The sequence below is a fragment of the Melitaea cinxia genome, chromosome 1, assembly GCF_905220565.1.
Source record: "Melitaea cinxia chromosome 1, ilMelCinx1.1, whole genome shotgun sequence".
In the NCBI taxonomy this organism is placed as follows: domain Eukaryota; kingdom Metazoa; phylum Arthropoda; class Insecta; order Lepidoptera; family Nymphalidae; genus Melitaea; species Melitaea cinxia.
Genome location: NC_059394.1, coordinates 14674608 through 14746696, shown reverse-complemented (window position 1 = coordinate 14746696; position 72089 = coordinate 14674608). Strand labels below are relative to the sequence as shown.

Genomic DNA, 72089 nt, shown 5'->3' with positions numbered 1-72089 from the left:
GTGTAAATATATTTTTGAGCATCAATTCATATGGACTTGGTTTCAATAGTATGAATAATTTTAAATTGTAGTGTTCAAACGTTTTACGGAGAGGGGTTCTCTACAATTAACAAAACTTATATGTTCAACAGCTAATTGTGTACCAACTGGTGGTTAAATTACAGATGGACCGGAATAAAACAAGTTAGAAAATAAGGAGTACATACTGAAAATGCTATAAGGAAAGCAATGTAGCGTGTAAAATAAAAAAAAAATAAAGCCTTATACTTATACGGTACATGTAGCTTACTGGGAATTAGTTCTTACCTACTAGTTTTCGATTAAATATTATATTATAATCCTGAGAATAACTAATGCTGTGACAACGTAGGTTACGTTAAAGGTTCAGATATATGTTTATTCTTTGTCAATATATTTTTTATGTTTGTGGTTAAATACGCATTAATATTTTTTATGGCAATTTTTTTTTACCTAAACCTTCTAAGGCTTTTGTCATTTTCAAATTAGTATGTTGAGACTGTGATTATTTAATAATAATTATAAACGCTTCACACTCAACGGCCCCCAGTAGGATTTTGTGTGTCCGGTAGGTGTCCGGAAACACACACAATACACAAGCACAAACGCCCAACTAACATCTATATGGCCAATATAAATATCAGTCGTGTGTGGGGATCAAACCTGCGACCGCCAGCGCAACAGCCAGTACTGTGACTACTGCGCTAACGTGTTTATTTAATCTTAAATAACTTGTGAATAACTAATGCTGTGTAACTAGCGTCAAAGGTTAAAGTATTTGTTTCTTTCTTATTTTTATACTTCTTAAGTTTGTGATTAAAACAAAAATAGTTAATAAATATTTTAGGCATTTACCAAATATTAATAAAAATTTACTAGTTTTCAATTGAGGATACTAGTTAATATATTAAGTACCTAGATGATTTAAAAATATTCACCACTTTAAGATTAACAATGTTGAGATTGAACTGTGACATTATAAAGTAACTTAATAATTTGCTGTAAGTCAATTGTTAAGAGATTTAAACACTAAAAGACACATTTTCATATTATTCATATTGTTTTTATTAATAATATAATAAATATATAAGAAGCTGTTGGTTTTCTGAATAAATAAATAAATAAATAAATCATATTTAGCGTTTAAATGTGTACACCTTGGGTAACTGTGGCACATCCTATGGTTTGTAGTGTACAATAGTGTGACACAGTTAGCCAATTCTTCTTTTTTTTTACTCATATCTGCAAAAAACCTTAAGTGAAAATTCAACATTTCTTAAATGCGGATATGTAGCCAATAAACCATTAATTTGACCCTTGCAGATAATTATACATTTCGAACTACCAATTACGCACAGTAGTGATCAGAAAATATGGTGGTTAACTGTTGGACTACTTACCCTACACCTATATTTTTAGCACAAAGGACGCAGAAGAGGTTTTAAACACTTCACATCAAGCTTCATGTAACAGTGTCACTAGATTAATTTTATGTCATTAACAAAAAAATATACATATACATAATACTGTCTACATAGCTTCCTCGACAAAACTCTCTTAGACTCTCTACTACTACTTAGACTCTTAGAAGTCTCTCGAAACAAAAATCTCTTAGAGAAAAGCATTTAGATAGACCCTTAGATTCAGTTAATTGAGTAAATGCTGTAGTATTATCGGTGAAGTATCCTCTACAGCTTTTAAAAAAGTAAAAATATACATATTTTTAAAAGTATCTTAGTTGCTAAGAAGTTAAAGTAAATCGCTTTTTCGTTATACAATATAGCAATAATTAACATTTAGTTGCTATGCTGTCAGAAATTGAAAACCATTCATAAAATATGTTATAAATACCAACATAGATCTGGTATGTTGGCGTATAAATGCGACATTTATTGCCTTTTGTTTCAATCTTGTTAGTGATAAGTGTACAGCTGATATTTATACCTCGATTGTGGTATCTTAAAACAGACATACCTAAGATACTTTGAACTCTATTACTGACCTGTTGCCAATGACTACTTTCTACTCCATGGGGATTTTGGGTCCAATATCCACCCCGAGTGTGCGTGAAATATTTGTTTATTTATATATGGATTATTTATACGCATATTTATAATAAAAATAATATATAGCTATATCAGCCTGCTGCTACTTAAAACTAAGGTATTAAGTACATTTTAAGAACAGTGGACAATGTATGAATATTAATCATATTCATATATTTATAACTCAACATATGTACCGCCTTTTGTACAGATTTTTTTTTTGTTCTTTCTTGCATATTACAATGTTTTTTTTTAAATTATATTAAAAACATCCACGGGCTCTTAGTTGTCTATGTCATTTGTACTACATAAAATATTTATTTTATTATCAGCGTGTGTTTCTTTAAAATAGTTTAACTTCAGATCAGCAGTTCTAAAAATGCCCAGAATCGCTAGGATGATCTGACACGGACAGCTTATTTCTAGTTACATGTATCGTTTCTGGTTGTACAATAAAGTATATTTGTATTGTATGTATATTTTATAAATACATATATATAGTACGACATATTGACGCAGCAATAAACAAATCTAAGTTTAATATTTAACATAACAGGTACAGTATTAACTTACAATACGCTCAAACTGTACTCAGGTGTAAACTTACCAATAACATTTACGCATTATACGTAGATATAAAGGAAATGTATTAGGATTACTTACCGTTTTTTCGTAATAATTTAATTGTTGTGTTTGCTTGCAAATGGAAAAAAACAAACTTCGATTACACCGACAAATAATACAAAGAGGGTAGTCGCAACAATAGTCAATTTAATAAATTTCTATTCAATTTAAATGATTTCACATGTCAAGCACGAGACTTCATTTAAAAAAATAATAATCAAAATAAAGTAACACACGTCTGTTTTTTTTTTTTCGAAGTTGGTTAAAACGATTAAACAACAATAATTCATACATTTGATGACTTATATATATCTCTGATTTTTTTAAGGTTAAATAGAAACGATATTTATTCATAGAGAAATGACATTTTTTACTATTCATATACTCGTAGATATATACCTAATACCAGCTGTATGTATCCAATAAGAAACATAGTGCTGTAAACTGTTTTTTTGCACTTCTTTTAACATCAATTGTATTTTATTCTGTAAATAAATAAATAAATAATGTATATATGTTGTTGTTTTTTTATACTCACAAGGTTACTCGTAAAACTTGTACCTATCCTTAAACTAATACGCGCGGAGTTAGTTACAGTTAACAAACAAGCCTTCTATTTCAGGTATTAGTGAAACCGCACATTTTCTTATTTACGCTGGAAAGATTATTTACTAATAATTACACATATCCTCAATCATTCTCCCGTCTACTATCTCATAACAGCTTGAACAAGATCAACAAAATAACCTAGAAACGAGTTCAATACAACCTGAATATTTAATTTATCTAAAGCTATCGTTTCTATCAAAGTATAATAAACTTGTAATTGTTTCACCTCCAATTATAATTACTGTGCTATTTACTTAATTATCGACGGATCTATATATATAAAAATTTCGTGTTACTGTGTATGTTAGCGATAAACTCCGAAACTACCGAACCAATTTTTATGAAATTTTGTAAGCATTTGTAATTTGATCCAACTTGGGAGATAGGGTAATTTTTATCTCAATTGGTCCCGGAAAGTGACATTGCTATCGGTATGTAACTCCGAAACTACTGAACCAATATATATCAAATTGTGTAAACATCTGTAATTTGGTTCAACTTGGGAGATAAGGTAGTTTTCAACTCAATATTTGTTATTGCAAATTAGATGTTTATTATACGACTTTAGTGTGTATTTATCGGTTAGTTCTATCCTAATAGATAGCAGTTTGGCATCTAAGTTGCAAAGATATCCGGTAGAGGGCGTTGTATTTATATTTCTAGATTATAGATGGCGCGTTTGAATATAGAATTTAGATATATTTTAAAAAAATTTAATTATTAAACCACAGCAACGCGTGGCTGGGTCAGCTAGTAATAATATAATTTATATAACAAAAATATATAACAGGTCAATCATGACGACAAACTCATAAACACAGGAATTACAAGTAAGAGGTTTTTCCCTAATGAGCTTTAGCAAAAAACACTGCTTAATACCCGCTCAAGACAAATATTTATTATAGCCCACACTGATGCGTGGTTTGATTTTAGGTTGTCTTTTGTTTACCTTTCTTAGAAACCGTTGAATGTCAGACGATTATTTATTTATTATCTCTACTAAGCAGCGTCAGTGGTTTTATACGATCCCCCCCCCCCCATCTAGGTATAAATGGCTCGTCCAATTGGGCTAATTTATTTTTTTGTATGTTCCTTAAGGCCCACGGAGGGTTTTAATACTAAAAAAAACTACATAAATAAAAATCTATTAACTTTGCCAGAATAAACTCTGTCCGGGCTGCTAGTTATAAAATAAGAATCAAAACTAAAATAACTTTATTCAAAAATATTAGGTATATTTTCATACCACGGGCCATATATCCTTATATCGTTTCTTAAAGAGTAAATTTAAAAAGTCTAAACTTTATACCTAACACACAATAATCGTAATTATGTCACTTAATAACAAAAATATTATTTTATTTAGAAAAAAATGCCAACGAATGTCAACACAACACAAATAAGTAAACAAATCATTTGCTAATATTTGTTATTTTGCAGAAAATACTGGCGTTGACATGTGAATAGACCATTATAGAGACCAATTTATCTAAGAAGAATTTAAGTCATAATAATTGATAATCATATTTCATTATTTACTTGTAAATGATATGTTTGTCAGATACTTAGGTTGATATTTGTTAATCGCAAATATACATATACATGTACTGAATAATTAATTTTGTATTTTTTGTAATTGAAAACAATGGAAAATTTATGTACCTACATAATTATAATTGATCTTGTATACAAAATCAGTCATTTGTTTAATTTCAAGACATTTAAATTGCAGAAATAGCACATATGATTTAACAAATATCAGATACAATGGAGTAGACAAAAATCTATTATTTCGATGGCTCCTAAGTATACTGAGTCAACTCTACTTCTAATAACTTTATTTTTTTGTTACATGGGTAGATAGGAAATGAAGTAAATGTTATTAATATCTTAAAAAAATGAAATAGTCAAAAGTTGTTAGTTGACTCAGTATACTTAGGAGCCATCGATTTATTACTGTTTAGTAAATACATTGTCAAACTTACCGATGAAATTGTAAAGAGCAGGTGATTATCGCAACTCACCATAAGTTTTTGTATAATGACACGAACGGTGCGACCAAAACTTGATAACATAAGTTGTATCCAATGCTCGCATTCGCGCTCAGTTGATTCTGGCCAAGTGTTCGAGAAAAACCCGTTTTTAATAATCGTTTTTGAAAAAATTGATTAACCATTTTATGAACGAGTAACATTTACAGAGTTAAGATTTTACGCGGAGTAAACTGGAAAGAATGTTTTTCTAAAACTATCAAACTACTCTAAATGATGATGCAATACGTTATTTGATGTTAATCCGGTTTTTACTTAATCATGTTTAAAATTCCAAAAAATACCATATCAAAAACAATAACATTTTAACTGACTCCAAAAAAGGTGCTCAATTCGACCCTATTTTTTACGTGTGTTGCGGCGTAACTTTTGACTGGGTGCACCGATTTTGATGATTCTTTTTTAATCGAAAACACCAGCTTGTCATGAGGTTCTATTTAAATTTTATTGAAATTTGACCAGTACTTTTTGAGTTATCTCTGATAATGCGTGATTACTTAACTATTTTTAAAGTTCCATACCTCGCAAGGAAAAACGGAACCTTTATAGGATCACTTTGTTGTCCTTCTGTCTATCAAGACCCTTTTTTCTTAGGGACGTGTGGAGGTCTAAACAGACTGTATTTAGGCCGTTAGTGTATTAGCGTTTCTTTTGAGCGTATACTTTTTCTACTTTCCTACATTTTTCTGTAGATATGAACTATACTTTTTATTCCTTTTTAATAACAGGTCGATAACAAACACTTAGGTAAGTATTTTGTCAGCAATGTCTTCAGCAAAACAATTAGATATATTTGAGTTTTGTTTGCAACGTTTTTATATTATTTTTTATAATTTTAAATATTTAGCTGAAGGGTCGGTGAGTCAGCAGTTGTCCAAGTGGATGCAATAGCACGATCTATTAGACAACAAATGCGGTCGTTACAGCACGTTACACCGTGAAACAGACCACCTTCGCGGACGTTTTTTTATCAGTTAAATGTTCCCCTCGGCCTACGCCCCCCACGATGGACCGATCACATCGAAAACATCCGATAATTTGAATGAAAAAGCGTAATAAGTCGATTAGGCCAGCGATACCACCCGGAATTACGCAAGCATTACACCGATACGCGATCTTGGTTAAGTAGAAGTAACCATTTATATCTATGTGTACGTACATTTTTTGTATGATTTACGTTAACGGCAAATATAACCTTTACAAGCAAGTTTTATTGTTCTTTTTATACGAATTCTAGTTTTTGCTAGTTCATCCGTAATAACCAGAAAGTCCTTATAATTTGTAAAATATTTTCTATACCTACCTATGTATTTTTAAGTAATAAAACAAAGGTTTATATTATTCCATTTAATATACCTACTAAAATTATAACAATGAAAACAATATTTACATAAATGTATTGCTAGTACCTATTAAAGTAACAATAAAGCTAAAATAAATAACAATTCTTTGTTCCTAGAATTGACATGACTGGCGATTTTTCATGCAACATTTACAAATATGTTTCGAAAACAATATTTACACATTCTATAATAATAGCAAACATTTCATGACATAATAAATAATCTCGTATTAAATATTCTTATTTAATTACTATTTTTATAAATATCTACAAATGAGATCACTAATATTAACGCTACTTGCACAGAAATACTCCAGTGCGAACAACTGTGAGTCCGACATTAATTAGTAACATTTAGGCCTCCCGTCGCGACTCTGCGTAGCGTACATAACACTATACTTACGAATCCGATAATTAAAAATTATACTCATTTACAAAACATTTTCTCACGATTTCTCGATATATACATGTCACAATTTAAACAATAAATATAATGAAACAAACAATCCAGTTCATATTCAATTATTTTTTAATATTTTCTCAGAAGCTGAATTTTTCTATATAGTGTTTTTTAAAATTAATTCTGTACTTACAACCTAGCATTGCACGAGATATTGGAGCAGTTCGCGAGAGACCGATGATGTCACGCTACCGGCAGCGGCGGCGGCGGCAGGTAGCACGGGCGCAGAACGTGCGCCGCGGCCTGCAGTAGCTCAGCCTGGTACCGCTGGGCCGCTAGTACGTACGGTGACGGCATAGTAAACTCTATTCGCGGCATCGCTTGGACAGCTTGCATCGCAAGCAAATGATTTGGAGGAGATGGAGAACCGCGTGGAGGCTCTGGCTCTAGCAAAGCGTCTATAGTGAACGCTCTTCGTGGTCTTTCTCTTGGTAGTATGGTGACTGATGCCGTCTCTGGCAGCTCGGCGGGTTCGGGACTCAATTGCTGGCACATTGGCGGTGTGTACAAACTTGCAGATGGAAGAGGAGGCGGAGGTGGTGGTGCACCTGCTTGACGCGCCAGAAAAGCTCGGTTGAAACTCGCAAGTGCTGCTAGTTCCGCATTTAAATTGTCTTTCTCACCTTTCTGAAGCTTGAATCTCTTACGGCGACGCAGCAGCGACCCGTTTTCGAACATGTCGAAAGCCTGAGGATGCAATGTCCAATAAGCGCCTTTTCCGGGACGATCTGGCCGTCTCGGCACTTTCACAAAGCAATCGTTGAAGGAGAGATTGTGTCTCAGGGAGTTCTGCCATCGCTGAGTATTGCGTCGGTAATATGGAAACCGGTCCATAATAAACCGGTATATTTCGGACAGTGGCAACATGCGCTCCGGAGAGCTCCAAATCGCCATAGCAGTCAGTGAAATATACGAGTAGGGTGGTTTTTGATCACCGTAAGATTCACGCGACGGTCGCGGCATTGTCACTGACACCAACGACCGAAACAATGTTTTAAGAAACAAATTTAAAGAACTGCACAATGATAGTCACGTCACTTCGATACGAGGTGTCAAAAGGAACTGAGGCGAGGAGAGCTCGCTGGTCGACCCGCCCGTTCTGTAGGGGCCCGCGGAGCGCCCCTCTTTTCGCTTATGATTGGTCGACCTGTCGGCCAATAACGTACGCCCAATATCAGGTATGATGTCGGCTTTTGCTCCACTAACAAGGAATTTAAATTGATATTATGTTTATATTGCCTCCAAATATCTTTTGTGATGACACCGCTTTTTATTTAGCGTATGTAAATTACGGGGATACAGAAAAAGAGATTTGAATTATACACCCGATTCGATGTTGAATGTAAAAAAGGTCTCGCCATTATAAATTAACTGCAACGCTGGCAGTATGAAAGCTCAATATTGTTACAGTGAAATATAGCTTTTATATTTCGCTTGAAAACGATTTGCAAATAGGTATAATTTTATAACGACATATTGTAATCCATACTAATAGTATAAATGCGAAAGTAATTATCTGTCCATCTGTCGGACTTTCACGCCAAAACTACTATACCGATTTAAATGAAATTTAGTACAGAAATATTCTATAGCCTGAGAAAGGCTATTTTTAAATGCAAAAAAAGGGGTGTAAGGGGTTGAAAGGCGGGAACGAAAAGTTGTTTGTAAGTATCGTCATTTTTAGAGCTAGAATCTTGAAACTTATTTTTGAAACTGTTGATCCGATATAAATAACAATAAAGACATTCAAAGTTTGTTAAAATTTTACTCTCAAGGGTTTAAATAACAATAGGGAATAGAGGATGAAAGTTTGTATGAAAATATGGAAGGTTTGTGTGAATGTCTGATATGTTTGCGACAAGAGACAAAATATAAGGCACATTCTGATATCCAAAATAAACTAAAAGATATATCCAAAAAAATGCTGTCCAAAAACACTATTTCATGCAGACAAAGTCGCGGGCACAACTAGTTATTTATATTTTAAGTGAGGAAAATATAAAGTTACGAGAAAAAAAAACCTTGATTTAAATAAGTAGTTCGGGGTCTTTAAAAAAAACAGGTGAATATAACATAAAAAATAATATCGTGGTTGGAACTATTCCTACACGTAGTTACCTAAATACTATTCCGAAATACCTACTTAATATTGTTTATTATTATAAGAATCAGTCCGACTTTATTATCTTAATTTCATATTCATATACCTATACACACACCCACACACACACACTGTACACACACACACAAACACACACACACACACACACACACACACACACACACACACACTTTAGCCGATCGCAGAGCTGGACAAAGGCCTCCCTAAGTTCGCATTTTTTATACTGGCTATAAGATTCTTAAGTAGAATACCAAAATAATAACTTTAATCACTTTTAATTACCTATACACACACACACACACACACACACACTGTACACACACACACAAACACACACACACACACACACACACACACACTTTAGCCGATCGCAGAGCTGGACAAAGGCCTCCCTAAGTTCGCATTTTTTATACTGGCTATAAGATTCTTAAGTAGAATACCAAAATAATAACTTGAATCACTTTTAATTACTTAAGATCTAGAAATAGATAAAATGAGTCGTACCTATTGTTCTTATCCAGACTTCCACCACTTAATTTGTTGAGAGGCATTAATTTATTTGAAATTTTACTGTATTTCTATGAGACCAAAATGTTAGTCATAGTAACCATAGCCATAAACTATGCCATATTCTTATATAAAAAACGACTATTTTTTAATTCTGTATGACTGGATTTTTCCATCAGATCCTGATAATGATGACGTATCCCACACATACAAGACCATTGTTCTAGAGAGATATAAATTGAAGAACTATGTACCTACTTAGGTACCTAAGTACTTAGGTACCGAACCGAGCCGAACGTAGAGCCTCATCCTTTTTTAGCGTCGATAAAAAAGTCAAACTAATCTTAACTACAAATCACAATTATAAAGTAAAAACAAACTTAAATAACGAAATATGTATTTGTTATCGTAACGTTAAAAACGACATCTTACCTACTTTTTTCACAGAGATATTTGAACTAAATAAGACAAAAAAAATCGTTTACGTAACATTACAGTTTTCTTTACTTTATTTGTTAGATTTCGTATTATATAATGACTCTACGATTGCGGCAGTCTTTAGTACCTAGTAGTTTTAAAATATATAGGTACTATTTTTGTAGTATAACTAATTGATAGTGAATTGAGAACTTCCTTATTTTAATGAAATCGGTTACAAAGTGAGATTTTAATGCTTTAATTGACATCATTGAGACACCGCAGGAAATTATCCTGCTCAAACATTTGGAGCAGGCCGCCTGGAGAAGTACCTCTGTCTTACAGAAGATCACAACTAAATAATTCTGCTTTCAATTAGTATTGTTTTCCTGTGGTTACTTACCACAGACATAGACCAAGACATAGACCTAGGCCTGAGCTTTTGGGGAAGTCAGACGTAGTCAGTCGGACACTAGCTTGCGATGCTTCTGGTGTTGCAGGCGTCTATTGGCTACGGTAACCGCTTACCATGAGAAAGTAAGAAGAAAAATAATTTTGAAACAAAAGGCAACCAAAAACACAAAATCGAGATTTTTACAGGTGTGTTACAAAAATAAATATAAGAAATTTTTCAGTATCTTTTTTCATCTTTAGCTCTGCTCTAATTGTGCATCAATCGGAACCGATTTTCACCAAAATTTTTGTAACAAAAAATTAGATTGGCAAGTTTTACTCATGAATGCCTGCATTAGATATCTAGATATCTACTACCTACTTTATGTTTAAAGAAAATTATTAAGATAATTTTTTTGTTTTCTTTTTGTTTTTTTTTTTACTTCTTAGTTGAACTAACTAGTAACAATGTAAATATTTAAGAGCTATTTGCAATTTTATATTTTTGAAATACCCAACTAATTAAAAATTATGTCAGCATAGAGAATGGATAAAAATTAAATAATTATCTTATTTAGTATGTTAAAAATAAATCACGAAAGGGTTGGCTGGAACATTTCTGGCCAGGATATATTATATTCGGCAACAGCCATTCAAACCAAACTTTTAGTAGGAAACTCAAGGACAACAACTACAAGGCTGTAAGATTTATTCAATAAACATGTTGATGAAAGTAACTAGAACATTATCTATACCAATAAATAAAATTACAGTGACTGTTTCTAATATTAAAATAACCGCTTTTTATTAAATGCATAGCTATAGATCTGTACACGGTAGGAACATATCCCAAAATAACATTTTTGTCTGTCTGTCTGTTTGTTCCGGCTAATCTTTGAAACGGCTGGACAAATTTTGACGCAACCTTCACAGGCAGATAGCTAATGTAACTAGTAAGGAGTAACTTAAGCTACTTTTATTTTAGAAATTTATTTATTTTATAACTCTGCGAACTGAACAATAAGTTTTTATTAAATTCCACGCGGACGAAGTCGCGGGCATAGCTAGTATGTTAATATACCTGTTTATTCCCGCCGACCCAGTAGTTATGCCAGGAGAATAATAGACAACCTACATTTGCATTTTCTACAGACTTTATACTATCAGCAGGTATTAAATTTACTCTTTAAATCGTAGGTGTACTTTTGAATATAACAAAAATTTTCAATTTTGGATTAAATACAGCCTGGCCGGGAATATTTTATTAATTCATTCGTAGTTATTATTTTTCTAATGTACTAAAATAAATATAAAATATTTTAGACCATTGTGCAGATGGGTCAAGCTCGTTACTAGTTCGGATCTCCTACTAATAGAATAGCATTGTTGTAATTATTAGTAAGTATTAATTTCAAAAATACTGTCAAGACTAGTTTAAATGTTTTACATACCTACTCATTAATAAATTACAATTTAAGGATGTAGTTAGTAGCCTTAGGTATAATGAACCTCATAAATCTTGTGACGATATTTGAAGTAATAAAAAATATTGATAGGTAAGTACATTGTGTGAATTCAAAATGGTACCTAACGATTGTACCATATGCACATTAACAGGTTTGAACACATTCAAGGAATATTGTTGTTTAATTGAACATTTCTAAATGCTCTATTTGTGTTGTGAAAGTATGATGCGTTCAGTGAGATATAAATCAACATAGAGTAATTTCAGGTTGTTTACTAAGCGCAACTAATTTCAGGTTGTTTTACTATGCTAAGAAGAAAATATACGCATACTTATTAACATAATGTGTTATAATTTAAATGCAATCAAAACTTTATATAAATTTTTCACAAGCTTTATTTTTATTTAATTAAATTTATATAGGTACCTTAAAATTAAGCTTATCTGTCAAGACGAGCCGCTAAGCCCATGATATTAGCAACAACTAAGTTTGCCTTTAAGTGAAAAACAGTTTAACAGCATTAAAAGAAGCGACTCTAAAAATTCCATATACCTTTTCATTTCACGAAACAATTTTCCTTGACAAGATAAATATAGTAGACCAGTGCTTTTAGCCTTTAAAAATGGAAAAAAGTGAAAAAAAATTATAGAAGGATGAAACCCATTGGAAAAGGAAGAGCATACAATGAAAATGAAAGGCAAAATAAATAAGGGCGATCTGAGGTCGGGAAGTGATGGTAGGGAGAGGGGGTTTACAAAGTTGTAGGTACTAAAAAGATATACATCTTTTACATTTCCAATTTTTTCACATAGCCTCAAAATTCAGATGAAAAAAACAAAAACCCAAGTTTTTGGTTTTTATTTTTATCTTTTACAAAATTCTTTATTTTTTACAAAATTTCGTGAAAGCTTACTTTTTATGTCCCAAACAAACTATATATTTTTTTAGTTTAAAATATTTTTTTCACCTTAATTTGACCTCAAACAAAGCACCCTCATTGTCAATCAAAAATTCTCACGTCGAAATATCAGCCTTCTTTAAAAATTCTATAGATCTTTTTTGAACGTATATTTAATAGATTCGAATTTATTTCTGCAAAGTAAAGAAAATACTTTTCTAAGATTTTTAACTAAAAGAGGTTACCGACTTAATTGATTATACAACAACAACAAACTTATAATACTAAAAAAATGAAATGAATAAATTTTATTGTACTTATTTTTGGATTTCCAAAGGCTTGTTGCTGTTTCCATATATTTATTTTTAGAAATTTAATTTATTTTATTACAATATAACGTTGTGACTCCTTTAGCAGAACGACTACTGAAACGATATAGACGTGAAACACACTAATCTGACAAGATGTAATTACTAAGTTAAATTTTGATTAAGCTATTTTATAACAAAAACAATAAACAATTGAAGTCAAACACATCCTGTCAAACACAATCCTCCCGCGTGTGAAAATATAATAATTGAATAACCAATTGCACCTGAAGACAAAATAGTTTCAAGCCAGTGTTGATTCATTGTATGTATACTTATTAACGGTCTCTCTAATTACAACAAATGTTTTCATTATAAAAGCAAATTAATGTGGGAAATAATATAATTGCTTGTGTAACCAACGAAAAATAATAGCAACACTAGGTATGGGTAAATTAAACTGACAGAAAGCACGACATCATTTTTAAATATAATCTATAATAATAATAAAAAAAACGAAGTTCGTAATTGGAAATAATATTTTATCGATACAATATCTCGGACATTGTCTTGTGAAATATTGATGAAGGTAGTAAAGGAATATTTCGTGCGAGTAATAAGCGTCTTAAGGGTAAAGTAGTACGGTTGGTTATAGACACTAGTGTCGGTCGACATTACATAGGCGTGTTTATCGACATGCGGGCATAGTGCATGGTGCGAGTGCTGCGAATTCGTCACGGATGCTTATCGAGCGGGCAGTCGATAAAGGCGTGTCGATGTTTTATTATTACAGAGAAGCTCTCGGTAATCATAAAGCGACGCACTGCTTTCGTCGATCACACGGGACTCATTACCCGTTTGATGTTTATCTTCTAAACTTAATTTATTGAAAACATTATAGGGTTGTAATCATTTTTTAATGGCGTATAAAGTGATTTTTTTTTAAAGAGTTTGGATGAACAAAATAAAATAAATAAAATTTCGATAAAAATAAATGTGTTTCTAAATCTGAAATATTGATAAAATAATTAAATTGAAGATTGTAAATAAAGAAAGAAGATCGTAAACTATATATATAATTTACGATCGACATAACATTTTAAACATAACAATTTTAAATAACGTTGACTAGCCCGTTGGCGCAGTTTGTAGTGACTGTACTTTCTGCTCCGATGGGTGTGGGTTCGATTCCCACCCCGAGTCTGGGTGTAATATAAATATTTATTTATATATTTAAAAAAAATGTAGCTTTATACCAGTCGGCTGTAACCTGTACCACAAGAATTAAGTTACTTTAGGAACAGACGACCGTGTGTGTATTATGTATATATTTATTTATATTATTACTAGCGACCCGCCCCGGCTTCGCACGGGTGCCATGCTGATACTAAATATACTAACAGAATGTCTTTATTTATAGTGTGAAGCTAGCTTATAGCATGGTTATTAACATAATAACAACATTCAAATATGCGTTGAAGAAATAAAGGTTCACTGCTCGTTCCCCGTAGGTGATAGCGTGATATTATGTAGCCTATATGTTGACCCGACTTCTTAATAATATTCATGCCAAATTTGAAGTAAATCCATGCAGAACTTTTTGAGTTTATCCCGGACATACATACAAACAAACAGACAAACAGACAACAATTCTAAAAACTATACTTTTGGCTTCGTTATCAATTGTAGATCACACCCCAAATATGCTTTTAAAAAAATATTCAATGTACAGTTTTGACTTTCCTACCATTTTATTATATGTATAGATTATGGGACTGGATGTCACTTGACCCGCTTAATATGTAATATATATATATATATATATATATATATATATAATATATATATGTAACAATATATATATATATATATATATATATATATATATATATATATATATATATATATATATATATTATAACAAATACTTATATAAATAATATAGTAAATTTACTTATACTTACATATGTATATAAATATAAGCGGGTGGAGGAATACGCCTCGGCAAGGAGATCAAACGGCCGGGGGTTAGGGCTTGTAGGCTGAGAAACCGGCGGACAATCCTAGCTGCGTCAAGTAATATCGCCTTCTGCATCCTGGCTGCGAACGAACCGTCCCGGATCTCCAGTTGCCTCAGATGGTGAGCGAGGCTAACCGGGATCAAACCGTTGGTAGATATTATGATAAGAATGATTTCAGCGGATCTCACATCCCACATGTCGACAATGTCGTGCGCCAGATCCAGATATTTACGTTTTTTCTCAGTTTCGGCTTTCACGAGGTTCTCGTCATGTGGGATGGTGATGTCCACTAAAAACACCCTCGACCGTGCCCTGTCCATCACCACGATATCAGGCTTGTTCGCCAGTATCACCCTGTCTGTGGCTATAAGCAGGTCCCAGTAGAGCCGGACTCCGTCGCGTTCGAGTACTGGCACCGGTAATACGACATACTCTGTTCCAGGAGACCGTACATAAGAGCAAGCTCTTGGTGGAGAATGTTAGCCACTTGGTTATGTCTGTGCAAGAACTCAGTGTTAGCAAGCGCAGAACAACCCAAAATCACATGCCTGCGTGACTCGCCGGGATGACGACAGGCTCGACAGAAGTGGGAGTGCCATCCTTCAGGATGTGCTTTCGGTAGTTGTTCGTCTTAACTACCTGATCCTGTATTGCACAGAAAAAACCTTCAATTTCCCCAAAGAGATCGCTGAAACGCAGCCACTGCTCGGAGGCTTTACTGTCCACGTGAGGCGCGTGAAGCGCCTTGTAGAACCGTCCATGCAGCTCCTTCTCCATCCATACAGTCTCCCGGTCAGAGGTGCTCAGTATGACCGATTTCTGCCAATTCTCTTTGGCCAAGGGGGGTCAGTCCTTTGTCACACACTACAACGTCACCATGCAAAGCACTGTCCCGTCCTGTTTCAAAGTAGGCCCTGAGGCTGCACACCTCGCGGTTATACATGTTCTTAGCGCTTCACATGCCTCAACCACCACACTTCCGCGGGATGTACAGTCTCATGACCGACGACTTAGGGTGATTAACGCGATGGTACGTCATATTTGTGCGGACTCTTCTGTCCAGGGCGTCAAGTTCGGTCTGAGTACATTTGAGTATGCCAAAGGTGTACAAGAAAGTGGGCATGACCCAGGTGTTATGGGCTCGGACCTTTTTGACTCCAGACAAATAGCTCTGAAGAACTTTTGCCCAAAAAAAATTTCACAAACTGCCTGTTTCATGACCACTTTCTTCACCCCCTATGCATTATCACATACCCAGATACCCGTAAAATTCAGCTTCAGAAAGGGTCTTGAATGATGTTAATTCGAGACTGAGCTGTGACGATTGAGTCACCTGACCCCTGTCCATATACACGATCGCACACTTAGCCACTCCAAGCTGCATCCTGATGGAACTGCTGAACTCCGTAGTGATTTTCAACAGTTCCTGTAGGCTTGCAGCGTTAGGTGCCAGCAATTTGAGGTCATCTTTTATTATTATTATTATTCATGACAAGCTTCTCTCCAGCCTTTTGCTATATTACAATACTATAATACAGTAATATATTTAAATGAAAGTAAAGATATTATTGTGAATAAAACTCCTAATTAATTTCTCGCAAAAAATAGCCCAATGAGGTTGTCAAAAACGCATTACTTCACAATAATCGAAAATAATTATTTCTAAGCACCATCCCGGTCGACTTAAAAAAGCTCTCAAGTCGCGCACGTCGTTACTTGCATATTTTTTCTTTAAAGTGGGTATTTTTGCGCGCCCCACGACGCCCAAGGGTGATTTATGATAAAAGTTATAAGCGGACTTTTTAATATCAAAGAACCTTTTAAGCGTTGTACCTTTGTAGATGCCGCGGAATGATAACCTAATTAACAAACGTTATATATCATTGGGCAGCGAGCAAATATGATAATATTATATTTAAGGCAGAGAACAGCAAAAGGAAGGCTTGCCATATATTCGTACGCGTTTAATTACTTCTTATCTTCGATCGGCATATTGTATATTGAGATTTTGCATTAATATTATTAGTCACTTAAAAGTCAATATACTAAATGTTCAATTAGTCTTATTCTTATAAGAAAAGATACCGTGTAAGCAGAGTGTACCTACTGTTCATTAAATATTTTGTTGTGAGACAGGAGTTTTTATTTTCATTAACAATAAGATGAAGAACATATTGTTAATGAAAATACAATTAACCTATTTTGATTATTTATGTATGGATATTTGTACTTATATGTGTATGTGTATGAATTAATGAATCTATCATACGCTATTTTTATTCATCCTTAAGAATATTGTACACTTCCTATCCGTCACTACTATATCATGTCCTGTGCCCAAAGCTTATCTGGAATAAATCGCTCTTCAGCGATAAGATCGCCTTTGTACATCTTTTTTTAATTACTGCTGTTTGTTTATATTTTGGTGTACAATAAAGAATGTATTATTATTATTAAGAACACCTTATTGCACATTCATTTTAGCACCTTACGTTTCTAAAAGAAGTAACTATACTTATCTTCGCATCAAAGACGTATACGTAGTCGACGTTTTGTACGTATAGCTCTATTGAATTCTAACTTACTTTTGTTTATAGCTTTCTGTCATAGTGGTTTCAATGATAGACGACGGTAATGTCATCTGTATTACAAAATTAACAATCACTTTTAGGATTGATAACGTGCCATAGAAGCATATATAATGCAAAAATTGTTAGAATAGAAACAAGAGAGTTGCAGGGCGCCTCAAATTTGCGGCAATCCTGCAAAGATTGGTAATAAACACAATAGACTCATATTTAGGTATATACCTACTATACATCATATCATCATGCTTAGATAAAATACTTTCCTTCATTTACTGTTTTTTTGTGAAATTTCGACGATATAGCATTTTTAATGATTACAGCTGTAAAAAATATATCATTAAACCTTTTTTATTTTGTTCAAATACCCTATATCCAAAACTTAATACTCAAATTCCTCAGATTTCTTTTGTATATTTAATGCCTTTTATCTAAGCACGGTAGCATCAAACATAGATATGTGTCTGTTGATATACTACTACTAGTCTACTATATACTATACTCACATTTAGTACTCACTATCTTGGAGATCACAAGGCATATGGTGTATAAAGCATTAATCTCAAACGTGACGAATCGCCTAACAGCGTGTTATTTGTAAGCTCAACTAGCCGTCTCATTATCTTGCGAGTTTCATCTCATCCTTCACGTCTAATATAAGCGACCTTGCACCTTAATACTATAACTATAAATCAGATTTTTCTGTTAATCAAAACCTTTATACCGTATCTCAAATACCTATTACAGTAATAAATAAAAACAATTTTTCAATATTAAATTATACTTGTATTCCTCGCATATAAAGTATGCATTGGAAGAATAAATATCTAAAGTATTATTATGCAATTAATATATAAAGTATATTGTGTATTAATGTTATACTATTTACTTGTTATAATGTTATACTATCTACTTTAGTGAAGGATTAAATTCAAACCATAACAAAAATACAGATAAATAAATTCAAAATGAAATAAAATATAGAGAACACATATTTTAATTTTTCCACCTGCTCATTAATAAAAAAGTATATTGTATAACTATTCGTCTAGGATTTAAGAAACGGTATTCAAAGGATTTTAAGACTCGAAAAATAACGTCTTAAGTCAAAGTAGAAGTGATGCCGCGAAAAAGTCTATCGTTTCTTTATTTATATTTAAAAAAAGAACTTGTTGAAAGAACATGCGTCTGTAACTGTTGCAAATTATAACTAAAGTTACATATACCGTGATTTGATGATTCTTTTATTCTTTATCATGGCTTCAATGCTTAATATTTGGAATTATAACTGCATACAGATTATTACTCCCCCATAATGCCGTAAGCCACCGTCGTGAAATTAGCATGATTCGGAGAATTTTGAGACAAATATGTTTAAACCATTTTGCAGTTTAACAGTTTGGTGGGCTAACCTCGGACCTTCTTATTTTTCTTTGTGCTTTCTTGTTAAAAATAATATAAATGGAATATTTGCTAAGAACAATATCTTTTGGTACATTACATCACAATGTAAAAGCAAAATCAAAACACATAGAACAATACTTTTATAGGTTTTCTTGAACAGTATTAAAAAATTTAAAAACATTGTGCAATTTTGTCAAAGTTTATATATACATATATACAACTGTTTGAAATAATAGTTATTAGTCGTATTGATAGATAGCGTGCAAAACAATTGTTTTGTTACTAATTTTAATTTCTAAAAAGCGGGTTAGTAGTAGATAGTCGTGTCGACAGGCGCTAACAAAGTCGATACAAATCAAAACAACAAAGGAAACCATGACACAAAGAACACTTGCAACTTCGTGAGTAAAGTGCATCAAAATGTTAGTTTTCCTTCAGGCAGCTGTGCAAACTAAGTCACGTCAGGTCGTGGCTATTACCGCTACAAAGATTTGCAACAGATCGTTCATTTTACATTAACAACATACATTACAGATTTTCTTACAACGTTTTATAAATATGGTGATATTAAGCGTGCAATGTAAAGCGCCAACGATATAGTTACTCATGCAGGGATATATAAACAAAGTGCGAATGAGGGTTGTCGGAAACGGAAGCGCCAGCTACGCTAGTAATGAATTTGCGAGGGCGGCCGCCCTATGAAAATAAATTGCCCCGTAGTTTTCGTGTTTTGATTTTAAAGCTTTAGTTTATTTGAGTAATAGGGTAATGGGAAAAGGGAAACAGATTTTTTTTAAGTTGAACTTGTCTTCTAATAATTTGAAGTTGGTTTTTAATGTGTATTATGTTAGGTACATCGATGTTATTGCGGAAAAAAATGAGTTTGAATTAAATTTATTTTACTATGCTACGGACAAGTTTTTCTGTATCAATAAAAATAAAAATACAAAAAATTATATTAAAATTACAAAAACTAATTATTATTAAGAAAAAATTGTTAGCAAAAAATTCTTTTGTTATTATAAAAACTGCACGAGAAATTCAAGTCGAATTATAGTATAGTCTATTGGCAGTTCGTTCTGCTTCCGGGCGCTCAGACATAAGATCTAGCGAGATAAGGTTAATTTCATTAACGAAAAGTTAATAAACTTAAGACAACACAAGTTAAGAAAATTAATGTCTAAAGCCGTCGAGACGTGATTTATTACTTACTTCAAATAAAAGTCGCTTTCAACTTCATAGCAACCGAAATGTAATTAACCTACCATTACGCGAGCTTAATTTTAATCAAATAGCAGTGAAGCCGTATAAGAGTTAAAGAACCTACACGGTCTGAACTTTTTAATTCATGATTTTCTGTAATAAAACTTTGATAGAAATGAGATAAGATAAAACACTTTATGGCACGCATATTAAAAACGAAATAGTCTATAATACAGGTAGCTAGGTATTTATAAAACGAATAAATTACTAAAGGTATTACTAAAGGTAACGTAGTTTGTCGTGGATTCAATTGCGAGCTGACACCGCTGTGCTTTCAAGCAGGAATCTGGGGGCACGGTAGTGCCCCCGCCAAGACGAGCCAAAAAAAAAAAAAAAAAACGAAAAGCACTACCTATCTTTTCTCGAAGTGCTTCGTCGTTTTTTTGAACCATCATAACTTGAGTTTGGATTACACCAGATAAACAAAATTCTCAGGATATGATGTCAATAGTAGACTTATTAAACATATAAAGTTTCAATTGCATAGCTCTTATACTTTAGATTTTATTGATGTCTAAAAAACCCCGATTTCGTCACTCACTGATGATCATCAAAATTCTTAGAGTACTTCCTGAAGTCCCAGAAAGCTGAAATTTGGTATGTAAGCTAGTATTAGTACACAAACAACAAAAAAATTATAAAACTTGGAACTTTTACCCCCCAACCCCTTAAACTAGGGGGTGGAAGTTTGTATGAGACTTCCGCAAATTTTGATGCTAGAGGTCTGAAAATTGATATAGAAACTCCTTGTTACTGCTTGTTATAAATAATAATAAAAAAATACATTAAAAAAATCGGTTATTAGTTTATGTCGAAAATTTACATTTTGTAACTTTGGTATTTAAGTTTTGGCGGCGGTCACCGTTTGCATATCAGTTCAACATAAAATCAAAAACAGCGTGCTTAAACCAAATATGGTGAAGATTGGATGATATTTATGGTATAAAATGTGTCGGAGGTAAAATGCAACTATAATATTGTCATAAGCAACTTACAAAAAGAAGTGAAATCCCACCAAAAACATTTTCATGTAAAATGTTGCCAAGACGAGATCATATGGCTCGCACTGTCAAAAAGTGATCAGATCTCATGTAGAGCCAAGCTTCTAACTCTACACGCCCTAACTCTACAAGCCCTAACTTCACAAACTCTACACCTTAGTCAAAATATGTGGCTTGGCCGTTTCGCTACCGTCACGTGGGCAATGCAGGTGAAAAATTTATTCACTGTTTATTACTTTTCTGTTATACAATAGTTCTATTAAAGAAAAAATAAAAAGAAGAATAATAAACAGTGAATAAATTTTTCACCTTAAGCCCACGTGACGGTAGCGAAACGGCCAAGCCACATATTTTGACTAAGGTGTAGAGTTTGTGAAGTTAGGGCTTGTAGAGTTAGGGCGTGTAGAGTTAGAAGCTTGGCTCTACATGAGATCTGATCACTTTTTGACAGTGCGAGCCATATGATCTCGTCTTGGCAACATTTTACATGAAAATGTTTTTGGTGGGATATACTTGACTTTAACCTTAAGTCTTATTGTTTTGCTTTTTGCTTTTTCTTTCTTAAAAACGTGGCCTACAAGCATCCGGTCCGCCTGGTAAGCGGATATCATAGCTTATGAAGGTACTGAGAGCATTACTACCGCATTACTGATTCTATCTCCGACCTCCCCAGGAGCTCTGGCTACCTTATTCACCACAGATGCACAGCACTACTTAGAGTAAGTGTAACTTAGCTTAGCTGTGATCTTCTGTAATGCTGAGCTACTTCCCCAGTCGGGCTGCTCAATATTTGTAGGCAAAATATTTCCTGCTATGACACTGACAAACGATAAGTAATTTGAATACATTTATATATTGACAGACATTTTGTTTACCTTTTATTTTACTCTTTTATTTTTAAAGAGTTTTTATTATGATGTTTCGTTTAATTACTTTTATGAATTTTTGTTATTTCCTTTATTTATTTGGTTAGTTGTATTTTGTATTTTTTTATGTTGTATTTTCAACATTGGGTCTTAAAGCGGTACATATGACCATTGTTTTTTTTTCAATCGTAATTTAAATTTCGGAAAAAATATGACGTAAAGATCTACTTTTCGGAATAAGTTCTCAAACTCTTGTTTCCACAAGCACATAATGGAAGATATACTTTAAGCACCATAGAACCTCTGCAGACTAACCAGTACCTACTACATAAAGTTCAATGTTACTGTGTAATTTTTTTTTCACATAAATTATATTGTAATAATTTAACGTACAGTTTAATTATTAAATGACTTGTTTGAGTGAAGTATTATTTGTTACTAGAACGAGATATTTTTTATTAATTTTAACATTAATTAATTATGTATTAAGCTTTTTAGAATAACAATTTAATAGGACCCACCATACAATCTTTCTATTGTCCTACAACTGTAGTAATGATGTAAATGTTATTATTACAATTTATGTTTAATCAACGTATATATTTGAAAATATAATATAAATTTGGAATCATTACAAACAGAAAGCCTTTAGTAATAGTGTAAAATTAAATTTACACACAGCTTTGAGTGACCACAAAAATGCCAAGACCTTCACAAATACTAAGCGCCGCGCCGTTACGGTTACTTTGAAGATATGGGCACAAAGTATCGATATCTTTATTAAAGGTATATGATATTATATTTAATAAATTATTGAATTACTAAAGCATTTCTGTTAGAAATATTGAAATATATTTTTTACTTATAACTAAGTGGATAAAATACCTGAGACATTATTTAGTGGATAATAATAGTCTGGCAAGAACAATTAACTGTCTCTTTACCTTTACAAATGTATTAATTCCATCATCAATTTCAGATGAACGTGAGAACAGTTGAAATCGTTAATTAAATTAAGTATATAATTAAAGTATTTAAATTATTAAACGCATAACAATGGAACCACTATCTTCAAAACAAGAAGTTCTTCAGAACAATTAAAACTGTAAACACAAAAAAAAAACGAAATATCGACATTTTCTCCACCAGTGCACATCCCTACGCAATCAAAAATAATCGTTTTGATTACAGCAACGGCATATCTAATAATTCACTGTAGCTCTAAACTCTGTAATTACGCAGATGGAAACGTCGGTTCAGCTCACTGTTGTAGATAAAAATCGTACAAACTTACGGACACTTCCCACCTTAATAGTAGTGTTTAATTAAACAACATAAACATTCATTTACATATCCTTTAACTGACTTCACTTTTATTGTAAAAGAAACTTAAAACTTTAATACAAAGAATACAGCTATGTTTGTAAAACGAGTGTGTTTTATCTCTTTTAAAACTAAAGTTATAACGTTTTATTACTATTTTATAGTACCTATACAGGAATAGTTTAGTGGCAGGTTCGGATTCAATTCCGCTGAGAACAGGTATTTTCTATCTTACAAATATTTTTTTCTGGTCTAACAGTAAATCCATGCAGGACTCTAACTGTAACCACAGAAATTATGTAAAGCCGTCTGTCTCTTTGTTATCATAGGCAACTATAAGCAATTTTTATTCATGGCAAAGAAATTATCAGGCAACCCTTTTACGCAGGTTTAACGTTAAAGGCTGATTTAATTAATTTCAACAATCTAGAAATTATCAATATACCAATATAGAATTATCTGGTCTATGCACGAGTTTTATCCATTAAACAAGTGACTAAGCGTTGAATGTATTACGACTGTAGCGGTTCTAGGTGTAGCTTTATGCGAATTGACAATAGTGGCCAACGCGAAACATCCAAGTATATGAAACCTAAATGATCCTAAGAAAACGAGTCTATGATTCCTGTAAAGTATTTTATTGCATTTTAGTTTACAATTCACCTATTAAACATTATTGCAACTGTTCTGTTGAAGGTTTGAATTACTTAGAGTATTATATCGCATTTTTTTTAATGTAAACTTCGCCATTGTTTAATATTAATTTAAAGCCAATAAACTTGTATTTAACGACAGTTAATCAGTGTTACTAGCTACATAATTGTTGAAGCTTATATTTCTTAACTCTAATTATCACAGAGACTGCAGAAAATGTAGACTAGCAATGGTCTACAATAACATTTTTTTTTGTACCAAATACTATGGAAGCAAACAATCTTACTGTCCGCCCGATAGTAAGCGGGTATCGTATCCCGCGGACGCCTGTAACATCAGAAGCATCGTAATCAATTCTACCCCAACTTTCTCCAGGAGCTTTGGCTACTTTACTCACTACCGCAACAAAAACTACTTAAGACTTCAGAGCAGTGTTGTTTAGCTGTTATCATCTATGTAGTTGAAGTATTTTCTCAGACCGACCGCTCCCAAATTTCAAGCAAAATATTCTTGCTGAGCCCTATCTTAAGATTCAATTTAAATAAAAAAAGTAACACACTAAAAACAGGGTTGATTTGTGTTTCTTCTAATGACGTATATCTAAAAAGACAACATTTCGAATGCGTGACAGTTCGTACTTGTCGGATATGTTGTCGGATATTCTTTGGTTACTACTAAAAACAAACCTATAACGTGGACTGCGCGTAACGTTCAATATTTTTTTTCATTTGATACGTTGACAAAATCAGTGCTATGCCTGCACTTTTGAAAGGCATTAAACAAAAGTAATAAATAATTAATTGTATGTATTTTATTACATAAAAAATTAGGTATACCTACAAATAAATGCTTTCAACGGTCGGATGCTACTTAGTTTCTTTTTTTTTCTTCATAGTAACCACATTACATCGATCCTTAAATAATGTTAACAACTGCTAAACAGATTCAACTTGACAACAAAAAATGTATGTAAAACAAATGTATTTCTAAAGACAATAAAATTGTTTTCAACTAAAGAAATAACCACATTACAATATCTTTAACTCATTTTAGTAATTTGTCGAATACCGCGCGGGCCTAGTGGCACGTCTATTGTTCCGAGAAGCCTGCGGTTCGGCGGTCACAAATTACAAGGCGCCACAGCTTGCTCTAATTTCACGAACCAAACATTATTAACTCGTAATAACCCCAATTGAGTTGTATTACTATTTTTCTATGTTATTTCATCTGTAGCTATTTGTGTCGTGTCGATTTGATTAAAAAAATATACATTCGTATAAAACAAAATAGTTTTTGTTATCTTTATAAATGTAGGTATATCATATTTATTTAGGTCTGTTTTATTCTTTCACTAATATTACATAGAGTTTATAAGATTTTTTGTAGGTTTTTTGGTACTTATCTCTGGAACTGCCGAACCGATTTTGAAATTTCTTTCACCAATTCCTAGGCAAGTAGTAGTTAGTACACATGAGTTCACGTTATTTTTGGCGTAAACTTGTGGAGGCCTATGTCCAGCAGTGGACTGTATAGGCTGTAATGATGATGATGATAGGCAAGTAGACTTATTGTAATTAACATTAGCTATATTTTGTTTCCGTAATGACATTAAGGTAAGCTATAGTTATTTTATTAGTTAGGCATTTCGTAATTTGAAAAACGCGTTACCGCTGCGGTCACGGCACTGGCTGTTGCGCTGGTCGCGGCTTTAATTCTCACTCAAGACAAAAATTTGATATAGGTTCTATTAATGTTTGCCATTATCTGTATGTTTGTGTTTCCGGACCCTACCCCGTTTTAGATCCTCTTTGATGCGACAGCTGGAAATAGGGCGTTTATTAGTAATGTATTAAAATAGCATTATTTTTTTTATTTCTACCTTGTTTAAACAATTATCATGTGCCCTAATTTGTCTAAAGTGCTTTCTGCACCTAGTTGTGATTCTATATTTTGTGTTTGTGATAAATAAAAATACCTAAATGAAAACGTAAACTTTTCAATAAAATGTAAATAAATAATATAATTACATAGAGAAAATTCCCAAAAGTATTTATTTTACCTACTCCTATTACTTTGTAGATATACTCGTAGGTAACCTAACTAATCTGCCTACCTATTTGCAAACATCTGTTTATATCTGAAATGAAATTAATATAAATAGATAACTCGCTGTGTTCCGTATCACAAAGACGGATACTTAACAGGCGGCAACGTTTTAAAAAGTAAATTAATGTGAATTTAATGTAGCTACTCTAGACTATTCACAAAAAATCCTATTAGGCGGTCCAACGCTCCCAAACATAAACAGAAACGAGCCGATATCCATATAAACGCGAGCAGCCGCTACCAATAATTATCGTTTATTATAAAAGGGTGAAGTAACGCATACCAAACGAACGTAGTCGAGTCGCTCGTACGAGGTATTCGGTAGTGCGTGTCACAGGTCGGACGGTACTCATCAATCTTGACTCCATTTAATTTTGGAATAGAATACGTGCGAGCGAAGACAAGCCGTAAAGGCCTAAGTCGAAACAAAACTAGCGTGCACAATGAGTCCGTGAATGCGCAAATGGAAAACGGAGCGACGCCATTGTCGATCCACAAAAGAAAGGCAATCATTCGACATGAATAAATATCTTTGAATAATGAAAGCTCGCTCCCCATAGTGAAATGTTTTATGTATAGGAATTATCGTGTACGAATCGCTTTATACGTACTACGTTCGTGTATCCGCCTAAATGTTTTGTATATAGTTCTTCCGCAATTCACAGACATTATGCTTTGATTTATTACATCGAATCGAACGCATATTTTACGGTTGTTTTCAAATGAATTAGAAAGTATAATACCTGCAGGCCTAGCATGCGCGCCACGACAAAATTTTGTCTACCCCTTTTCTCGTATTATCTCTCTATGTCTACAGTAGCTAACATGCGTGCACGCGATACTCTTCTCGTTACGTCAATAGAAGAGATAATCATTAAATTTTAGTGATTTGTGATATTTATCTCTACGGAAGCTAACATGACATCGTAATTTTGTCGAATTTTGTCGTTTTAGGAAGAGAAACTTCTCGTTTTCAATATTATCGACGAGAAAGACGATAAATAAAAAAGAAATAAAACCGGGTGCCTATTTTTTGTATACCATGGCGTTTCCCTATTATAATTATATAATTTCGGTATACGAAGAGCGGGAAATGCGAAAAGTCGAGTGAAGTGTGCCATATAATGACACAAAAAACGTATTTGCGCCCTGTTGCTTCTTATTCTAAATAATAATAATAATAATACTTTATTTCAGACCAAAGTATAAGTCCATATTGGGTTAGTACAACAAGACAAGACAACATTCAGAATAAAAAACAAAACAAAATTATATTAAAAAAATCAATAAGTAAAAATAAAATTAAATAGAAGAAAAGTAAAATCAATAATCAAAAAAAAAATTCAAAAATTCAAAAAATTTTAAAAATTAAAAAAAAAAAAAAAAAATGCGTGATAGAATTACAATTATCTAATGTGCGACAAGATATAAAGCACAACACGAGCATATTGTTTTACATATATAATTAAATTCATTTACTTACGCCGTTTTATTTTCCATATTAGATTTTTTAAATTAGATATACACTTTTTATCTTAGCCAAAAGGCCGAGAACATTGTTAAATAAAACTTGTGTCACTCGTTTGAAATTATACAAACGTTGGCTCATCCCGGTTTGGCACGATTGGTCAATAACCTTGTAAATTCAACTTTACGACATAAGAAATAAGAATGATATTCAGTTGTGATTATGGTTGAAAGTGTTTCTCTACTCGACAAGGCGAAGTCTTCGGTAGAGAATTTTGTCTCTCGTAGTGCGCATGTTAGGGTAATCGAGAAAATACTCGATGTAGACATTATCTCTCTATCTCGTCAAGAGATATCTCGTTGTATGCATGCTAGGCCGGCTGAAAAAGTATCATAATACTATAGGCATGAGTAACTCACTTCTTTAGTACAAATAAATCAAATCAATTCTCGTTTAAATCAAGCATAGAATAGAATAATAGGCAGGTACTACATTATCTTGATCACACATTATCAGAAACGATCCACGCAACGTAAACAAGCTTTCATCCATACTACGCTAACGTGTGTCTGTATATGTATAGATATGCGTGCGTTTATATTTCACTAAGAAAGGAAGGTAAATTGTATGCGAAAGTGTTGATTGAAAGGGTTGTGAATGAAACAGATGAAAAAGTATGGGATGCACAAGCGGGATTTAGAAAGGGAATGGGATGTACGGATCAGGTCTTTTCCTTGCGGTGCATAGCCGAAAAGTTTTTAGCAAAAAACAAAAAGGTCTATTGCGCGTTCGTGGATCTGGAAAAGGCCTATGATAGAGTGGTGAGGAATGAATTGTGGTCAGCATTGTCCGTGTACGGTGTGAGCGGCGCACTCATGCGAGCACTACAATCTCTTTATAGGGATTCTAGTGCTTGTGTGAGGATAAACGGGGCATACACTGAATGGTTTAATATCGAAAAAGGTGTTAGACAGGGATGTGTAGCGTCACCGTGGCTGTTTAACTTGTTCATGGACAATTGCTTGACAGAGTTAAAAGAGAATGAAAGTGGGTTGAGAATGGGTGAGTTACTCGTCAAATGTCTTCTCTATGCTGATGACCAAGTACTACTTGCGTCCTCGGCCGAGGAGTTGCAGGAGATGGTAACTGCTATGAGTGGAGCTTTTGTTAGAAAGGGAATGAAGATGAATGTAAAGAAGACGAAAGTGATGGTGTTTGAAAGAGATGAGGTAGTGACAGACTGTAATATCGTGATTGGAGATGAACAAATTGAACAGGTGAATGAGTTTGTGTATCTGGGTTCGAAGTTTACAAGAGACGGAAAGTGTAAGAGTGATATTGAAAGAAGAGTGAATGCAGGAAACATGGTGAACGGAGCTTTGAACTCCTTTATGAGCAGTCGGAAGGTGTTTAAAAAGGCTCGTTTAGCTGTGCATAAGGGGGTGTTGCTTCCGACACTCATGTACGGAAGTGAAAGTTGGGTATGGCAGAAGAGACATGAAAGCAGAATAAATGCAGTTGAGATGAGAGCGTTAAGAAGTATGATAGGAGTTAAACTGAGTGACAGGATGAGAAATAGTGAGATAAAGAAACGGTGTGGTCTGAAAGAAGATGTAGTGACAAAAATTGAGAAAGGTATGCTGAGATGGTTTGGTCATGTCGAGAGAATGAATGAAGAACGACTGACGAAAAAAGTGTATAAGGCGAGTGTGAGTGGAAGTGTTGGAAGGGGTAGACCTAGGCGGACATTTCAAGACCAAATCGGGGACGTCTTGAAAAAAGGCCAGGTCAAGAGTACCCTAAACCGACGAGCATGTATGAAGGGAATAATGAAAGTGGATGAAGCGAAACAAGTATGTAAGGATCGTAGCAAGTGGAAAGAAGTGGTCTCTGCCTACCCCTACGGGAAAGAGGCGTGATTATTATGTATGTATGTATATGTATATTTCACCTAAGTAATTTATTACATCAAAATATTTTCGTTTTATTCGATTTTGAATTTATATACATTTTACTATTGTATTATTGTTTATGTTGCATGTGTGAAAATGTCATTTATTAGAAACAATTTTAAATTACAAATTAAAAAAACGAGTATGCTTTAGACCATACGACTGAAGTAAAACTTTCTATCTTCACTAGCTTATATCTCCCTATCAACTTGCGTATGCCTTACCCGATCACGCCTTTCGTAACGCTCTCGTCACGCATTCACCAGCTTACTCCCCAAGTCAAGCGTACGTAAAGAAGTTTTACTTTAATACGTTATTAAAGAAAAATAGTTAGACGGTGAAATTCAGGATTTATCTTCTGACCTATCTATCTATCTGACCATCATGCTCAGCGGCAAAACACTCAGAAAATGTCTGATACATATGTAAGCCCAAAAATATCTATCAATCTAGAGTTCAGCAAAGCGATCTAAGCTAAAGCTTATCCTTATCTTCGTAATAATAATATCTAAAAATGCTTGTAGTCATATTTACAGGGCGAATATTAAAAACGCAGAATATAAAAATAATCTATGTGAAAATATATTTTTAACAATCTGTGACCTTTTTATAATTTGTAGATACTTTTTTTAATAATTGTTATAGCATTTGTGTAGCGGTAGATATTTTCCACTTAGTGTCCGAAACTAATAGCATTAATTACTAAGACGGAGTGGCCACAGCGGAACGAAGCGGAGTATCGTAGGGACGGCCCTCACGGTCCTCAATAAATCAATTTAATTTAATTCAATTTGAGCCCAGTTCCTCCCGCGGACGTCACGCAAGCTACGCAATATTACAGGCCCTTTAATAGAAGACTCCTGATGGTTGCTGGTCCACGGGGAAATGCAGAGAACGCTTTCGTTAAGTACGAATTATATGCATACTAATGATCTACCTGTTGTTAGGTAGCTAAACGATATCCGGAGTTATACAAAAAAAAACTTATTAGGTATAGGTAGGCCTACTAATTACAAGTATTTAGTAATTCACTTTAGCATATCGCAGTCTACTGCTAGATATAGGTCTTCACAAGTGCGCGCCAAAAATGGCGTGAACTCATGTGTGTTGCCCAGGCGGGTTGGTGATCGCAGGGCTGGCTTTGTCACACCGAAGACGCTATTGCCCGTCTTCAGCTTGTGTATTTAAAAGCCAGGAGTTGGATGGTTATCCCGCCATCGGTCTGCTTTTTAAGTTCCAAGGTGGTGGAACCAGGTAGCGGAACTGTGTTATCCCTTAGTCGCCTCTTACGACACCTACGGGAAGAGACTGTATTCTTTATTGCCGTAGCCACACAGCTTTAGTAATTAATAAATACTAATTTTTGTTTAAAGAAAAAATCACTATTTTCTCCGTTATTTTTAAATTAGTCCGCTTGGCTAATATAAAAAATAAAATTTAAAATCAACCCGAGTAGAAATTTTTTCGTATTCCTTAGAAGGACTGAACCGGGCATGCCCGATCTGTACCGAAGTATGTAACGCAGAAGATTTGTCTGGACTTGATCTGGAAAACCTTATCGGTCCGGTTGAAATTTCCTGATCGGGTCCAGATCAATCATCTGCGTTACATACCTTGCTTGGTCCGGGTCAAGTATGCCCGTACCGGTTTTTTTTTTAAAACGTGAATGTACTCTTGAAAAAATTGTTAAATAAAAAAATAAATTGATATTATAAATATGTTACTTTATAAATCATTATTTTTATTTCCGTTTATGTTTTCCAATGAATTATTTATTTTTATTTTTACTTTAAATATCCATTATCTTTATTTACATTTATTAAATTTTATTTATTAACTTCTATTAATTAACTACTTGCTACTACTTACGACTGCTCCACTGTGTAGAAACGGACTCTCTGCTAGACTGTCCTGATAACTGTAGGTATCATCATCATCATTCCAGCCTATTGCAGTTCACTGCTGGACATAGGCCTCCACAAGTTCACGCCAAAAATAACGTGAACTCATGTGTGTTGCCCATAGTCACCACGCTGGACAGGTGGGTTGGTGACCGCATGGCTGGCTTTGTCGCACCTAAGACGCTGCTGCCCGTCTTTGGTCTGTATGTTTCAAAGCCAGCGGTTAGATGGTTATCCCGCCATCGGTCGGCTTCTCAAGTTCCAAGGTGGTAGTGGAACCTTGTTATCCCTTAGTCGCCTCTTACGATACCCACGGGAAGAGAGGGGGTGGCTATATTCTTTGGTGCCGTAGCCACACAGCACTGTAGGTATATTATATAGGTACTAGGTGCGCTTAGAAACATCGATTGCGTGATTCAGGCTCAGTTCGCGTAATTTCGATGTTTTATTTTTGACATTTTTTTTTAAATATTAAAACTCGTATTTAACGTTAATTAAATTCTATTATTATTTGAGCAATTTTAGACTTTAACAAATCTCTCTTTACACGTAATCTATTTTGTATTTATAAAATAATCCTGCTCAATTTTTAATATACACTTCTATTCCTATAATCTGATTTTAACACTTCCCAATAGTATACAAAAAACTATTACAACTGATTTAATTTCTTTCCATTAAAACGAATTTGTTCTACTGTCTATTCATTCGTATTATATGTAAGCGACTAATTTAATTTTTAAGGCACTATGAGCTTTACCGACTATGCTTTAAGAATATAAATCGCGTAAAAAAGTAAACAAAAGTCAACGTACTCCAACGTCTTTAATACTATTTATATAAAGTTACAGGTGTGTGTGTGTTTTGTGTTCTGTGTACGGAGGTACGGTGCCACCGCGCACCGAGAGCGCCGCTATAGTGGCGAGTGGCGACCACACAGAGAGCGGTCACGTTTCCAATGAAATTTGTGCCGCGATGACACCCTTGAAACGTTTTTAATAGCGTGATTTATAGATCAAATTAAACATTTGACTTGCCGTGAATTCGATGTTGAGTGGATCAGTCACGCACGGACACTGAGCCGATCGGTACCAATCCGGTACTATTAAGTCCACATAGTGGCAAAACAGGAACTAAAATAAATTAACGAAATGTGTTATTAAAAAATTACATTACATGTTTTTATATGACGATCTTCTTATATGTACTTTAACTGTGGTATTGGTATGCACGTCGAAAGTTTTTTTAAATAAAATTAGTTTAACTTACTGTAAAGTTTTAACATACAAAATATTATCACTACGTCTAAGAATATGCTGTTAGTTTATCGTATATGGAAGTTGAATCAGACTTTGTTAATACAATCTTAACTGATCAGGAAAAACCTTTCAACGTCCCACAACTGAAGATGACTTGAAGCTTAAACTGAAAATTTTAACACTTATTAACATTTCTTATTAAAAATATATGCTGTGTGGTTACGCCATCAAAGAATAAAGCCACCCCCTCTCTTTCCGTGGGTGTCGTAAGAGGCGACTAAGAGATAACACAGTTCCACTACTACCTTGGAACTTAAAAAGCCGACCGATGGCGGGGTAACCATCCAACTGCTGGCTTTGAAATACACAGGCCGAAGACGGGCAGCAGCGTCTTCGGTGAGACAAAGCCCTGCGGTCACCAACCCGCCTGCCCAACGTGGTGACTATAGGCAAAACACATTAGTTTAAGTCATTTTTGGCGTGAACTTGTGAAGGCCTATGTCTAGTAGTGAACTGCGAAAGGCTGCTGTGATGATGATGATGATGATAATTAAAAATATAGTGCTCCTAGACTTAGATCGATTTATGATTAATGACGTCTAATTAATAATATAAAAAACGAGTGTGCTTTAGACCACACGACTGAAGTAAAACTTCTTTAGCAATAGGCCTGCACTGTGTATTAGATATACGAAATGTAACTGGCTATGAGAGAAAGAGAGAAAGAAAATGTGTCCTCGCACCCATCTCTCTCTCTTGCTCCGTTCGCCTCGCCCGATCACACTTTTCGTAAGGCTCTCATCACGCATTCACCAGCTTACTCTCCAAGTCAGGCATGCGTAGAAAAGTTTTACTTCAAAAATTAAAATAATTATAACTTAGCAAATTAAATCACACACAAACCTACCTATCAAAGGTATTCAGTCTTTCACTAGTGACCATCATACATAAATAATTCAGTTTGATTTATTTAAAAACATATGAATTCGATTAAAGTAAATATAATTTGATAAATGTATTAATAGTTTTACATAACGCACTAAAACCCAATTTAAAATTTGAAAAAAAAATCATCAATGATCTCATCAAAAATCTAAATGCTGCAATACAATTTGAATAAAAGAGACATATTTTACTTCGATATGTTAATGAATAAAATAATATGTAGAATGTATATTAGTAGTTAATTATTGTCGGCATCACTAACACTGCCAAAGTCCAACCAACCACGGAAATTGAGCTAGACTCATATATATTATAACAACTTAAGGAACTATAGCTGCGCATCATGGTTTCACCTGAACTTAGGTAGGCTTACAATTAGATATATTGGTTAATGTTTTTGTATTCTTATAATATGTTAGTAATATAGTTCATTTTAGTAATAAAAATCAAACATCTCGCTATAAGCACGATTAATTCTAGATTTTAAATTAGACAACATAAAACGTCGAAGCTTTTTAATAGTTTCAATAAGGACCTTGTCTTATAAACCTCTTACTGGACTTTTTTGATTCAAGAGAATCAAATTTCTTTTAAATATTAACTGCTCATAGACAGTATTGTATTACCAGACTAAGGTGCACCAGTTAGAGTTATGTGTGTTTGAATTTTGTGCATTTCCGGACCCCCAAGAGGATTTCATCCTACTAGCGCTCACGATTATTAAGCGTTTATTCATTGTTTTGAGACCTAACAGCAAAAGAAGTTATTGGAACCTCGAAGTTAAATAAATCTTTTTTAAAGAGAATTAAAGATAATTTTAATTACGTGTAATTGAACTGTGAGATCAAGAATTTTAACTTGTTGTTTACGTTGTTTCTCTCCTAATAAAATAAAATAATAATTGTACAAATTGAATTGATAATAATTCCTGAAATTAACGTCCTCAAACTGATATTGTTCAGTTTTTTTTGTGTTTGAAAACTTTACGCCTTAAATTAGTTCTGTCCTCGCTTGTACACATAGATCAACAATCGCAACTGATTACGCGCTACCGTTCATGTTTTTGTCCCGACGACGGCGCGCGTGTCCGTGAGAACCGATTTCAAGAGATGCAATTCGACGAGGAAACGTTAACATTCCTAATACCATTCACATAAAAAAATGAACAATAATTGTTTATTTAAGATTTCTATTGCAAATATTATGTTGTAATTTATAAAAATGTCCAATATGTATGTATTATACTGCTCTTTAGGTCTATAAATTATGTTCTCGTCTTGCCTGTTTTTATACAAGAAAAGTATTATGCAGTATCAAAAATTATAAACAGAATATAGCTCGAAAAGTAGTTGTTAGATCTCAAATAAATTTAAATGGGACCAATTGGCACATACCACCTTTCGATTAAAAGAAAATTTGTCGAAATCGCTCCACCCAGGCAAAAGTTCTGATGAAACATACAGAAAAAAAAATACAAAATACAATATAAATTTAATTAACACAAATATTTAAGGGGGCTCTCATATAACAGACATGATTTTTTTGCCGTTTTTATGGATAGTGGTACGAAACCCTTCGTGCTCGAGTCCGACTCGTACTTGGCCGGCTTTTTTTAACGTGTTTTCCACGGTAGGTCTGATCCACGATTTGTTATAAATAAGTTTTATAGGAAAATACTGTATATCAGCATAATGATTATTACCTGATTTTAATATTAATATATGTGATTAATTAAAACTGTAAATCTGATTACTACAACTCATACCTAATTAATACAACGTAAAGTGCTACTGCACTCGACAGCACTCGGCACTGTACTTCTCACTATCTCGCCTTTCGGACCTTCGCCATCTTTCGCACTTTTGCGTTTTCATAACAGGTAACATTGCGGTCGCGATTTGGATTTTTGGATTTAAATTTTTTTGTCAATTGAAAAAATCGTAGTGAGTTTATTGCTCCTCTTTCGTGTGCCGCTCGGGGCCATGGCCCCTCCGCTATTCCACTGCTTTAAAATTTAATATATTTTTTATCTGTAGGATTATATTTATTTATCATGCAAAAAAGGGCTATTCGCGGCATTTACGATCTTGGAGCTCGAGTCTCCCTACGAGATGTTTTTCAAAAGGTAGACATATTAACAATTGCATCGCAATATATTTGTAACAATATTATGTATATTCACCAGAATATTCATTATTTTGAAATAAATAGTAAAAAACGCATTGTAAACACGAGAAGGAATAATAAAATTGTAACTCTAAGTTTCCGACTGCGCAAAGTAAATGTCTCCTTTCTGGGTTATGGTATTCGCAAGTATAATAAAATCCCAAAAATAATTTTGGAGTTGTCTCAACATAAATTTAAAAAATAATAATAGATAAAGCTTATTATTCGGTGCAGGATTACATAGTTGGTAAAGATGTGTGGAATTAGTGACGCTGTATTATTTTATGTAACATGTTACTAATTTTGTACTAAACCACAGTTTATATATTATTTTTCAAAAAAGAATCGGTGGTAGCTTTTCTTTTACAAAAATTTATTTTTGAAGTTTAAATTTATAAAATGAGGATTCGAAAGTGCTCTTGGGGCCTATTTGAATAAAGCTGTTTTTGATTTTGATTTTTTGATTTCAGAATATGTTAGTTATAGAAATGTTTTATAAATCTTAACGCATAGTAAAAATATAATATGTATCTAAATATTACACAAATTTTACGTAAGCAAAAACAACACAAAATTTACGTAAAACTTGTGCCTACCTAAAATACTAATTATACCTACACATTACTATCAATTTTAGGAATCTCTGTCTGTTTTAATACGCATCACTGCTAAAGCACTGACTTTACACAAATAAATCAGCAAGGTAATCATAAAGCATTAGTAATATTTAGTCTTTATTTAATTACAAATTACCTTACCCAATCAAACAAAGTATAGGAATACTACGAAATTTGTAAGAAAACATGACTTAACAAAGACATAGAGAAAATAATAAATTAGTGATTTTGCTTACAATATTAATAATAATTGTGTTTGCTCGCACACGAAAAAAACCGACTTCAATTACACCGACAAGTAATAATTACAATGTAAGTAGACGAAAAAATTCGATTTTCGAGGGCTTCCCTCGATTTCTCTGGGATTTCATCATCAGATCCTGGTTTTTACACTTGGGATATCTCTCCCTTCCTTATATATATATATATATATATATATATATATATATATATATATATATATATATATATATATATATATATATATATATGACGGATTATTACTATTGTTTAAGTTTTTAGAAAGTGTGACGTCAGCATTGCTGACGTCACCATTATTCACGTCACTCATAATCAGCAGACAATGAAATGAAACAACTATACACTTACAATACAATCTGTTTTTTAACTTTCGTTTTATAATTATCACTTTACTTAATTTATAAATTTAACAAAAATCTTAAGTCTACCCTTAATTTAACTTTTAAACAAAAGCAACAATAATTCCAATAGCACAGTAAAATAATTCAGATAGCAATTATTTAAAAAGCACTCACCAAACTACCGTCCTCAGCAGACGTCGCGTGAAAAGTGTCTCAACAACATGGTGGCCTCCCACCATGTTGCTTCTTTACAATAGTTTTTAATTAATGGTTTTAATACGAATATTTCGTTACAGTAATTCGTGAAATAATTTTAAAAGATTATTTAAACACTTATAAACGCAAATCATTTTATAAAATTACACGTGGTTTTTATCACTCATCGTTCAAAACAATCTCCAATGAACATTCAAAAAGCAACTATTAAAAATCAACTTAAAGAATTATTAATGATTAAATTTTGAATGTATTTTGCAAATTAAAGATTTGATTTATAATTAATTTTCAACCTAACTTTGTAATTTAAAGTTAACTTTTTGAATGTTCGAAACTTCTAAGGAAGTAATAACAAATGTTGACAAACTCAATTCATAAATTATTCGATTTAGGTTTAAAAATGAAGCTTACCTATTTCATTGGTAATAACATAGGTTATAATCAATTATCATTATTAAGTAGACATAAGTAATAAACCTTAAAATCTAATATAAAAGATAATGTTGAGTGTTTTTGCGTCGACATATATATATATATATATATATATATATATATATATATATATATATATATATATATATATAGGTATATATATACGATCGAATTGAGTAACTTCCTCCTTTTTTGAAGTCGGTTAAAAAAGATATAAAAAAGAAAACATAAAATAATAAGTTATAACTTTATAGTATAGAATCATTGACATCTATACTAATATTATAAAGCCGAAGTTTTGTTTTTTTGTTTGCTTGAACGCGCTAATCTCAGAAACTACTAGTCCGATTTGAAAAATTCTTTCAATGTTAGATAGCCCATTTATTAAGGAAGGCTATAGGCTATATATCATGACGCTAAGACTAATAGGAGCGTCGTCCACGCGAACGAAGTCGCGGGCAGAAGCTAGTTAGTTTATAAATTAGTAAATTAAAAAATATGGTTTAAATTTATTTTTGCACAAAAAATACCATATATGATGAAAGTGAAGTGTAATATTAAAAATACTTATAAGGCGTACATTAATCATCGATTCGGCCTAGAATAAAATATTTAATAAAATATTTAGTTTGACCTCAAATCAGGTTTGACCAGTAAATAATAAGTAGGTATGCCTACATATTTATCACGGCATAAATACCTGATTAGATGTATCGGAAACTAACAGAGAAACTATAATCTTTTTCCTATTATACACTACTATTGATACCTATTATGTATCTTTTAGTAATTATTATCTAGCCGAAAATTCTGTACAATTAAATCTGTACAATTTAACGTTTACTAGCGTTATGTATCAAATCATTTAAACTCTTACAAATCATAATGCCAATACCAAATAAAGAACAACTAATTTCGCATTTAGTAGTTTATTCTGTGAAAGTCACAGATTTCAAACGGAGAAAACATTTTTTTATCGAAACCAAAATAACCGGAACGTTAAAAAAATCATTGTTCCTGTTTTTTATTAGTCTTTGTCAATACGTTAAAAATACGATATTCCATATAACTCTAATGATTGTTAACGTTGATTTATTTTTAATCTGAATTCAGTTTAATTTTTTACAGTAAAACACCAATTTTGATTGACGAATTGCAATGCTACGTGTCACAATTGTTTGTTGTTTATTGAAAATAGTTTTTAGTGTCATTTTTATAAAAATTTCATCCGGTACGATTTAATTAGACTATCTATTAATTATCTATTATAATTAACTACTTATTAGATTTAATTAGACAATCCGCGAGAGAACGAAAGCAGGTAACTGATACAGCCCACAGAATTAATAAGTTGAAGTGACAGTGGGCTGGTCACCTGTGTCGCATGACCGATGGCTGTTGGAGCAGAGTTATCCTGGAAGGGAGACCACGTGTTGTCAAACGCATTGTGGAACGTCTTCGGGCCCGCTGGACCACCGATCTACGTAAGATTGCCGTTGTAGGCCGGATCAGGATTGCGGAAAACCGGGATGTCTGGCGCGAACTTGGGGAGGCCTATGTCAAACAGAGGACTGCAATAGCCTGAACTGACTGACTGACTGATGTTTTAATTCACAGCGCATTATCGAATCATTCAAAAATAATTTGGTTTAATTTTTAAATGTACGTAAACATAAATTGCGTTTGTTATGTATTAAATAAAAAAATATTTTCAAGTAGGTAACTGTGAGATTTTTAAATTTAAAACCATATGATCTAATTTAGCCTTGACGACATAAAGCTGAAATAAAATTGAACTTGCTGAAATTATTAAGTAGGTATATCTACAACAATAAAAATAGTGGCAGTTTTTGTTTATAATAATTAATGAAGTATACTGGTGTAATTAATAATAATAACTAATTTTCCGTAATAATTATGAAATAATTTTATAAAAAATAAATTACATTAATTTATAATTAAAATATTTTTTTTATTAGTTTTATTAATAGATTGAGCCACTATAGACCTTACTTACATTAAAAAATACGTTTTTAAATGTAATTTTGTTAAATTTTTATTTAGGCTTTTTTATGACTTTTTTAACCGACTTCAAAAAAGGAGGAGGTTAATCAATTCGACGATTCGATATTTTTTTATGTATGTTCGGGGATAACTCCGTCGTTTGTAAACCGATTTTGATAATTCTTTTTTTTTGGAAAGGAGATATCCCTAGTTTGGTACCATGATAAGAAAACCAGGATCTGATGATGGAATCCCAGAGAGATCGAGGGAAACTCTCGAAAATCCGCATAACATTTTACTGGGTGTACCGATTTTAATGATTTTTAATTTAATCGAAAGCCGGTGTTTATCATGTGGTCACATTTAAATTTCATCGAGATCTGATTACAACTTTTGGAGTAATCTTTGATAATGCGTATTTACTTGACTATTTTCTCGTCTACCTACGTTGTATTACTTGTCGATATACATAATTGAAGTCGATTTTTTTTCGTTTGCCTGCAAACACAATTATAATCTATAGGTTTCTCATTTACAAAACCTATTTCAATTTTTTAACAAATAAATAAGCGGTCAATTCATGAAGCTATTTAGTTAAAGTGTATTTAATATCTATAATTTTTTTAGCATATTGTCCTACTATATCTATTATTATATATATATTCATTAATAATACGGAATTTTAATGGCAACTCGGCATTTACGATAATTACAGGCATTCTGCAATTACACAAAAGATGAAACGTGTTATGCACATTACAATAAATAATCGTCGGTAAAAAAGCTAACGATTACAACAAGTGTTCTCATCAAGTATAGTATAGTAATTGTTGACAAAGCAGTTAATTTTTCATCAAAGGTGCTTAACTCCCCCCCGGAGGTAAAACGTTCTCAATTCAACCATGTATTAATTACTTTTAAAACTTTAACCCGTGGAACATTAATAATATAATATTCGCCCCTGAACGGCAATCGAATCGTCACGGTACACGAACATATTATCATCCCCTTTGAAGGAAAAATGTAAGAGGGCTTATCACAGATTAAATCTAAAGAAATTGGCTACATTTTAATGTTTTAATATTTTAAAATATTACACTATAAAACAGTATACCTATAGATACATAAGAATACTGTGTACTATAAAAGTAGAGTAACAATTTTTACAGTGTAGACATAGGTACAATAATTTTTTTTTAATGAAATCACACAGATATTATTGCAGATATTTTTTTATAATTAAAACATTTATTAAGTATCTCATCTTTATATACTATGTAATAAAAATATAGTCAAGTCTATTATTTCAACCTTTATGTATTACATTGATTTTAAATATTTAAAATCATTTGTGCTTATATCATAGCGGGTCTTAAATTACGTAAACAATTATAAAAGGCAATTAAAGTACCTACGATAAGAACTTAACAATTATAGTATTTTAATTTTTTATCTCTACCTATTGCTAATACCTAATAGTAACTAAGTACTTATTAAGATACATTTTACAAATACTTTTTTTCTAACACTAGGTAACATAAGTAACAAATTGTCGATGTTTAATGCGAAATTACTAATATAATTATTACTGTTGCTGCAATAACTGGATGTAAAATAGTTTTTGCAAATCACTGTAATCTTGAAATGGAATATTAAATGGAGCGTACATAGTTAACTGATAAGATACAGAAGACTGCCATACCATAGCAGCAATAGCCATCAAGTCTGGTGGGTAAACAGTGGTAGCACTACCGCTTGAACTTTGAACGCTATTAACACCACTACTTTCCGTTCCAATATCACTTCTTAGTATACTGTCTATAGTAAAAGATTTTCGGGGCTTACTTTCAGCACTGCATTTTGAAGAATCCTTATACTTTGCTAAGTCCTTTAATTGAGTCGTTGGTATTTCATTCTGACACGCTAGAAATTGATGATTAAAACTTAATAACGCTGCCAATTCAGTCTTCAAGTTGCCCTTCTCTCTTTTGTGTAACGTAAAGCGCTTACGACGGCGAAGCAGCGAACCATTCTCGAACATATCAAAGGCTTGTGGATGCAGGGTCCAATACGCTCCTTTTCCAGGTCGGTCAGGATTCCGAGGCACTTTCACAAAGCAGTCGTTGAAGGAGAGATTGTGTCGCAACGAGTTCTGCCAGCGCTGCGTATTGTATCGGTAATAAGGGAACCGATCAGTGATGAACCTGTATATCTCAGACAACGTCAGCATCCGTTCCGGCGAGCTCCATATCGCCATGGCAGTAAGAGATATGTACGAGTAGGGTGGCTTCTGATCGCTGTAGGAATCGCGCGACGGCCGCGGCATGTTGGTCAGTGCGAGCGGTCGCGCGCGGCGCCGCCAGGCGGGGCACTGGCGGGAGGGACTTGTGGAGTCCCCGCCCTGCTCGCAACCTACGCTTATTACGGCAAATAACATGATAACGAGGATACCAGTTCACAAGCAAACCGCGTCTCACTGCTCTGTTACATATCATTACGAACATGATTGACTACACACTTACCTACCTCCTGTTGGTTTTATGCTTAAGCACCTCGTTCTATAAGTTTCAAAAGATTTTAGGATAAATTACTGACAAACATATTTTTTCTTGTTTTAATTATTATGAAAATTGGAAAACCATAAAATAAAATACGATTTATTTAATTACCTACTTATTATTTTAATAGTTCTCAATAATTTGTACTTACAGAAAATAATTGTTACAAGGCGCCACCTAGTATCGAATAGCAAAATGATTTTTTTTATATTATAGTCCTTAACCCAACAAAATATTCTATAATCACACTAATCCATAACAATATAAAAAATCTATGCATAAATAAAATATTTTACATTGATAAACGGGACAAACCAAAAACCACCAATAGAATTAAAGTTGATTAAGTATTTGGAATTTGAGACTGAACCCGCGACCGCTGGCGCAATAACTAGTTATAATAGACTACAACGTTAACCCATCGACATTTATACATACCATTTGATTTCCTAACCTGAAGAAAAAAAAAACTAATACCTCCAAAAAGGCATAAATATTTAGTAGGTGTTCTCGTTAAAAGAAAGATTATTGTATTCTCTAACTAAATAAAACCTTATTCTCACATAATGTTAGTAATATAAAGATTCAAATTTTACTCGGTATATACTAAGCCAATTGTAATGTACCAATCATGATAAACGATTAAACGAACTCATCTATTTTTAAAACACTCTTTTTTTCGATTTCAAAATTTGTATTTAAAGGTTTCTTTACGATATACTTCTTCATTACTAAGCATGAAATATTTTTTTTTACTATTTATTAGTATGTATATGTACAGAATTGTATAAAAATATTTGTCATTGAAATTCACGTATAAAGTTGTGCTTACGTATCCCTGCATACGTGCATATATGAGATTTCTTACACACCCTAAAAGGAACAGTTATAGAAATAAATAAGAGGTACATGTACGAGATTAAGAACCATTAAAATATAATTATGGAATATAATTAGAACTAACAAAAGAAGTCGCCTTATACACTTTTCTCATCGATTGACGAAAAAAGTGTATAAGGCGAGTGTGAATGGAAGGGTTGGAAGGGGTAGACCTAGGCGGACATTCCGACCCAGGCCCTTGGAGCCTGGGCCCAGACTTAAGTCTAGGACCTAGGCCCCAAGGGGAGGAGTTGCTGGACTTCTACTGGGCGCGTCCCCAGGTGGCGGATAGGGGATGCCACTCGCGGTTTAACCGCCGCATCTGGTGTGGTCTTGGGACCCCCGCGGACCAAAACCAGACGATGCGCTCCGGGTACTACTCTGGTTCTCAGAGTGGACTTGTGAGCGCAGGTGTGTTGGCACGGAGGTGCGGCGGTGTGTGTGACGCTGAGAAAGTGCGGAGACGTGGGGGGTCGGGTTTTCCTTCCCCCACGCGGCGGACGGGGTGGGCGGGTTCGCTCGCCCGCTCTAAGGCGCACAAGCGCATGCCGCCGGATAGCGCTGAGCGCCCTGCAGTTTCTGAGGGGCTGCTAGGTGCGGCCCGGTGGCCGAGGAAGGGCTGGACCTCACGGTCGCGCAGACTCAGGCGGTGGGGCAGCTCCTGGACCTCGTCTCCCTCCTTCAGACAGCGGAGGGATGGACTTGGAAAGGTTGAGCGTCCCTTCCGACGGGGCCGAAAGGCCATCACCGAGGGGGCGTCGTGGTAGTGTGCGAAAGCGATCCCATGGCGTCCCCACTAAGGTGCCGGCAGAAAAAAGATGTGGGTTTTAGTGGATAGTCTGGCATTGCACCTCACGTCGGGAGTTCCACACTTCCGTCACATTCGTGTGGCGGGGTTAGTGCGTAAATGCATTTCCTCATCTATAAAAAAAAGGCGGACGTTCCGAGACCAAATAAGGGACGTCTTGAAAAAAGGCCAGGTCAAGAGTACCCTAAACCGAAGAACATACTTTCATTATTCCCATCATATATTATATGATGGGAATAATGAAAGTGGACGAAGCGAAAGAAGTATGTAAAGATCGTAGCAAGTGGAAAGAAGTGGTCTCTGCTTACCCCTACGAGAAAGCGGCGTGATTATATGTATATATGTATGTATCGAAAATCGTAGTGACGACTAGGGCGTTTGTTAATTTTTTTCGCCTACTTACGTTGTATTACTTGTCGATGTAATTAAAGTCGGTTTTTTCTTTTGCTAGAATACTCAATTATCTTGTCATAGATGGCAGCCGCTGGATCACATCTAGTAGAAGACATCTTGAGACATCTTGAAGAAGGCACAGTTTCCCACATACTCTTTTTCTATCCCGAACTTCTGTCCTATATATGAAATCCTTCCCCGTGATATTCCCTGTCCTATAAATGTTCAATGTTCTTTAATGATGGTGTTTAGTCCTTACTGCATATTTTTGTGTAAATATTTTGAAATAAATTAAATTAAATTGTAAATAAATCATGTGTCTGTCCTAGTGTAATTTATTTGTAATAGTTTAGTTACTAACAGCTGTAGTCTTAGTTCAGCATTAAATGTTTGTTGTTTTAAGGTAAGATGTAATAATGATAGTCGGACTATTTTGCCTGTTTTCAAAATTAAATTGAAACTGTTTTCTCAACACATCGATCAGTCTCCTTCGTGTGTTCTCCACTCTACGTGACATTGGTGCAATCAGTCGTGCTCCACTGGCACAACTGAAAGCCATTAAACCAATCAATCAATCAAGTAGACATAATTTTATTTTAATAATAGAATACGTTACGTTATCACCTATTATAACAAACTGTAGGTTAATAAAACTATACTAAATATAAATATAATATTTATTTACAGTAAATCATTTTAAATGATTAACAAATGTATAAAGACTGGCTTTATTTAAAAAAATTTGGAATATAAAAGTTGTCTAAAAGTTATGCATCTGTTATTAATTGTAGTTTACAATTTAGAAGTTAACTCGGGAACTGCCTTGAACAAATCTGCTACTAAGCCCAAATCTGATACCTGAAAAGGAAAAATATCTTATAAAAACTCTTTTCTTGGATTAAATTTAATATTTAATAATTCAATGGTAGGCTAAGATCTAGACTAGGAAAAACCGAATTAGAAAAATCGAATTATGGGGTTTTTGGGTGTGGAGGGCGGAGGGTGTAGGGGAATCTATACAAGGTAACACTGTCACACCTCAAAACCCCATGGTTATGGAGATATCCATGGTTAAAGTTTTGAGGTTAGAAGAAGAATTTAAAGCTATTATAATACCTTTGAGCTCGTACTGTTTGCATTGTGTGACAAATCGACACTTTTAAACAAAATAACGCGTCAGACATAATCTTAATATATATAAATCTCGTGTCACAATGTTTGTCCTCAATGGACTCCTAAACCACTTAACCGATTATAATAAAATTCGCACACCATGTGCAGTTCGATCCAACTTGAAAGATAGGCTATATTTTATTTTGATATATTAATTATTATATTTAAGAAAAAAATAAAGAAGGCGGTACAAAGTTCGCCAGGTCAGCTAGTATTCTAATAAAATTAGTAACATTGCGTGCTAGAATATAGGTTTAGAAATTCGAAAAATACCCAAAACCGAATCGGAGCACCCCACTGTCCAAGTGGTCTTGGTTTGTCCTACCCCTAGAGTGTTTTTTTTTGCCGCGGAGGCGCGGAGGGAGCGTTCCTCTAACTTTAAAGGTGGTAGATTAATTTGAAAAAACGCGTGTGAAATGTGAAAATAATGTGTGAAAGCTACGAAATTCTTCTTCTAACCTCAAAACTTTAACCATGGATATCTCCATAACCATGGGGTTCTGAGGTGTGATAGTGGTACCAGGGGTAGCGTTCCCCCCCCCCTCCTCCCACGGTCCCGAAATTCGGTTTTTCCTAATCTAAAGCTTTACCCAATGGTATTATATGTCAGGTAATTTTTCTAACTCGACAAGTACACTTTTTCCACAACTATACAACATAGGCTGTAAATGAATTTACATTATATTAGACTTGGTTAGAAAGGAATTAAATTGGTTACAATGTTGAGTAAAATTACCTTCTCATATTTTGTTACATGAAATATTGATTTTCTATATATCACATGCGACCAACACGATAATGTTTAATTAAGGTGACAAATGAAATAAAAATATAACTAAAGGTAAGTCTTAGAAAACATATTTACCTGGAAAATAGGTGCTTCCGGGTCCTTGTTGATAGCGACAATGGTCTTAGAGTCCTTCATACCAGCGAGATGCTGGATAGCACCACTGATTCCCACAGCAATGTATAGATCCTGTACAAATATTTATAATGTTTATAATCAATACTTGTTAAACTTCTATAACTACTATTTCTGTACAAATATATCGCAATTATAGGAAAACTTTATTAAGCTATTTTACTATAAGTACTGCAATAATGGTGTTAATTACCTGCATACACCTATTCTTTATATTATGTGGAATTGTTTTTACATTTTTAATCAATAAAAATGTATATTGCGCTATAATAATTTTAAATGTCCCCTTTCCTCATAGTTTTTTTTTTCCTGCGTTCACATTTGTGGTTACTATTCTACATCCGTATTCTCATATAATTATTATATAACTTCTGCTATTCTTGCTGATAGTGAATTATTAAACTTCAAATATTTATGTTATTAATATTTATTAATTACAATCAAATCTTTTCTAATCATAATTTTTATATTAGCATTGAAGTGCTGATTACATAATGTTTATTTCTAGAAGCTTGATTTGAAATATAATTTAAAATAAGTGAATTACGCTTCAGCCTGTAATATCCCACTGTTGGGCATAGGCCTCTTTCCCCATGTAGGAGAAGGATCAGAGCTTAATCCACCACGCTGCTCCAATGCGGGTTGGCGGATATATTCCCTACTGTGAGTAACGATCGCTATCAGGTGTATATGATAACAACCGGGACCGACGGCTTAACGTGCTCTCCAAGGCACGGTGGGGAGACCCACAAGGACTGCACAAACACCCAGACCACGGCAAACACCTGTATAGCCAATACAAATGTTTGTCATGTGCGGGGATCCCGCAACCGCCAGCACAACGGGTACGATCCATGGCTGTGACCGTTGCGCCAACGCGGCGTCATTCAAAATAAGTAAATTAATTAACTTTAAATTTTTTTTAAATATTACTCACAGGAGCAACAATTTTGCCAGTCTGACCAATCTGCAAGTCATTAGGTACGAAGCCTGCATCAACTGCGGCGCGAGATGCACCCACTGCAGCATTAAGCTTATCAGCAAGATCATACAACAATTTGAAGTTGTCTCCTGACTTCAGACCACGACCTGTAAATAAACATATTTAATACACATTTAAAATTTTATAATTTATTTCACTTAAACTCTTACCATACATGTCTAGAATAGTGAAAAACCAATTTAAATTTGTAATTTAATAAGCGTTTGTATGAATACCAACTATGTTTTAAATAATTTACTATTTTGATTGATACTAATTAACTAACTTATATAATAGATATAATCAATTAATTGTATATTATTATATTAAATACAGAAAAAAGGTAGCTAAAGTTGTCATATCTATATAAAAATGTTATATTTCAAATGCTACATTAATGTTAGAAGATGTGCTTACCTCCAGAAACAATATTCTTAGCGCTAGTCAACTCAGGGCGGTCAGATTTTGTAAGCTCTTGTGACACAAATTCAACCAAGTCGGTCTTGTAGTCACCTTCTGGAGCCTTTTCTACAGGAGCGGAGCCACCTTCTAGGGGTTCAGGAGGGAATGCTGTACCTCTGACTGTAATAACTTTTATAGGGTCTTTAGCCTCTAAAGTAAGGACAGCATTACCTATAAATTAAAAATATAAAATTCTTAAGTAACGGTTTTTATAATAATTAACATTTACTTATTTTTTTATCATCTGTTGTAACAAATAAAAAAAAGTAATGTTATTATACTTGAGAGATATATAACTCCTTATTATAAACAACTGATAAGATAACAACTGTAAGATAACCTCAGTTAATTTAACATGAAAAATTTATATAAAAAATTATATACATATAACATAGAGATTGGTTTGTATATACTAACATTATAAAGTAGAAAAGTATGACTGTTTCTTTAAATAAGCTAATCCAGGAACTCAATTTCAAAAATATCTTTAAATTGAAACATTATTCTTGTTGAATAGCCTTTTTTTCCTCAAAATAACGCAGGCGACCGCGGCGCATAGCTAGTATGATTATAAATTAAATTTGAATATGGAATGACTTTGTAAAAACTTTTTAAACAAAGTCCTATGCATAGCAGTGAGATGTTACAGGCTGAATTCCAAGTATTACAGTTTTATTACCTGCATATATGGTTCTAATAAATGTATTGGCATCTTTAACACCAATGATATCTGTGATAGGCGACACATCAAGCTTAGCTGCCACCCGTGGAAGCAAGGCCTTGCCAAATGCGGTGGCTGGTGCCAAGATATGAGTAAAGTTGAATTGTTTCTGTGTGGCTAATATAAGAGGAGTTAGAGATTCAGCTGTGAAGCCCTTGAAGGCATCACTTTCAGCAACTAAGATCTTTGAGACGCCATTAGCCTTTGCTACTGCCTCTGCAACCTTTAAACCAAAACAAAAATCAGGTTTATTTGTTTAATAAAAAAAATGTAGCCAATTACCTATTTCTAACAAGATAACACTTACTGGGCCACATTTGGTACCAGCTACCAACACAGATACTTCCCCGCCTATTTTCTTAGCAGCACTTAATGTATTTTGTGTTACAGCGCTTAAAGCTTCATTGTTGTGTTCGGCTACAATTAATGTACTCTGTAATCGCCGCAGCTAAAACAAAAAGGTTACATATTAATAATTAAATTGTTATATTTAAATGTACACAAAATATGTCTACAATAAATAGTATACGTAAAAGTGTTATAGTGTATAAACAAACCTGGGTAGACAGAAACTGCCTCGTACACGGGGAAAACATTTTCATTAAACCTCTAGAGAGATTATTTAACTTATAAAACTATTTACAAAAAGGTTAAAATATCTAATAATGCCAAAGTCCAAGTCCACACAGTCAGCTAGGTGTTTCAAGTACTGAAATTTGTTAAAAAAAATAAAAACTCTTTAAAGACAAAATCACAAAATGCTTTAAGTTTCAATATTAATATTCAATTCTTATTACATTTCTTACAATAAAATTCAATTCAATAACAAAAAATACTTTTCAAGTTTTAATTTTGCAACTAGGTATTTTTTATCATCTGTGGGTATTTTGGGTTACACATAAGTGCGATCCACTAAATGCCCGCAACGATTGTAATCACGGTCTATATACATACCTTTTTTACCGTTAAAACTTTTAACGGTAATTCGGTAACGAAAACGTTTTTAACGTTAAATTTTACCGTTAAATAGAATTTTAACGATACTGATAACGTTACCTCTAATATCACGAATTAACGAAATTTTTATCGATACCTCTATGACGTTGCCGCTCTGTGCAGAAAATCTTCGACTCGACGTGCTGAACTCCCCGCGCCGCTCAATGCGGATTGATAAGAGCGGCAACAGCGCGTGGCATTAGATTTGATTATAATTGTGCGATCAAACAAAAATAAATAAAAGTAGGCACGACCATCAATGAAAAAATACCTGTATAATTTTTTCATCAATAGATTATTATTATTGTACTGAAATTCAGTTGCTCATTAAAACAACTTATTCAGAGATATTGAAATATAAGAAATAAAATTGTGTTTATTCGCTAACGAAAGAAAAAACCAACTTCAACTACATTGACAAGTAAAATAACGTTTATAGACGAAAAAATTGTCATGTAAATTCGCATTATTAGATATAACTCGAAAAGTACTTGATCAAATCTAAATGGGACTATGTAACAAGCACCACCTATTGATTAAAAAAAGAATTATCGAAATCGGTCCACCCAATAAAAGTAAATTATGAAGTAACACACATTACAAAAAATTCAATCGAATTGAAAATATCTTATTTTTTTTCAAGTTTGTTAAAAATAATAATACACAAGGAACAGCTCATTTCATATTCCATCATAGTTTCGATCATTGTTTTAAAAATAGATCACATATGTGCACACTAAACAAACATTATATGGCGTATTCTGTAATAATTCAAAAACCCATAAAGAAAATTACAAATCTAATCTGTCTCTTTCATACATTATACGAGCGTAATAATTTCGTTACCTATAACGTTAACAGTAGCAATTAACAGTAACAGTATAGATAAGTAACGTTAAAAATAACGTTAAATGAGTTTTTACCGGTAAAAAGTATAACGGTAAAATGTGTGAAAAATAACGTTATCTAAAGTATCGTTACTCCAAAAATAACGTTATGCCGACCTTGACAAATTAACGATACCGAATTTTTAACGGTATTCCAAACCCTATATACAGGTCAGGAAACTAAGCCCAATTTCAATCACGAGAGATTAGTATATAACTTTTCATTCGGTCCAGGATCACTGTAGATCACTGCTATCACTGGGTGCGGTTACGTGGTGCAGTGCGCACTGCGCATACCAGTTGAGTGACGCTTCATTGTAATTGGTTATATTGAGATTTGAGTGATGCTTCATTGTAATTGGTTATATTGCAAGACATAAATGCGTGACGTGTGATAGAAAAAGAGACAGAATGTTATTCTGTCTTCGTTTCAAAGCATACCAAATGATCCTCATGCTTCTGGTGGCTGTAAACCACTAAGCCGACGAACCCCCACCACTTTAGTTCCCCGACCTGTGTAAAAGATCGTGATCGTAGCACTCTCAGTATCGCTAATTCATCACAGCGCTCCACATAGCGCCTCCTCCATTCCGACGACGTTCTAAGCCGAGGTGCTATCTCGCTAGGAGAGACAACATTAGGATAAGCGTCTCCCCCGAGCTCTCTAAAAGAGCTCACACCTTCCTTCGCAGCCGGTTTCTATAGCATCCGACCACTCACACCGGTGACGCTGTGAAGGCCAGTAGGCACAACAGTAACAAACATTCCGAAAAAAACCCCTCTGTATTGTTCAAACTAAGGCCCATGGTCGTCCCGAGCAATAGCTCAACTTCATAGATGAAGTCATTGTTCGTGACTACATCGCGCCCACTTTGCCCACAAAATATTGCAGATCACTGTTGGCTTTTTTCAAAACGTAGCGAGAAGTTAAAAAAAAGAACTGTCAATGTAAAAATTGTGAATGTTATCTCTCATTCGATTCTGCAAAAACGCAATGATAAATTCCCGGAAATCCATATTGAATTAAGTTTTACCCCAATCCATGCGAAATATTCACTCACAACCCCCACAACTGCATGTTTTTTACCATGCCGCCTTATTGCAGGCTGACACCTGACACTTGACAACTCCCAAATATGCATTCCACTTATAAAATTCACCCACAACGCCCGTAATGTTTTTTAAGTTAGCGGAACAGCGATTTCAGCGATCGTGATCGATAGTGTTGTGGGCCTTAGGTAAGACGCGCCCTATGTGGTCTTTTGCCAAAAAAACAACTGTCAATGACAAATTGTAAATGTCATTAGAACTTTATGAACTTTCTAAGTCATTATCTCCCATTTGTTTCGTCAAAGCTGCAACAATAGTTTCACGGGAACCCATGTTGAATTAAATTTTATTCACAAAACTCAAATATGCGTTGCCACCTTTAAAATTCGCCTTCAACGCCCGCAGTTTTTACGACAATGAAATGACAATTTCTGCGGTCGTGGTCGAGGGTGTTGCGGGCCTTAAGTGGAACGTAGCCACTGATTACTGAAGTTTATAAGTATAAGTCACTTTCGAAGTGTCTAAATGTCATTTTTTTATTTGAAGTTGAACTTGAACAGTTGTTCCACGGTCCGGTACTATTTCGCTTGCTAATAAGTCGAGATTGTTTTTATAATTTTACCTTATTCTAAGTGGAAGTAAAATTTCGTTTAAAATGGCAAATCTACCTATTGTTTCGATTACACGTCGTGAAACTTTTAGTTCCTGCCATAGACTGCATAGGTAAATACAAACTTCAGAAACACTTAGAAATGAATATTATCATTCTAATTCCTAAAAGAAAAAAGACAAATTTATTTTATATCGCTAATCAAATTGTCTGTTAAATTGTTTATGGTCTTAATTTGTTGCAAATGATAGATAACCATAATTGGTAAAAGGGTTATCAGTTCTTATTATTTTATCATTTTTAATAGTTAAGTAATAAGTTATATTTACAAAGATAGGTGAACTTTAACTGTAATGACGACAACACTATTCAGATGACTCCAATTAAAAACGACTTAATAAAAATTAAACTGAAAATTAAAAAATCGAATACAACAAGTAATTTATATTAAAGGGTTGTTGTAATATCAATTAATTAATTATAAAGATGAAAATTTAATTATTACACTACTTTTACACTTTTATGAAATATTAATAAATATTTAACTGTAATGATTATTTTCAGTCCATTTCTAAGCGATGAAGAAAACCTAAAGTTGTATGGCAAATGTAATAACCCTAATGGACATGGACACAATTATGTTGGTAAGTTTTTTTGTAAAATTATTTTATTAATTTCTATATTTAATATTTAGCAGTTATTTATGGGAACAAAATAGAATATTTTTAAAAATATAAGGAAAAAAGAATTTAACATAAATTAAAAAAGAATTTATGGTACTTTCGTGCACACTTTTTATTCTCTATATACCCTCTTAAACATTCCAACTAATATAAATGGACATGGTCACAATTATGTTGGTAAGTTTTTTTGTAAAATTATTTTATTAATTTCTATATTTAATATTTAGCAGTTATTTATGGGAACAAAATAGAATATTTTTAAAAATATAAGGAAAAAAGAATTTAACATAAATTAAAAAAGAATTTATGCTACTTTCGTGCACACTTTTTATTCTCTATATACCCTCTTAAACATTCCAACTAATATAACTTGCGTTCCATTATTACTGTAAATCATGTCTTTCAAAACTTATAAAATATTTAGGGCCTGTTTTGCCTGCTGTTGTTAACAGTATTTGAAATGGTAAAGCTTTAGATTAGGTAAAACCGAATTTCGGGACCGTGGGGGGATGGGGGGGGAGAGGGTGGGGAACGCTACCCCTGGTACCACTGTCACACCTCGGAACCACATGGTTATGGAGATATCCATGGTTAAAGTTTTGGGGTTAGAAGAAGAATTTTGAAAGTTAGAGGAACGCTTGGCTCCGGCGCTACGGGAAGTGCAGCCCTTCCGCCCTTGCGTGCGAAAGCACGCTCACTCATGCTCCGTTCCGCATGGTCCCGTTCCGCTCCTCTACGCATTCGTTCGCGCGCTTTCGCACGGCGGGCGAGGGCTGCCCTCCCTTCGCGCCTCCGCGGCACAAAAAAAACACTCTAGGGGTAGGACAGACCAAGACCACATGGACAGTGGGGTGCTCCGATTCGGTTTTGGGTATTTTTCGAATTTCTAAACCTATATTCTAGCACGCAATGTTACTAATTTTATTAGAATATTATGTCTGACGCGTTATTTTGTTTAAAAGTGTCGATTTGTCACACAATGCAAACACTACGAGCTCAAAGGTATTATAATAGCTTTAAATTCTTCTTCTAACCTCAAAACTTTAACCATGGATATCTCCATAACCATGGGGTTTTGAGGTATGACAGTGTTACCTTGTATAGATTCCCCTACACCCTCCACCCTCCACACCCAAAAACCCCATAATTCGGTTTTTTTTTGTACGGAGCATGAGTGAGCGTGCTTTCGCACGCAAGGGCTGCACTTCCCGTAGCGCCGGAGCCAAGCGTTCCTCTAACTTTCGAAATTCTTCTTCTAACCTCAAAACTTTAACCATGGATATCTCCATAACCATGGGGTTCCGAGGTGTGACAGTGGTACCAGGGGTAGCGTTTCCCATCCTCTCCCCCCCCATCCCCCCACGGTCCCGAAATTCGGTTTTACCTAATCTAGATCTTAGCCTTTGAAATAATTAGGATGGTATCCAAATAAAAGATTATGAAGTTTTTTTTTTTTTTTTCACCATCAAATTCTTATTTGTTTATATGGAATATTTATTAATTAATACTCATCAAATCAGAAATTTTTTTATTCACTATAAAAGAAATTAGGTTGGAATTTATAATTGTTTGGCACAATTTAAGGGCAAAGGGTGGAGGAGGCCCCCTCAACCCCCCATACCACTCGCACAAGGTAATGCACCATTCTTGAAAATAAAAGAAATCCCATAGAGCTAACCTCAAAATTACACCGTTCATTGGCATAATTTCGTTCCATGATCTCTCCTATTTGTACTGTTAATAATAATTCTTTATAATATAAATATACCAAGTGTTATGTCTAAGTTGCATGAAAAAATCATTGTTTAAACATTTTTTAATATCATATCAAAAATCGACCGTTCTAGCGGGAATCGAACCTGCATCTCCGACTGACCGTATCGGTGCTCTAGCCAATTAAGCTATGGAACGATGTACCTGTTAGATCGAAATTTTTGATATTATGATTGTATATTTGGACTAAGCGACCGTGGCGCCGTCTATAGTGAGTTCTTTACAGAAACCCGTAACTGATGATATGATGTTAAAAAATGTTTGTTGTTCCTAATGTGTGGGTAACACAAAAATAAAATCGCACAAATTAGATCATTGTTTATTTTTTCTAGTATTGGTAACAGTAAAAGGACCAGTCGACCCCCAGACAGGGATGGTGATGAATGTACATGATCTAAAACAGTACATGCAGCAGGCGATTATGGACCCACTCGACCATAAGAATTTAGACCAAGATGTACCTTATTTCAAAGCTGTGGTAAGAAAATGATGTTTTAGTATTATACAGTGACAAAGTTTATGTCCGGCACACGCAGTTTTGGGTGTCCTCAAGCTCGCTGGATTTATGATCTGCGCAAGATAGCTGGAGGAGGTTGCATGATGATTACATACAACTGGGATATTTGGTTCAAACTTGAAACTTATGGTCAGGTGTGGACTGCAATCGGCTGAAGTGAAAAGAAGCAAAAGCTTCTCTGATTAAATGCATATCGAGATCTCCCGTTTTGATTGTAAATAATACTTCATAAAAAGTCTGTTTTTTAAGAAGGTTCTGTGAAAACCAATAAGTACCAAAAGGTTTGAGTCACATATGCTATTCCTTTACAGGTGAGCACAACAGAGAACTTAGCAATATTTATTTGGGATCAACTACAAAAAATTATGGATAAACCACAGTTGTTGCATGAAGTTAAAATATTAGAAACTGAGAAGAATCACGTTGTCTATCGTGGCGGCTCTACATATCGAAGAAAGAAATTTGACTGTCTGCAATCAAATCACCATGATGTCTCCTCTGACTCAGACTGATTTACATTCAATTTTTAAAAAATCATTCTTTGACCCTAATTGAATTTATTTTGATCTGATATTTTTATATCAATGTAATTTTTATATTTGACAACATTCCTTGACAACTTTCATAAATTTTTATTTTTAGGAATAAGTGAAAGTCATGACAACTATGAATTAGTTACTGTTAATTATAATTTTATAAAAGAGTAGTTAAAAATAATAAAAAAGGTATTTTATTTTTTCAGAATTATATTTTTACAAACCCAGAGCCATAAGAGTAGCAAATTAAAACATTTAATCCTAAAAAATACTATCACCTATACACTGGATTCTAATCTTTTACTTTAAATATCTAGAAATACAATAGCTAAGAAACACACTACCAGTCCCGGTATAATCAGTTTATTGTAAAATTGCACATAAAAACTTCTTAAAAATTTTTATGATATAAAATAAATTTCATTTCCTATGTTTTATTTTGATTTCTTTCTCTGTTTCTTAATTATGTTTGTATTCTGCTGTTTAATTGTATGGACTTTGTCTGAAATAAAATTATTATTATTATATTATTATTATTATTATTATATTCAAGTGTTTGTTAAAGTATGAAAACATTTTTTAGTTTAAATATACACTAAGTTTTTATTAATTTTAAATCCATCGCAGGATACATCTCACTCGTCACAGACTGGTTTTTATAAAACAACATATCCGTTAATATATTTTATTATTTATACTAAAAGAATAATTTCTACCTTAAACAAAACAATATGTGTGACGATATTTGTATTTGATAAATTATACTGAAAATTACATAGAATGTATTCATAATCTGTTGACTATTTATAAAGATTAATAAGAACTTTTTCATGATAAAAATATATAGAAAACATAACTTAACTAAATTTTGCTATGCTTAAATATAACATAAAGTATAAGTTTGTACAAACTCTTTAGTCGAATTATATTCAAACAAATGTGTTGTTAAAAAAATAATAAAATATTATTTGTGAATAAATAAGTTTTTCCAATTATTAGTTCTAACATAATTTGCAAATACAATTCTATTTAAAGTAATACAAAAAATCACATTTAAAAATACACTAATTTTTTTTTTTTTTTTTTTTTAATTTAACAGATAATTTAATAGTTTTCCACTCTACAACTTTTATAATGATGGATAAGGAAAAAAATAATGAGTTTCTCATAATACATTGAGATTACACAACTGTCACCAAATAATTTTAAAACCTAGTTTTATTTATTAACCGACTTCAAAAAGGGAGGAGGTTACTCAATTCGACTGTAATATATATATTAATATTACGGACCAGGATTACTTTACCAGGATCTGATGATGGAATCCTAGAGAAATCGAGGCGAACCCTCGAAAATCGTAGTAACGACTAGTGCGTTTGTTAAGTTTTTTTCGTCAACTTACGTTGTATTACTTGTCTATGTAATTGAAGTAGGTTTTTTTTTCTTCTTTTGCTAGCAAACACAATTATTTATAAAAGTTTCGGTATTCCCACAACTATTACCTGATTTAAAACACTTAAACTCAACTTTGACAATATCTGGTTATAGTTTGAAATATTAAATCTTTACAGGTGCAATCTAAACAAATAAAGTACACAGGTATCTTAAAAAATAAAAACTTACAAAATAATAATATGCACAAAGGCGGTCTTATCGGTAGGTAAGAGATTTCTTTCAGAGAACCTTGGGGTAGAGGAGATTTTAAAACAAAACAGAGTCATCAAAATGGCAAAAAACAGTGAATCCTACAATCTAATTATATAATAATAATAATATAAATAAATAATAAACATATCAATAAATAAACAAATTAAGAAAAATTTTAGTGTAAGTAAAATTATAAATTGTTAATCATTGCACGTCATTACGATTAGTAGTCTAATTAATAATCACAGATTGGCACACATTCTAAATCACACAAACCTACCTAATTCTACTTGAAAAAACAAAACAAACGTCTTTTGTACATGTCATTTACCTACAATTTGTCATATATTATTTTAACTAAAACGATAGAATATTTTTTTTTATTTCGAGCTGTCACTATAATTTTTTTTTTTTCTATCAAAAATTAACCAATTAATTTTATTAAATGGCTAAATGTATGTCTTTTTTGCACGGATGTTTTATAGTTATATATGGAATGCCAAGTTCGAAGTCATTTCGCGGCCAATACTTCAACTGAGGTTTCTGCTCTGGTCTTTCTTCTGACACGTTGAAATACGCGAACAGAACGAGTGCCGTGTAACTAGCTATGAATATAAGGACGTGCCAAACACCGTGCATGTACGGAAAATCGATGTAAAGCCACGTGTCGCAGAACATACGGTCTGTGATCCATGAAAATATTGCTAGGAAACATACCGCTACACATCGCAAACCCAAACGATATACACGTGCACATTTTACTCTGAAATGAAAAATTAGCAACAATTAGTTTCGATTATGGAATCGTTTTCATTTTAAAAGCGTGTTTCACTCATTTACAAACTTCTAGTTAGTTCTCGTTTCTAGTTAGATATAGGTACTTAGTTAAGATAAAAAGCTTAAAAATTTCTGGAATGGCCATCGCAATAATTTGGCAACTTATTTTCTTTTGTCGTAATTGTTTTTAACCGACTTCAAAAAAGGAGGAGGTTACTCAATTCGACCGTATATATATATTTTTTATGTATGTTCGGAGATAACTCCGTCTATTATGAATCGATTTTGATAATACTTTTCTTGTTGGAAAGGAGATATCCCTAGTTTGGTACCATGATAAGAAAACCAGGATCTGATGATGGAATCCCAGAGAGATCGAGGGAAACTCTCGAAAATCCGCATAACTTTTTACTGGGTGTGCCGATTTTGATGATTTTTAATTTAATCAAAAGCCGATGTTTATCATGTGGTCACATTTAACTTTCATCGAGATCTGATTACAACTTTTGGAGTAATCTTTGATAATGCGTATTTATTTGACTATTTTTTCGTCTACCTAAGTTGTATTACTTGTCGATATAATTGAAGTCGGTTTTTCTTCGTTTGCCTGCAAACACAATTATTATCTTATATATAAAAATATATTAATATGGTATCACGGCAATGCCATGTACAATTTTTAGTTTATTGTTTAGCTTTCCAATCCGTAAATAAGTATCTGTTCAGTTATTACATGAGTTCATTACTAAAAATAATATTTAATGATAAATACCTGTTCAATTCTTTACACAAAAATCCGATAGCTGGAAGAGCAAGAGTCATCAGAGCAAATGCATTCGCTTTTGGGTGCATAACGAGAAATCCTGTCGACACTACAGAGATCACACTAGAATAGAACGCTAAACGTCTCCTGAAAATAAAAATAAAAAGGGTTAATAATTTCTGAACCTCAAAAATTGCTACGTGGTTCTAGAAATCTTATTTCATTGGAAAGCTACTTTAGTATGAGTATACTCGAATGCAGACCCAGAATTGCGATTTTTTCGAACCGCGCAAATCCGCGAAATATCACTAGCGTTTAAAATAAATTGTAAAAAAAAAAACTGTCAAACGTTTACGTATTAGTGTACATTTTTTTATGATCGGGGGTAATAGGCTTTTTTAATAAAGAGTAAGACATGGTCAAAAACAAAGTAGGCATTTTAAGATCATATTATTAAGAGGAAAGGGTACCGGGTCTTTCTCCATACAAACGTAGTCGACTGTTTTCTCCCTGGATAATGACACTAGATCAAATATTTTTGTGACATAGAACTCTTTGCTGCCATGACCATGCCCCTATGTTTTGATTTTTTTCATATTCTTATTATCATAGGAATTAGGAGACTTCAAAAACTCGAAATATTGCATAATTTTTTGTACATTTTCAGACACTCATTAAAAAAAATATATGCATATTTTCAAAAAAATGAAAACATAGGGGCATAGCCGAAGTCTTCTTTTATTTTCTAAAAAAAAATTTTTTAAAAAATTGCCATGTTTTGAGGAGAAAACAGTCGACTACGAAACACTGTTTTGGTCAAAAATTATCTACCTAAAACGGTCTGAGCTGCAGTTGTCCCTTTCTTGCTTTTTGGGGGATAGGTCTGGGGGAGGGAAGGGTCAAAGCAATACGTATATACGCCAGCGAAGTGATGCCTCATAGTCGACAATTATATCGATACACTAGTGATGTTATTTTTAGTCGATATTTTCTAAAATTCGTATTAACAAAATTAAATAATTTCTCTTTTCATAACTACAATAAAACCGTATTTGTATATGCGGTTTTTATCGTAACACTGTGCAAACCTGGGCTAACGAAGGGTTTCGCTAACAAATAACAATGATAATTATGGTAAATAACTGTGTTGTTTGTTTTTGGTATCACAAGGGCTCAATACAAGGATTTCAAAAAAGTATATTATGATTATTATTACCGTAATACTAATAAAAAATACAATAAGAAAGTTTAAAAAATTAGGACTGCTCTTTCCCATGCCTATGCCAAGCAAGCTGCGAGCCGCGCTTCTTCCTCGCCTCCAAGGCGAAAAACAACTTCGGGGTTTACTCTTTCCAATATATTTTTTTATCAATTTCGTAATACTTTGTAAAAAGCTATGCATGGTCAAACATAAATAAATATAGTTACGTAGCGACTTTAGAACCTCCTCTGTTTTTTTTCATCGGTAAAAAATTGCTTAGTTGTTTTCTTGACATTACTGAGGAGCAGATTATTAAATTTGGTCGAATCTATGTACCTATGCGATTCGTATTTGGACTTCGCAAATAGAATCATATTTCTGAATTGCGTAAAAAACTCAAGTGGCCCCACTAGCGTAGCATTCCTTGGAACCCCGGGAACCTTGGGACCCTGTATCAAAATTAGTGGGGGGGCAGGTAAGTGATGGGTAAAGATTTCTCACAAAAAATGCTTGCATTGAATTAAAATAAATATTTATTGATTATAAGTTATAACTTCCTCCTAGAATAGACAATAGTGAGTGTAGTCTGCTGTAGCTGTTCCTGTTCCATCGAAATTCTTAGGTAATTTTTTATCAGTTTTAGTTTTGAAAAACATCAAGTTAATACCTCCGGAAAATTGGATGCAAGGCTATTGAATTTTATCAGTAATAATTCCATGAGTTCTTTAATGGAATGAATGTTTTGAATTTCGGATTTTAAGCTAATTTAAAGAGCTTGTAGTTCCAAGCTGGAGAGTTATTAGCCTTGACCTGCAGCAATAGATGCGGGGGATCGTTCGCTTCAGCCTGTGAGGCCAATACTATTAGTGAATTCCTATGAATCTTCCGCATCTATATGGGGGATTCACAGGCGCATAACCTGAAGAAGAGATTCAACGCTGCCTCCAGGTCTTACAGGTAGTAAATCGCTAGGGCAAAGTTCAAACACAGCAGAATTGGCGAGAGACTATTGGGCTTTCCAAATGGAACCCATGCCTTTTGTTTCTTACAAAAGCTGTCGAAGGTAACTTTTTTTAGTCTACATTTCCATCATTGCGCGAACCTGAAGGCTCTCTGGCATATTATGCGAAAAAGTAAGCGAAATTCTTTGCACTCTTTTTGCGTCGAATTCAACTCTTGACGATGAGGGAAAAGCACCACCGAGCATTCCACGGTGAGAACACGCGATGCGTCATGTGCACTATGAGCAGTGTCGTTTGCCGTGTTCTGCATTATTTCGATGTCAAGAAGTCTAGTGGTGCTAATTGTATCCACCAGTGGTTTGCAACCAATGTGCAAGCTTCGTGCGCAATGTTTCCGCGTACATTCAAAGTGTGGAATGACCTTGCTAAAATTTGGGGGTTTTAAAGCGTCTAGTGTCTACATCTTTTCTCTAAAGGCCATGGGTGACGGTAGCCGTTATAAATCAGATGGCTTCGTCTGCTTGTGTGCCCCATTCTTATATAAAAAAGATTAATTCATTGTTCATAATGATTAACTAAATCCCGAAATAAACGATACAGAATTTTATCAACAATTGGGCGCACGCTTGACTCGGATAAAAGGGGACTGCTTTTCAGACTTCAGTCATTTCTGAAGTTAAAACTCTATAGGTATGTATGACAGTTTTTTTATTCTTTTTTCCAGGAAGCACAAGATTAAGTGACATTGTGGATAACATTTTACTAATTTTTGCTTACACACCTTAGGGGCCCTGTAAATAGGGGGCCCCGTATCATTGATACGGCTGATACGGCAGTAGTTACGCCCTGAGTGGCACCCAATTCCCTACTTCGGGAATACGTATATTCTCAACTTACTTTACTCTATTCTCTTTAACCCTGTTTTACCTGCTTATCTAAAACGACGATTTAAGTTTCTTAGTGATTCCAATGAACGCAGTTTTCGTTCTGAGGAAAGCTTACTTCTTGAATTTCCCTCTCACTCCTCTTTCGTTTATACTAAATCTTTCACTGTTCAAGCTTGTCGACTTAGGAATTCTATAGACGTGTAAAATCGGTTTCTATTTTTAACCCACTTCCAAAAAAGGAGGAAGCTCTCAATTTAACTGTATTTTTTATGTATGTTACTTCAGAACTTTTGACTGAGTGGACCGATTTCTACAAATTTTTTTTTTAATCGAAAGGTGGTGTGTGTCATTTGGTCTCACTTGAGTTTATTTGAGATCTAACAACAACTTTTCGAGTAATATAAATAATACGTTTTTACTTGACTATTTTCGTCGACCTACGTTGTATTATACCGCATAACTTTTTACTAGGTGTACCGATTTTGATGATTTTTAATTTAATCGAAAGCTGATGTTTATCGTGTAGTCATATTTAAATTTCATCGAGATCTGATAACAAATTTTTGAGTAATCTTTAATAACGCGTATTTACTTGACTATATTTTCGTCTACCTTTGTTGTATTACATGTCGATGTAATTGAAGTCGGCTTTTTTTCCTTTGCGTACAAGTCGAATTCGTTCCACCCAGTCAAAAGTTCTGAAGTAACATATATACAAAAAAAAAGAAAAATACAGTCGAATTAAGAACCTCCTCCTTTTTTGGAAGTCGGTTAAAAATCAATCTGATACGTATTATTATTTTCTGTTGGTGTTCAATAAAGTGTATTGTTATGTTGTCATGTTAATCAACCACTCTTTAAAAAAATTCAATCGATTACGTAATTTGCCTAACTAAAAAAACATAAATAAAATAATAATTGAAAAAGTCGCCTTCATGATTTTTGTAAGTGTACAGTACATAATGTTTGAAATTGGTGTGATTTATTTAGCTATCTTTGTGTAATTATTGAATTTTTATCTTGTTCCAGCTTTTTCAATTGACTTTCTAATAGTTGTTCTTCACGCAGGCGGCTTTTCTTGTTTTTTTTTTTAATTATAATATTATTTTTAACCATTGTTATATCGCCGCAATTATATGTTAATTAATATATATAACCTATACCTATGTATTAATAACTGCGACAAACATGAGACATTACAAATTATATAGGTACTAAGGCAAACATTTTATACTGTATATGTACTACATTACATATATATACTATACTTACACTTATACTATGTACTACATGTATACACTATAATTATGTATGTATTTCATTACCCATTCTTACACACACCTCAACCATGTAATTACATACCTAATTCATAAGTAAAGTACCTAAGTATTTCGATAATTACCCACAAAAATATAGACATGTATCAAGTCACAAAGAGTATCCAATTCAAAATAATAAAACATAAATAATAAGTAGTTTACGAAATTCAATAATAGTAAGCCGAGTCACAGCAATACGATGCAGAACAAATTCAATAAAACAAGCCAAATTCAGAAAAATAGCACTATGCGCTATATGAACTCGTAGTCAATCACAAACGAAAGATGTGAATACTAAAATATCGTCAACAATTAATAGCTGAATAGCCGGCGCACGCACACTAACAACACGACAGTCACACATAGAAAAAACGGGGCGGAGATGGCGCGGGGCGCGGTAGCGGCATGCAGCGCGACAGAAACATTTTATTCAAATACCTATTTTTGAAAAGTCTCTTCGGTACCCTTTCCTCTTAAACTTTAACAACGTTAGCTAGATTCCAGGTATTTTGTACAACAAAGTGTATGATTTTTGTACGATTTTTTATACGGTAAGTTTCTCTACTACAACGAAAATATAATATTGTAATCTAATTTTATCAATATTTCCTCTTGTTTGATATCTTTAATATCTTCCCTCATCCTTTCCCTCTCATACCGAGTTATAAGGAATTATCAGATCTCATATTTTGGTCAGAATTTGGTCTGTATTTGTCCATGTTTTGTGAGATTTTTTCCATAGCGTTATATTGATTAGCCCATTGGCGCAGTTGGTAGTGACCCTGCTGCGTCCGGTTACATTCACACCATGTAATTTTTTAGATTTTGTTACTTATAAAACAATTTGCGGTTTAGTAAAACACAATCTCTGACATTGTCGTAGTTTGAAAATCAAAGCTACGAATCATTTTCGTCCTAAAAATTGACTCATTTAACCTGGTTGTTAACTCATCAACCACTCTATTTTTGGTACTCATCTCCTCATCTCACTCATCAACTCATCAACCACTCGCCTGGCTACTACTATTATAGAAATATTGATTTAATGCCTTATCAGTTTTATGGAGGTCACAGCTGTAGGTACTGAACAAATGAACGAGAAAAAATATTTTATATGCAACGATAACACGCAATAAGTGAGTCGTTGCGTAGTGTTTTCAAAACAAAAACGTTTACTACTTCTTAATACTGTATTATGTATATCTAGGTTACATATATATGTTACAAATGTACGCATCGTAAACATTTTCTCTCATCATTTTTCCCTAACGCGCCAAAAGGAGTATAACTTCAATTAACAATATTTTATTTTTAATTCAAAAGTGTAGTATATTTATTTATTTTATATAGATATCCTACGTATTATATATAACGGATGTTTAATGTCTGTGCGCTAGATTTTGAAATGTTCATAGCACAAAGAACGCAATGCAATTTACCACACTTGCGAGCTCGTACAGTCGTACTTGGTATATCATAATTAAACGTAAATTAATGTTAAGAAGTAATTACCACATTAACTGTGAAGGTCGAGAGGTCTTACAAAAGAAACTGTGTTATTAACCGTTGTATGATCACATCGTTCCGAATTTACCATTTCTATTTTATAAAGATGCTAATGTACAAATTAATTGTCACAATTTATCGCATATTAGCACAATTCTTATACCTGAGTGTTTTAATGGTTCATGAATTAAAATTACATTTAATTGTTCTAAATCGTAGGAAACGTGGAAAATGGAAATCACAATTATTATTTTTTTATTAGTTTTATTACATATATATATATATATATATATATATATATATATATATATATATATATATATAATCTAAGGCGGTACAAAGTTGTGAATGTATACATATATAATTGTATACGCGCATCTTCAGAAAGACTACATCAAATAAGTTTTTTTTTTGTGTTCTTTATTGTCAGGACACGGTTTGTATAAATGGAGGAAAAAAAACCATTGATATCTACGAAAAAATATAGCGGTACGGTAACGGTAACCATAATATAATTCGTAATAGGAAAAAAATCGTTCAGTAAATCAGGGACAAAGATACGGTTATCGTTATAGTTAAATGACAAACTTTCAAACAATATTTTTATGCAAATAAATGCGTTTGTATTATTACCTGGACAGTGTGGATTAGTCTGGGACTGGCTGCATTAAGCGATTGAGAGGTTTATAACTGTGGATGTTACCTAAGTAGGTACATCATAACATTTAGTTAGCTTTAAAAGCACTTTTAATTCGCCATTTAACAAATGATTTTATTTTAGTGGTGTGCGCATCGGGTACACACAGGCGATTGCAGGTTCGTTTCCCGCTCGGGATGGATATTTGTACAAATATTTCCTTCTGGTATGGTTGTCTATCATTATAAGTCTCCCCACCGTGCTTCGGACAGCACGTTAAGCAGTCGATCCAGCGTTATCATAGATACTTGACAGCGATCGATAATTATAGTAAGGGATACATCCGCCAACCCGGCGCGCAGTGGAGAAGCGTGGTAGATTAAATTCCTACCCTTCTCCGACATGGAGAAAGGGGCCTATGCCCAGCAGTGGGATGGTACACACTGAATCAGATATGAAGCTACCATCGATTCGGAATGTCCGCAGTTACTGTTTACAAATGTTATTATGTTAGTCACTTTAAATTGAGTCATGTCTTGCATGACAACGTTACTAAACCCACACAGTCTTGTCACAAAAAATAACATTCAGGAGAAAAAAGCAGTCTAAGGAAATGAAAAATTAGAAAGTCGAACTGAAAAGCAGCTAAAATTGAGACAGTTTTCTGAGATTCAAAGAATCAAAGACATGGGCTAATACGAACGAGTAGTAGAAACGAGTAGACTTGGATTTTGGAAAAACTGAATCAACTCAGCTAATTATTGCCAATATATTGCTTTATTTAAGAGAATAGATAAAAACGATGATGCTATGAATTACTCCACGTTTACTCATTATTATTTATCATACAAGACTATTACTAAATTACTTCAAAGTTAATAAATATTCTGAGATTTTGAAGAGGTTTGTTAGAAACTGCAATTTAGTAGGTCGTTGAACGATGATAGACCCGTTAGCGCGTTTGACATTGATCCTGCTATTCGTTCTCGCCCCAACTCTGAGTATTGTGTTCATATACGTATTATGACTATATAGGTATATAATATATATCTATATAAAAACGAAAGGTCACTCATCACGAAATCTCCGAAACTATAACACCTACAAACTTGAAATTTAGCAGGTAGGTTCCTTATAGGGTTTAGACATCCGCTAAGAACTGATTTTACGAAACTCGACCCCTAAGGGGATAAAACAGGGATTGGATGTTTGTATAAAAGTCCTATGTTTTTGAAGTAAGAGACTTGAAATTTAAAATGTATGCTCTATAGATGGTGAGGAGTTATTAGTTATAAAAGAGAAAGGTCACTGACTGACTCATCACGAGAACTTAAAAACCGCTGGAGGGTCCATCCATCCAGGATGGACACAGATGAAATTTGGCAGGGAGGTTGATTATAGTTAGTAGACGTCCGCTAAGAACGGATTTTGCGATATTCCATGGCTAAGGGGGTTTCATTGGGGTTGATAGTTTGTATGATACATATACAGCAGCTATAAGTTCGCCTGATAGGTTATTTATACTGCAGCCTGAAAATAAAACTAAGAATGTGATGTATAAAGAGGTTTTATAAAAACAACTATTAAATTATACTAAATTGTGCCTTTTAAAAGTTACTCAATGTGATAAGCATTTCAAGTGACTGAAATAAAAAAATAATTTGCGTTAAACATTTTAATAGTAATACATATCTTCATAACCACGCGGACGTATTCGCGGGCAACAGTTAGTGTATTATAAAACAAAGTCCCCAAATGTGTATGTGATCGATTCCCTCAAAACCTACTGAACGGATTTTCATGCGGTTCAAGAAGAATATTTACAGAACGGCTAAGCCGATGTTGATGAGAGGTTCACTGGAATTTTACCGGGAATACTTTGTGACACACTGATTTCTACGCAGGCGAAGCCGCGGGCACAGCTAGTATTTATTATAAAAATAGGTATCAGTCGTCTTTTCCTTAAAAGACATGCATTAAGATGCCTAAAAAAATATAAAGATAATTGTGAGCCATTTTCGTGAATAATTGAAACGAAGTTCCTTACGGCAGGCTTGACATTTGACTGGGCGAACTGAAAAAAATGTGATACTAAAACCGTAAGAAAAATATACATATAACGGAAGTGACGTAATATCAGTCACACGACTGTATAATATGACGTTTGTAAAACTAAAATATTACTAGGCAAAAATAAATAAAGACACGTTTTTTTATTTCACTTAATAGTTTGAATTATTATTATTATTTTTTTGTATGATTTATTTTATTTTACGGTATTTGTTATTTTCTAAAATACTAAATTTCCTTAATACTTTTTATGCACTTAATTAAAAACCAATCAACAAAATTAAAAAAAAAATCAAGAACTAGAAAATATATATAAAATTAGACAATTTTTCTTTTTTCAAAGTGTATTCCTTCTATAGTTTCCGAAGGAACTTCGTTCCTACCTGGTGCCCAATGACACCACATATTAAACTTTTTGAAAACACCCACATCGTTTTATTTAAAAACTTCATAATTTTATCCAAAGCACGCAAAACAATGCCAATGATTGAATTATTAAATGCTTGTCAACCACTGCAATTTTATCGCAACAACATAAAAAATCCATAAACGCCATAACTATAATGTTTTACGTATAAATGTTTGTATTTGTCTGACATTTTGTGTAATACGTTTATTTGAAGCTTTAAATACTATTGTAATGGAATAATAATGTAATCAATGAGAAACGTTATTGGTTAATGTTATGAAAAATAATTGAAAAATAAAACTACCACATTATACTCGTATGTCTCAGTATATGGAAGGTTAAAACGAATAATTTTAATGTTTTTTTATTATTAAGAATGAGACTTGACTTAACAATTTCCGTATCGCGTATTTTCGCGTATTTACTTGGCTCTTTTTTCGTCCGCCTACGTAGCTTTACTTGTAGATATAATTGAAATCGTTTTTTGTTTTCGTTTTCGTGCAAACAGTTATTTTTTTATATAACACATAATAAAGTAGTATTTTTAACAACACCAATTTTTCTGTTTATATATTTTCGTAAATATTGTCTTGAGAGAGCAAATTTTACGATTTTACGGAGTAGAGTAATTTTTTTTCTGAGAATGTCGCTAACTCGGTTACTGATAGTTAAGGTTTATGAGAAAAATAAATTATGTTAAAAATATTCGTTTGTATTAATAAAAAATCGCATAAAATAAATATAACGAATTTTAATTGTTTGCTCGCGAAAGAAAAAAAAGACTGAAAAGTAATACAATATAGGTAGTCAGTAAAAAAATCGATTAAATTCGCATTTTTAGGGATAACTCAAATAGTATTGGTCAAATCTCGATAAAATTTAAATGGGGCCACATTACCAGCACCAGCTTTCGATTACAAAAAGAATCATCAAAACGGATAGACCCAATAAAAAGTTATGAGACAATATACACGCATATAATAAAATACAGTTGGATTGAGGATCTCCTCCTTTTCTTAAAGTTGTTTAATTATCCATTATTAAGAACATCTGATAATATGGCCTCATCGTCGCGTGCGAAAATTAATACAATGTAAGAATTACTTGTAATTAAACATTTTTTACATAGCTTCTCAAAAATAATACCTAGCTATTTATATCCACAGAACCTCACTCGATCTCGTTCGTATCAAAAGTAGGTTTGAATTCAAAAATATGTAAAGTATTGTCGAAATATTGTTATAGAGATTGCATTCTCGACTATTTTTTAAATATTTTTCTTTGTGACGAACAAAAACAGACTATAAAGAAATACCCGGAAGAATTTTATTTTAAAATTAACGCTAATAGCAGTCCTAATAATTCTTGGATTTTAAACTGATTTTGACTATTATTATGAACTGAACTAAAATGTATTGTACTTTTAACGGGACTAGTAATTTTTTATTGTTAGAATTATTGTAGCCTACTTCTGTGTACAAACACACTGCATCAATAATAGCCTATTTTATTGTTTTTTTTTTTTTATAAATTGAAGAATTTCATAACAATAAACACACAAAAATAGCAATATTGTCTTGCTGTCTGACAACCACTAGCATGTAGATAAAAAAAAATTAAATTTTATCTACTAGTGATAACATTGCAACAGAAAAAAAAACTCTATATACCTATTATAAACATAGAATTGATTATTTAAGATTTGTGCAATAGCCTAAAAATATGTAAAAAGTTCCGCAACACAACAATGAGTTCAAGTTAGTCAACATTTATATTTTTTGTAGCTAAATATAAAGATATTAAATTTAAAAAGTTTTATAGATATTTGTATGTTTTCTATTTATACACACATCAAGACCATTATTTAATTATAGAAAAAACTTTTATTATAATAAAAGAGATTCTTTAAAAGACTAAGATAGAAGAAAAATTTGTTTCGAAGATTGATTAGAAGCATGAGATAATAATTACAGCATCTTACCTGTTTCCTCCTAAGAATTTTGGAAAATATCGTTTCGGTAAAAACATTGCAAATGCAGCCATGAAAACCCATAAAATAGCAAGCTCATCAAGTAATTGACCTAAAAATAAAAGTATTTTATTATCAACTGGCTAACAAGTCTAATTTATATTTATCATATATTTAAATGAAATATAAATTTAAGTTATACATACCCACTAAACTCAATGTTGCATGAAAATAAGCTGAACTAAGACCTACAACCATTAGAAGAACCCACAGAACATTTATGGCTGGATTGAAGAATTTGGCATATTCTTGAAATAAATGTATGAGTACTGGTGGAAATAAGAAAAACAGTACATTGCTGATCTGAAAAAATGTTTAATATAATGCGTAATTCTTGCCAAAATGTAGCAAATATTTTTTCAAAAGTTAATTATTTCTGCTCGTGATTTATGACATAATAAATATTATTTTATCGTGATACTTGGGTATTAATAAAGTTGTATTTTAATTATTATTTAAGTACTCACTGTATTCACAAATTCGGCTATATCTGGCGATATGGAATAGTTTGACTCGCACCAATCAACTGGTGAACTGCCACGTTCCAAATGTGACCACATTTTTTACTTTGTTTATTATAAACAAAGGCTTAATAAAACATATATTACTGACACATAATAAATTCTGCTGATAGAAATTATAACTACTTCGTTTCTTATTCTTGATTTTAAATTTTCTATAAATCACATAGAAATAATTTTAAGAACAGAATACGGAAAAAACAAAGGCAATGTTATTGACGCGAAACGTACTCTCGTCACTAAAGCGAAATCCGATATGGTATTTTATTTTGTTGTTACTTGTTTCTGGCTTGCGTATGTATTGATACTTTGTTACCTATATGTTTGTTATTATGACAATTTGACATATTACGCATTACGTCAAGGTTTCTGGTATCTTGAAATAACGCTGGCAACATTAATACAGTTATGTCAACTTTTTATTGGCTTAAAGGTCTAGATACCACGCCATAAACTCCAAAAAAAAAAATGTCAACTTTTAGGAATTATCGATATCGAATAGAAAAATTAAAAACATATTTATTTACATGACTTGAATATTTTATAAGAACTTTTTAACTTAAACCACCAAAAAAACTGAAAAACAGAAAATAAAAAAACCTTTTCATTCAACCTTAATAACTAAGTTCTTAAACTAATGTAAGTTTTATAATTACGTTATCGCCGCCAAAAAACCTAATATAAAACAATTATCTTTCTTAATATGGGAAATGTTAGGCTATAAACCAGAAAAAAATATTAACTAAGTAGGTATATGGCAGTATATAAACTTAACACGGGGAACAAGTACATATTTAAAATAGATATTTAATTAAATTTTGCCAAATTTATACTGCATTTTAATCGACACTTATAAAGAACCGTCAAATCATACATAAATAAAAATGCGAAAGTTTGTTAGGAGGGATGAACGTATGTTTGTAACCTTGTAACCCAAAATGTCACGCAAATAGTCCCAAACGGATTGTAATGAAAATTGGTACGAATTTTATTAGAAATCCAGATAAACATTTATGCTTCTTTATATTTTATCGCGATATAATATACCACGGATCGGAAATCACGCGAGTGAAACCGCGAGGAGCACCAAGTTTATTTTAATCAGATTCTTCTATAACATATCAATGCCCAGGCCACATTATAATAATGTTAATCATTTTAGCCTAGTGTGTACTTTCGGAATGCCCTTTGGCCATTATAGTACCCATATATCATAGATATGTGACAGTAAGATTTAAGGGGTTTTGTAAAATTTAAGGGGCTTAATTTGATCTAGGTCTAGCTCCAATTACCCAAAAGATAAACGGGTAAAATGTTTTTGGAGCTGAAACTATAGTCAATTGGATTGGATATTGACGTGACTGTC

The 72089-nt window shown here is 33.2% G+C and overlaps 5 protein-coding genes across 5 annotated transcripts; 1 reads left to right on the top strand and 4 right to left on the bottom strand.

Annotated features, from left to right (window-relative positions):
- Positions 1 to 7200: 7200 nt before the first annotated feature.
- LOC123670065 (fork head domain-containing protein FD4-like) lies at positions 7201 to 8112 on the bottom strand. The gene has a single exon (XM_045603577.1). It carries the CDS (start codon positions 8110 to 8112, stop codon positions 7333 to 7335), a length of 780 nt encoding a protein of 259 aa, XP_045459533.1. The 3' UTR covers positions 7201 to 7332.
- A 33518-nt stretch (positions 8113 to 41630) lies between these two features.
- On the bottom strand, positions 41631 to 42371 carry LOC123654100 (fork head domain-containing protein FD4-like). Its single transcript, XM_045590064.1, has one exon. The coding sequence runs from the start codon at positions 42369 to 42371 to the stop codon at positions 41631 to 41633; it is 741 nt and encodes a 246-aa protein (XP_045446020.1).
- Positions 42372 to 45346: 2975 nt separating this feature from the next.
- LOC123670053 (electron transfer flavoprotein subunit alpha, mitochondrial) lies at positions 45347 to 49634 on the bottom strand. The gene is made up of 7 exons (XM_045603566.1): positions 49501 to 49634; positions 49251 to 49391; positions 48902 to 49166; positions 48178 to 48393; positions 47716 to 47867; positions 46722 to 46832; positions 45347 to 45541 (listed from the first exon to the last, which is right to left on the bottom strand). The coding sequence occupies exons 1-7, from the start codon at positions 49543 to 49545 to the stop codon at positions 45476 to 45478; spliced, it is 996 nt and encodes a 331-aa protein (XP_045459522.1). The 5' UTR covers positions 49546 to 49634; the 3' UTR covers positions 45347 to 45475.
- Positions 49635 to 52413: 2779 nt separating this feature from the next.
- LOC123657562 (6-pyruvoyl tetrahydrobiopterin synthase) lies at positions 52414 to 56432 on the top strand. Its single transcript, XM_045593089.1, has 4 exons — positions 52414 to 52599; positions 53051 to 53130; positions 55275 to 55420; positions 55771 to 56432. The coding sequence occupies exons 1-4, from the start codon at positions 52532 to 52534 to the stop codon at positions 55969 to 55971; spliced, it is 495 nt and encodes a 164-aa protein (XP_045449045.1). The 5' UTR covers positions 52414 to 52531; the 3' UTR covers positions 55972 to 56432.
- A 1389-nt stretch (positions 56433 to 57821) lies between these two features.
- On the bottom strand, positions 57822 to 70777 carry LOC123657550 (alkaline ceramidase). The gene is made up of 5 exons (XM_045593078.1): positions 70670 to 70777; positions 70349 to 70505; positions 70155 to 70254; positions 59192 to 59329; positions 57822 to 58405 (listed from the first exon to the last, which is right to left on the bottom strand). Exons 1-5 carry the CDS (start codon positions 70760 to 70762, stop codon positions 58084 to 58086), a joined length of 810 nt encoding a protein of 269 aa, XP_045449034.1. The 5' UTR covers positions 70763 to 70777; the 3' UTR covers positions 57822 to 58083.
- Between the last annotated feature and the right edge of the window lie 1312 nt (positions 70778 to 72089).

Coding starts and splice junctions, on each gene's coding strand:
- LOC123657550 (XM_045593078.1), bottom strand. CDS start 70,762: ATGTGGTCACATTTGGAACGTGGCAGTTCACCAGTTGATTGGTGCGAG. Junction 70,506..70,669: donor TAGCCGAATTTGTGAATACA/GTGAGTACTTAA, acceptor ACATTTTTTCAG/ATCAGCAATGTACTGTTTTT. Junction 59,330..70,154: donor AAATTCTTAGGAGGAAACAG/GTAAGATGCTGT, acceptor TTTTATTTTCAG/GAGACGTTTAGCGTTCTATT.
- LOC123654100 (XM_045590064.1), bottom strand. CDS start 42,371: ATGCCGCGGCCGTCGCGCGATTCCTACAGCGATCAGAAGCCACCCTAC.
- LOC123657562 (XM_045593089.1), top strand. CDS start 52,532: ATGGCAAATCTACCTATTGTTTCGATTACACGTCGTGAAACTTTTAGT. Junction 52,600..53,050: donor TCCTGCCATAGACTGCATAG/GTAAATACAAAC, acceptor GATTATTTTCAG/TCCATTTCTAAGCGATGAAG. Junction 53,131..55,274: donor ACATGGACACAATTATGTTG/GTAAGTTTTTTT, acceptor TATTTTTTCTAG/TATTGGTAACAGTAAAAGGA.
- LOC123670065 (XM_045603577.1), bottom strand. CDS start 8,112: ATGCCGCGACCGTCGCGTGAATCTTACGGTGATCAAAAACCACCCTAC.
- LOC123670053 (XM_045603566.1), bottom strand. CDS start 49,545: ATGAAAATGTTTTCCCCGTGTACGAGGCAGTTTCTGTCTACCCAG. Junction 48,394..48,901: donor TATTAGAACCATATATGCAG/GTAATAAAACTG, acceptor TTTAATTTATAG/GTAATGCTGTCCTTACTTTA. Junction 46,833..47,715: donor CTGGCAAAATTGTTGCTCCT/GTGAGTAATATT, acceptor ATATTTGTACAG/GATCTATACATTGCTGTGGG.